The sequence below is a fragment of the Python bivittatus genome, unplaced genomic scaffold (assembly GCF_059951505.1).
Source record: "Python bivittatus isolate LINGU-HERP-01145 unplaced genomic scaffold, Pbiv_v1 ctg000400_np1212, whole genome shotgun sequence".
Taxonomy (NCBI): domain Eukaryota; kingdom Metazoa; phylum Chordata; class Lepidosauria; order Squamata; family Pythonidae; genus Python; species Python bivittatus.
The window spans coordinates 8926975-8999063 of record NW_028277073.1 but is presented as its reverse complement, the minus strand read 5'-3'; positions in this window follow the sequence as shown (position 1 = coordinate 8999063).

The window sequence follows — 72089 nt, the reverse complement described above, 5'->3', positions numbered from 1 at the left end:
GAGTACTGAGGAAGCCCCAGGGGAGGAAATAATTATGTTAAATTATTTTCCCCCTTTAATGTTTTAAATGCAACAGTGTGCGTTCCTGATATTGAAAGTACCTGTCATAATTTATTTCTTTGTTTTAGTCTATTTTACTTTGCTTGTTTTATTTCTTTGTTAATTGGGGTTATTGGCTGCTCCAATCAGAAATGACTCTGAGAAGCCTTTATTTTTATGCATTGATGTCAACTGCAATTGGATTTTATTATATTTTAAAATTCTATTTGTTTTTATGTATGATTTTTTTTGTTATTGTAAACTGCAGGATACTGTGGTTGATTCAGCAGGTAATAAGTAAACGAATATAACTGTTCTCCTGATTTTATGTATTATTCTGATGGCTATAAATTCTCCTAGCATTAGCAAATGTTTTTATGTGCAAAGAGGGTAATTAAAACTGTTTCAGTACAAGAATTTACATCACATGGTCTCCATACCCTGCTAGGTAAATATTATATTTTTTATCTTTATGGCTTGAATGATCTAGTTATATTGATTTCTCCCACAGCAGTTCCAAAATTATCACATGTCCAGAAATAGTTAAAACATGACTGCTTATATTAAAGCTAACAGCAAATATAGAAATGAAACACCATGTAATGACAACAGTACAACAGAACATAATTTCCAGTCTGTGCAAGCAGGCTTTACACTGCATAATATACTTTTGGGAAGATTTTCATTAATTTTTAAAGAATCACAACAATTATCAAAAGAATGGTTAAAATTTCTGTGAGCAACTTTTTTTTTTTTCCAGTTTTCAAAGGCTATTTCAAGATTATGATTCAGTAAGTCTGCTAGCAACAACATATAAATTATATTGCTTTGGTCTGCAGGATACTTAGGGATTCTTTTTGGAAACAAGAACCATGGGTACATATCAAGTTTTGCCAGGCCCTATAAACATACGCACATCCAGAAACTTGAGTATAAACTTTTTCAAATAGAAAACAAGGAAAGAAGGAAACCTCTGAAGAAAAGGCTTATGCTTGTGCAATTTAGCAATTTTTTTAAATTAACTAAAGTATTTCATTACTAACAGACTTGTGAATGTACCTACAGGCTACTTCAGCTGCATCATACAACACACTACATTCCACAAAGCTGGCACTGCTGACAATTACAGCAAAGGTGCCTGAGCAACTGCAGTTAACTTTAAAAATAATACACTGGATAATTTTGCAGGCAGCAGTAAAAAAAACCAAAACATAGAAACATGTTAAGTTTCCAAGGGATGTCAAAATATTTGTTGTATATTTTTATATTGCTATTTAAATTCCACTGAAATTCTTGTTGCCTTCATTGCAAGGATGATCAGCTTATGATTCTGTGGGTGATTATATTAGGTACAAGTATCAAAGGTTAGAACAACCTGAAGTTTTTCAGGATCTGGAATGAAGCTGACATTGACTTGAAGGCTTAAATATAAAGCACACGCTAAGCTTGATTTCACTTTAAGGATATAAAACATTTCCTTGTCTGTATGAAGATAATGTACTATTGTAGAATGACTGACTTATGCTTAGAACATGGTGAGGAATAATATTTAGTGATTTCCTGACATTCTGAATTATACTGTAAAAGGGGGGGGGCGGGGGAAAGAGGGATATCGAGATCTTTCTAGAATTTGCATGCTCGCAATTCAGGCTGAATCTAATATTAAGGAAATTCCAAAAGATAACCGCTGAGGTGCAGCTAATTTACTTTTCTGGTTTATTTAGACATCCAAGATTAAACACATTCAGTTATAAAGTTTACTGAGTATTCAAGCTTGGAAAAAGCACAAATCACTCAGATACTGTATATCTTAAATATTGTTTTCCAGTTTAGTGTTGTTTACTGTATAAGTGTATGTATTAGTCAATCTTTGAATCTGCCCTCCTCCTCCTTGTCCTCCTTTGCTTTTAGGCTTTATTTTGTTGTAAGAAGCTTTAAATATATGTTGTTTAACATCAAGTGTAATGTAAATAAAACCATGTTATAAAATATATTGAAAATTGCAACAGAGAAAATGATACGGGAACTCATAAATTTAGAACTACAGTATTTTGAAGGAGTACAAAGAGCTCATGTGGAAATACCCCCAGGCTTTCTAACAGATCTTTTTCTATCTCAAGCCAGGGACTGGTCTTAAAGTACTAACCTGTTGACGTTATTACCATTCTGAGTTATCTAGGTGATTCTAACAAAGAATATCCTATTTTGGGGTAGAAACTGTGATGCAAAGGCTCCATACAGAAATGACCACAAGATATTTTGTATATGAGGCATTTCCTGCTTCATTATTACCAAGAATGGTAACAGTGTCATTGCTCTCAGCCCTAGTAATGAGGTAATCTGGTATTTGGTGGTACTTCTTTCATCTGCTCCTTCTCCACATGAACATAACCCAAGAATGTTCCTACAAACAATTTGACACAGCAATGCTGCACTGATAGTGGCCGAAAGCTCTGTGGCTGCTGCTGGGAAGGCATGTCAATGCAGAAAATCTGGGTTTAAGCAAAATAAATGGCATTATTTCTGTACTCCTAGGAAACAAATTGTACAGAGACACAAGACACTGTTGAAGTATTGATAAGTTCCAGAAACAACACTTCAAATTTCTTTTGAATGAGAGAAAACACTACAGTAGTGAGAAATACAGTGGAAGACCTAGAGCCTTTCTTTATATGGCTTTTGTGATTTCATATCAGCATTCGATTCTATTCTGTGATCTCTTCCAGGGAGAAAACTTAGCAGATATGGTACTTATCCACAGGTACTCATCCTAATCCAGAAGTTGCATAAAAAGTCTCAGATTAGAATAAGATGTGACTTACAAATCCTATTTTCCAACATAATCCCCATCCATAGCGGACTTAGAAAGGGTTGTTTCCTAGCTCTCTCCCTGTTTAACTTACACATGAACTCACTGGTAAAGGAACTTTCAGAACTAGACTTTTATCCTTCTAGAATAGCAGACATGAATATTCCATATTTGTTTCATGCAGATGATGCAGCCATCGTTTTAAGGACTCCAGATGGCTACAGCTTAGTGCAGGGATACTCAGCTTGTATAGAGGTAGAGGTAGAGGTAGAGGTAGAGGTAGAGGTAGAGGTAGAGGTAGAGGTAGAGGTAGAGGTCTGCAAAATATGCTCCAACAGGTAATAGAAGGGTATGAAACTGAGCATATGAAGAATTTTAAATATCTAGGTGTGGTCTTCAAGACTCAGGGTCATAAAATACACACTTTAAGTCTGTGGTCTTGAGGGGCTGAAGAAGATCCTCCACTGTTTTTAAATTATTTCATACAAATGGTGGGGATTGTATCCATGCAATACTAAAATTTGTTGTTGTTGTTTAGTCGTTAAGTCGTGTCCGACTCTTCGTGACCCCATGAACCATATTGTGCCAGGCCTTCCTGTCCTTCACTGCCTCCCTGAGTTTGCTCAGTTTCATGTTCATTGCTTCAGTGATGCTATCTAACCATCTCATCCTCTGCCGTCCTCTTCTTCTTTTGCCTTCAATCTTATTTATAGTTAAATCCTAGGTTCAGATTATGGATCCAGTTAGGCCCTTTCTCAAATTATAGGCTGATGAAAATAGTGCAAACTAAGTTTGTAAGAAAAGTACTTAAAGCTTAAGCTTAAAGCTTAAAATGTGTCTCTAACGTATCTAATCTGAAGCTAGAGAGTAGCCAGATAAGGACTGAGATAAAAGCTTGCCTATTAATTTTTAATTATTGGCTCAAATGCCAGTACTTTCCAGTTGAGTTGATCCCATCTTTTTTACCTGATAAATCCCAGCCCAAGCAATTCTTAGAAAACTTTCACCATACAACCTCTCCCTTGATGTTGCTTTTTACCTTGATTTGATTATCAGTACTCTTCTATTCTCTAGTTTTAGCCTTTTGGGTTTCTTCAGGCTTTTATTTATATCTGTATTTTATTTCTTTTTACTTGTTTTTCTACTTGATGGTCACAGTTCATATTTACTACTAAAATAAATAAATATATGTCAGTGACAACCCTGACCCAATATTTAGGAATTTCAATATTGGATAGAGTAGGATCAGAGTAGATAGAATTTAGGATCCGTTCTTTCAACTATATCCCTTTACCCTATTTTCCAAGGACTTGGCTTAGAGATTCATGACTTTAGGATAGAAAGTTGGGATTTATGGACAATATGAACTTAATAAATGTCTGATTCAGCAGAGTTATATGGGAGGCTTTTGGCAGTATTATTATTTTCCGTTCAATGTGATTTCTAATCTATGGAATATATGAAACAAAGTTCTTAAGGCTCTCAGAAGTTAGTTATATATTATTCTCCACAACATTCTTGTAAGATAATAAGAACTGTGTATTATAACATTGCTAATATGACTGTCTACTAAACACAAATCCAATTCAAAAACAGAACTGCAAACCAATAAAAACATGTTATAGTAGATGCTGTTTATGATCTATTTTCTTTCAAAATACTTCTACAAAAAAACAAAATAAAACCTTCACATTGTTATGTCTTCTCTGTTATGATTCTACATTGGATACTTTAGTTTTAATAGAATTAATTAAAATGCAAGTATGATTGCATAACGTTGTATTATAAAATATCTCACTTGTCATTTTATGCATTTAAAAATAAGTTTGTTTCCTTCTTCAAGATGGTGAAGTTATTGAACAATTATTTATTACAAATCACAATGTTAGGAAATTACAGTGGAACCTCGGTTTACGAACTTAATTCGTTCCGTGACTCTGGCCGCAACCCGAATTGGTCGCAACCCGAAGCAAATTTCCCCATAAGGTTCAATGTAATTACCGTTAATCCATTCTGGCGTGGAGGTCAGGGAGCCGGCTATTGCTTGGAGGGAGAGTCCCCCTCCCTACGACCACGTGTCAGGGTCGGAAAAATGACCGCGGACCACGTGTCAGGGGTGGAAAAATGGCCACGGACCGCGTGTCAGGGGTGGAAAAATGGCCGCGGACTGCGTGTCAGGGGCGGAAAAATGGCCACAGACCGCGTGTCAGGGGTTGAAAATGGCCGCGGACCGTGTCACGGGAGGGAAAATGGCCACGTATCCTGTTCATACCCCGAGGCGGTGTTCGCAAACTGAAGCAAAATTTTGTGGCCGGAGCTGCTCGTAACCTGAAAAGTTCGTTAACAGAAGCGTTCGTAACCCGAGGTTCCACTGTACTTTTGCTTTTCTTTCTTTTTCAGTGAAGAGGGCAGAACAAGTGCTTGAGGTATTCTATATGTCAAATCCCCACCTTTTCCACTCACACTTCTCTACTCTATTTTCCTATTTATTTTGGGAGGGATTCACTAAGATGCTTTCTAAATTATACTTTTGGTTTTGTTTTTAAATGGAGTGGTTATATCTGGCTCAGGAAAGAGTTTTATAATGATATATAATGTAAATTGGGTCCTTTAATGAACCTTGATGTTGTTTTTGGTTCTGCTTTGGAAGCCTTTTAATAAAAAGATTAATGTGAAACCATTAAAAAAAAACCCTGGTCAGATTGATAGAGATAAAATGACTTAAGAGATAGAGGGCCCTTTCTATGACCGCACTCACATCAGCGACTCTTTAAAATCAGAGCAAAGTGCTGCTCCTTCCTCTTCTTTTGAATGATGAGCTTTTTTAGATCTTGTGGTAGTCAATTTTCCCATTTGTGGGAACTCCTGACTCGCTCTGCTTCTTTGCTCTTGGAGTCTTTTCCCCACCCGAGTGTACAGAGTCAGTTTCTTGTTTCTGAAGCTTGTCTGCATTATTTAAAACTTCCCCACTCCTCATGACTAAACTGCTGATATGCACTCATTCTGATATGCTGTTATTTCATTGGATGTAGGATGGGAATGGCAATAATGAGGCTGGGGTGTTTTCTTTTTTTTATAAATGGGCTTCCCTTGAGGAGTTTCCCATCATAGCATCATGGTTTGGTGAAGGTAGGGGATGAGGTTTATTTTGTTAATCTGGGACCAGTGTTGGCAGAGTTATTGAATACTGTTTTCTGACTCTTCAGTTGATCAGATGATCATAGGCTCATGGTGTTTTCTGCATATTCGTGGTATTTCAAGATCAACAGAAGTCAGGATGATTGCAGGTCAGATTCAAATTGCTTTGGAGGGTTGGAGAATGGAAACTTTGGTAGATGGAACTGCCGTAAGTAACACTACTAAATCACTATTAAAACTTACCTACTAAGTTTAAACTGTATAACCCCTAAATTCTATTTTTTGTTTTGTTGTCTGAGTCAACCTTTAGACACCTACAGAGAAAGAAGAATGAAAAGACAGAAGGTTTTCCTGAGCTCCATCAGTAGTCACAAAGAAAGGTGTCTTTTTTAATAGAATGGGTCTGCTCCCATTACCTGTATTCTCAGATTGCAAAAAAATTGAGAAGATTAAATGTTACCCTAAGATTGGATTTAAAATATTTTATATTTGTAAACATGCTTGTTGAGCTGTAATTCACTAAAGCAGAATACATAATTCCAGTAATAGATATGTATTGTGGGGATCAGATAGCAAAATATTATCCAGAGTTTGAGGGCCATATGGGTATATGCAAGATTCTTTCATGGCAGTTTAAAATGGTGTATGCATCAAAAATGATATTTAACTCCCCAGATGTTCGGTGTAATTGACTAGCTTCCTTCCTGATATGCTATGAATTCAATTTTAATTGCATAAATATGTTCTTGTTAGAAAAATATTATCACTAGTGTACAGATAATTTTTTTTTTTTGCATATGAAAGGGAAAAATATAATTGCAAGGAATTTAGGTTGTCAGAAAAGTACCAAAATGGTCTAAAAGAGGAAGTGTAGTGTGGTTCGACATATATTAACATTTCATTTTTTATGTCTGTCCAGAAGAAAATATTTTTGAATAATATAAATATTATGATGTTTTAAAATTCCTTTAATTTAGGCTGAATGATTGCCAACTGCCTGACTTCACCTCTACATCCTATGGATAAAATGCTGTTATTTTTACAATTCTGGCCTTCTCAAATGTTGTGCTATGATAAGGTATTTCATCATATTATCTATATTATTATGTGATTTATTTTACTAGTTGTTACTACATTATTGTACATATTTGCTTTGTTTTATTCTGTTTTTGTCCTTTTAAATTTTGTTGGTCATTGACCAAATAAAGATGATTAATTGATAAGGTATTTCAATTTTTGAAGCACTACTTATTTTGCACCTCTTGACTCTTATAAAACAACAGCAACAAAAAACAAACTTTGGCTTATTTCCTTCTTAAATATTGGCACTAATATAATCAAACAAAGGTCTCCCCCCCCCCGCCCCCCGCAGGCAATTTCATTTCTTCTTGAAGCTGTATCAGCTTTTAGGAATCCCCTAAAATCCCACAAAAAAGTAAACAAAGTTCTATTAATTAAAAAGAGAAGCTATCTGTTTCTTCAAAATACTTTTTCTAGCATCACATTGTTAATAAGTTTTGTTACTTTGATCTAGAAGAAGTGGCTGTCTGGAGAAGAGATGAGAAATGAATGAGAGAAAAGGATGAAAATTATTGTGCTACTACCAGTGCTCTCTGAACACAGGCTTCCATACCACGAGGCTCTTTTTATTATTAAGTTAATAGAAAACGATGTTACCTAATATTTCTCTATTGAGGATTGTCATTGTTACAGCAAGCACTCTCATGGGGAATTAAGTTCCTGACAAAATTTTCATTATAAAATGATTGCCCTGTGGCATTAGAAGTGTTTTGTTTACTCTTGGATCTCGTGTACATTATAGCTGGGGCTTTATTTGGGAAGATCACAAATCTTTCAAGGTGCTTTATCAGTGAAGAATACATCCTGGACTCCGGACATTAAATTTCTTGAATCTAGTGTTATTATATGGAAAACATGAGATGACCCAAACCATTGATATTATGTAGATGAAATCACTCAACGTGGCATCTGTATGCCTCAGTGTTACAGAACACTGTAAAAGTAGTTTTATGATTGATTTTGTTATCCAGTAAATCAAGAGGGGACTAACACTCCAAAGCTTTTTTTAAGGATTCCTTCCCAACCATCATTTTGGTGACTTCAGACCATACTGTGTGTCATTACTCTAAAATCTAAGTTCCCATATTGTATGAAGAATTTATTCAAGCCCAGGTTTTCTGGGAATCTCCAGTTTGCCACATATCTTGATACATAGGTCTTAAAACTTTAGACTTATACAACAGTATTTTCATAAATACTTGTTTACAAAGAGATCACATGCATTTAGATCCTCTCAGTCACTTCAGAAAGTTTAATCTGTAATTAACACTAATTTGCCTGAAAAATGACAGAAATAGGAATTAACATGTTCTGGTAAACAGTCTTTTGTTCGCTTACAGAGATACGTTACTCTTTGTATTGTAGTAACTTTATTTTGTATTATTTTGCCATAGGATAAGAGATGTTAGGGAGCTCTCAATTCTATTTTGTATGTAACTATAGATTTATTTCATACTCTCTAACTTGCTCTTAGCTACTAAAATACCTTCTTTAATATTTGATTTTCTTTCCGATTTTGTTTTTGTTTTGCTCTGCAGTTCTTGACCCTATTTAAAAGGAGAACATGCCTGGAGGTATTAGAAAGTGTATTAAAATGTTTTAGCATTCACATTGCTTAGAAGTTTTTTTCCCCTTGTTTACTATAATCATTGTTTCTTGTTATGCATTGGATCCAAGTTTAATCCAAGAGTCACTTGGTGGAGATGGACAGCTATAGAAATTAAATAAATAAATAAATCACAGTTAGAATAGATCCACTAAAATTAAAGTAGACTCACTGAAATCATTACTTACTGATTTCAGAGCAACACAAATTCCAACCATTATTCATATTCTCAATTTAAAATGATTACACATTATTTTTGTTTTAAATACTTGAATGCTGCTCCCCAAAATCATATCCTTTCCAGTAAACAAAACACTACACAGAACTTTTTAAAAATCTATTTATCAATTCTGAATTAGCACCAAGTTCTTAAAGATTAATATAATCTTAAAGATTAATATTCAGAAGATCTTAAAGATTAATATACAATTCAAACCAGAGGTGTTTCTTTTGGGATTGATCAATAAATAGTTGGAAAAAAATATGGAACTTTGTTTTTATATATAACTGCAGCAAGATTATTATATGCATACGTAAGGGTAAGACTTGGTATTACCCACAATGGAGGAATTGATGGTGAAGATGATGGAACTTGCTGAGATGGCTCCATTGACACCTTTGATCAGAGAAAAGTCATTAAAGCTTAACACTGACTGGAAACCCTTAATAGATTTTTTTGCATGAAACAGAAGAAAAAAAATGAACTTTTGATATATGGTTTGGATGATTAGAAAAAGCAATAGATTATATAAAAAATGAAAGTCATGCTGTAACCATGGAGTAAGAAATTCATTGACACTTATAACTGCTGCTGCTGCAAAAAATTAGCTTCTTTATATTTTCTTTCCTTTCATTTCCCCCTGCACTTTTGGCTTCATCTTTTCTTTCTTTCTTTACTTCTTTCTTTTCTTTATTCTAAATATTAGTTCCTGTTAGTTTTTATCTTTCTTGTTTAAAATCCCAATAAAGTTATTTTTAAAAAAAAATCTATTTATAAATTGAAGAAATGTGAAATGACCAGGTTTATTAATTGCTAAGTAAAATTTGAATCACCAAATTAAAGTGAACAAATATTATTTTTATCAAATGGCAACAGAAGACACAATATGGAAAGGCCTGGCTTTACCAGCTTTCAAAATTACAGTGATATAAACTTCACAGAACTTGTGAGAGCTTTATTTTCATATGATACCCCACATATTTCTAGAAGTATAGGAGCTACTCTTTTATCATTGTATATTTATTCACCTGGCCCAGGGATCATTCATCATATCAATAGTACCATTGATTTCCTATAATGGAGGAGGAGCAGTCAAATCACCAAACTGTATTTCCAAAATTTCTGGGAGAGTTATTACATTTAAAAAAGCATCTGTCTACTCACTAACTATATCCACATGTATAGAATATAAATGCTTATAGAATTTAAAAAAATGAAAATTAATTTCATTGTAATTAGTGTAATCAGTCCTGAGGAATTTCTTGTCAAGGATATTGTTTTACTTTGTTGTAAAGCAAATTTTTGTTTTGCTTCTAATTAAAGTTTTCAATGTAGTGATCCATGCAACTTTTTTTCCTGCTAGGAGCCATAGGTTGTAATTTTACCATAAATAGAAGCTTTAAATACAGCCTTAATTATCCCCAAATGTTCTGAACCACTATTAATTTGAAAGTCCTTTTTTCCCCCTTTTGTTGTTCCATAAACTTCCAGCATATTCAACTGCTATACTTTTGTATATTGCTACAAGTCCATGATCAGAAATTAAAATTAAACCAATGTTGCATTTTTTAGCTTTCCTTTCTCCAGGGCTGGTTCCAGTCAATGTTGGCAGGTGGGGAGAGTTCAAGCCCAAGCACCTGCTTTGTGGGGTTCTTCAAGGCTCTTCTCTCCCCACTCCTATTTAACATCTACGTGAAGCTGCTGGGTAAAGTCTTCCATTGACATGGATTGAGGTATCCTCTGAATGCAGGTGATAACCAGTCATACATCTCTGCAATGGATGACCAAATGTTGGTATTGAGGTTCTTTTGCAGAATCTGGAGGTTGTGGGAGCCTGGATGGGGAAGAACAGGCTTTACTCTGGCAAGAGAAATTGGTTGTGGATTTTGACAACCCCTGAATCTGGAGACTTTCCATCCTTATCTCTGAATGGGACTGCACTCCCCCAAAGTTGGTGTGCAATTTGGAGGTCTTCTGTGCTTGTAGCTCTTGCTCAAAACCAAGGTTAGGAGGGCCTTTGTTTTTGTCTGTTACATCAGTTGTGACCACTTCTGGACTGGGAGGCCCTATTCAAAGTGACTTATGCCTTAATTACTTCCCAGTTGGACTACTGTAATGCGCCTACATGGCCCTGCCCTTGAAGACCATTTTGAAACTGCAGCTGGTCCAAAATAAGTAGTGTGGGCAGTTTGGGGCATTTCACAATACACCCATATAAAACCTCTGTTCTGTAATGTGCAGTAGCTCCCAATGGGCTTTCAGATGTAATTCAAGGTGCTAGCTATAACCCATAAAGTCCCTTTTGGCCTTTCATAGGCTTTAAAAACCTGGATGTTCCTCAGTCATTTGGGCCAGGAAGTTAAGCAAGACCCATTCTAGAGGTGTTTTATTATTACAGGTAGTCCTTGGTTAACAAATGCCCTGTTTAGTGACCATTTGAAGTTACAATGGCACTGAAAAAGTGCGACTAGTCTTATGACCATTGCAGCATCCCACGGTCACATGATCATCATTTGCAAGATTCACAGGCAGCTTCTGACAAGAAAAGCCAGCAATAAAATCACAAGTCACACTCACGTGATATTTCACTTAATGATCATGGGTGATTTGCTTACTGACCACAGTGGAACTGATGCTGTAAGTCCAGCATGGTCACATGATGTTTCGCTTAACAATTGTGTCGCTTAGTGATGGAGTTGCCAGTCCCAGTTGTGGGACTACCTGTATTTTAGTGATTGAAGTGGTATGGTTCTCTAGCCCCCAGAAATGTGATACAGTATTTTTTTTTTAAATCGATTTTATGATATAACTTATGAATTTTTGGTTTTAATTTTGTATGCTGCCCAGGATCACCTTGGTGAGAGAAGCTATATAAATTGTTTAAATCATTAATAAACATTTGTTAACATTACCTTGAAACATGAAAAAGATGCATAAACCGCCCATAACATACTGCTCAAAGACCATCAGGTGATAGATTTCACCTTTTTGCTTTCACTTGTTCAACCATGATGACAACAAGCATGACAAGACACCTTGCTTGTTACCAGTTGATAATCATTTGTAATGCCACTGTTCCAGAACACTGAAACTGAAAATGCCCTATTATTATCATTTGAGTGCCTTCTGAGAAAAAAAGAAAGAAATGGCATGTGCCATTATTATTCATCCCCCCAAAAATCAGAAAAGTAGCACCTATATTTCCTTCAATCATCGTTCCCATTTATTTAATAAAAAGATCAAGGAATTATATATTAAAATTATGCAACAGGCATTTTATATTATGCAGAAGATGAAGCACATATTCCAAATTTAAATCACAGATCACTCAAGTTTCCTGAAACTATCTGAATGTTTGATATTTTGTTTCAGATGAGAATTATGCATTAGATAAAACTGCCAAGATTAGAAGTATGCAAAAATTCTAAAAATGCAGCAAAAGACCACCCATATTATTCAGAGTTGATTAAGCCATGATGAAAGATTAGATAATAGGCTCTGGCCTAGGAGTGACAATCAGATGGATGACATTTATCGATGTAAACTTAATCCTAAAGGTCAAAATAATGTCTCTTTCGGTTGAAAATAGCAAATGATAGGAAAGAAGTTCTATCTTCAGCTTTCTGACATGAAGCAACCTATGAACTAGTACATTTTTTTCTTTTCTCCCTCAGAGATTAACTGAATTAAAAAAAAATGTTAAGAAACAGAAGACAGACATCACTTGCCGTGAGCATTCTATGGGCAGAAAAGTGGGATGTGAATAAATAATGAAGACTGTGGACAGATCATATTACAGCTGAAAAAAGTGAGTATTCACTTGAGTAGAAAGGTAATGTAGAAATCAAATTTAAATAAATAAATAACGAGTAAAATAAATAATAAAATGTCTACCCTGAAATCCAAAACATACCTTTTTGGAAGTAAATATTATTGATATAAAGACAGAACATAAATCTAATGAATAAATAAAAGGTACATTTTAGGTGAATGCACTCAGTGGGATCTTTACTATTAAGCCTGGAGAGAACTGCACAAAATTAAAATCAATTAAGAAAAGAGAGGTTATAATTTATTTATCTGATTTTATTCACCCACACAAACCAGTGAATGGAACTGTTTTCTGACCAAATTTTCAACATCATATTTGAGCTTGTAAATTTAACAGACATGGAAATAAGATAGTATTGAAGTTGTGTATTGCAAGTAATTTCTCCAAATCTGACATTGTCACCATCTGTTTATTTATCTAGAAACTGGATGGGCTACAGAATAAGAAAATAGATATAAGTGAAGGAGAAAAGAAATGAAAGACAGGACAACAATTGAGAGCAACTACTGTTTTTTTCCTTTTTTTGCCAACTGTCAGATAAACAGACTATGGTGGCTGGAGAACTTTGTCATCTGAAATACAGGTAGTCCTTGAATTACAACCATTCATTTAACAACCATTCTAAGTTACAACGGTGCTAGAAAAAGTGACTTATGACCAGGCCATTTCACTTATGATTGTCGCAGCGTCCCCGTGGTCACATAATCACAATTTGAATACTTGGCAACCAGCATATATTTACAACGGTTGCAGCATCCTGGGGTCATGTGATCACCATTTACAATCTTCCCAGGGATCTTCTGACAAGCAAAGTCAATGGGGGAAGCTGGATTCACTTAAAGACCACGGTGATTCACTTAAATCACCAAAAAAAGACAACTTGAGGAAGAGAACTGAAAATATGCAGCAGCATAGAACTGAAAGAAAGAGAAGGCAGAATGGAGTTTACAGGAAACTACATATTATTGACTGACTTTCCATATAGCAACAGTTCCAGATTCTACATGTTAGTTATATTTTTTGTACTCTACTATGAATTTATGTACAGCTTGTGCATATATTATTAGATGAAGAAATATAGTGTGAATACTTGGGACTACATATGTAAAATGGGTGCTTGTCCATGAGCAGAAATTTCTGTCAGAAGAAACAAGAAAACCCAGATTGCCTTGCTTGAATGAGTAATGCAGAATGGATGAAACAACCACAACTGCTAAAACAAAGCAAACAGTCCCTATATCTTTGTTATCTAGGTATATCTATATCTATATCTATATCTATATCTATATCTATATCTATATCTATATCTATATCTATAGATAGAGAGGTAGAGTAGAGGTCGAGGTAGATGTATATGATAAAATGGCATCTGCTAGACAATAGCTTATTATTTACCCCCACTAGGAAGGCATAACTACAATCAGAGTTCTTTATTTAGGACTCCATGATATTTAAAAAGTTCTTTGAAGGCCAACCATTCTTCTGTGTGTATCTGTGTGGGTATTTTTCAAATGAACTCCCTATAACATGATATAATATTATCAGTGGTATAACTGATATGATAAATCTGAAGTAACTGATTCAGCTTTCTACTTGAAATATGTCAGAGAGGATATTATGTGTCTCCTTGAAAAACTGAACCAAGACAATGGTTTCAAATGTATGGGACTGTCACTATGCACAATAAGTTGTACGGAAGACACTGTCCCATGAAATATATCATCTTAGAATTTTGAACAGCTACTTTTGCAAGCCTGAAATGTAAAGGTGTTTTCCACAGATGAGAGATGTAGGGAAAGGAAAATTTTCACTTCCTGAACAAACATAAGGAAATACTTTCTGAAACATATTTATGTCACAGGTAGATAGGGTTTGCCTATGAAAACAAAAACTTAAATAAGTTTTGAAGTGGCCAAGCAAAGCAAGATTACTTTTCATATATTTTCACACAAGTTTTTAAAGTGGCAGGAAGACAGTCAGTGTGGCATTTGAAATTAGAAACAAGGTAAGCATGGTGGCTGTATACTTTCAGGATGTTTGAATAAATAAGATCAATTATGTATAATTCATCCTAATGTTAAACTGCTAACACAGAATAATAGAAGAAGGAATGCCTTTATGGTGGAAAAAGACATTCAGGCCAACTGAATGTTGCAACAAATCAAAATGTTTGCTACTTGGTAAGCACATGTAAAGTGAACAGGGTCTTGCACCTTCAGTATTCATTCTATTGACTCATTCTTCTGTCCCTGTGGCTAAGACCACAAGTCCTTACTGATCTGAATACAAGGACACTTAGGTAGCCCTAAAATCTGAATTTCAGACTAAATGAAGTAAGTTTCAGTTTTTTTCCTTCATGGGTTCAACATGCCCTGAGTGCCGTTTTAAACGACACATTTGCCACATGAGTGTGACATTAAAAAATGGCTTTGTAAATGAATTAACTATATTCAATAGCAGTTTGTATCTGGGATTCGAGTTATTTTAGACTAATAACATATATTGACTGAAACAAACCCTAAAAACTGAGCCAGTGTCTAAAGCCAATAGCCAGTGTGGTCACATGAGTTACAAGCACAGAGTAGAAAGGCTTCAGCCAGGTCTGACAAAAGTGACTCCAACAAATAGCTCCTAAAACAAATGGATCATCCTAGAAGACAGAAGTAGTGGAAGAAATTTAAGGCACTTCAGTTTCTTATGCTCTTGCTTAGGATGACTAGGGAAATCTGTTCTGAGGGAAAAGCAACTGAGAACTAACTTGATTTTGTTGAGTGATGATCTTTGATGCATTATAATATGCCTGAGTGAAGCAATGTGGCATCGCTTCAACACTTACAAATTCTTTTCACTTTGTAAGTTTTTTTTTTTTCTGACTTGGATGTTAATTCCATACCTGTCAAAAAAGAACCAAATGACAACTGCTTTGATGTAATGTTCAGAATACTGTAAAGAATTGGATTCAGATTTAAGCGCAGTCAGGCTATCAGAAGTGGAATTTCTACCCTTTCCTTATCACTGCAGTCTTTCTAGTTCTGCTTCAAATGTCTTAAATCTAGATGCAACAAAATGGCCACAGATCTAGGGTTTGAGCCTATATTCAATTGCTAACATTCAGAACATTCTTCCTGACATTAAGATGCTGAGAGTTCAACAGGACAATACTGACTCTGGCAAGCTAAACCTAGAGAATGAAGTAAATAAAGGAATGGTACTGGAGTCTTACTGCTAATATCAGAGCATGATTGAGACATTTGGGCTAGATAAGCCCAAACAATGACTAAATATTGCATTGCTAGCAAGTGCATTTGGTTTTGCTGATTCTATCTGGTCCAGGGTAGACATATCCCAAAATGAGAGCTTTCCCCTGCCAGGGTAAAAAAAAAAAAAAACTAGACTTAAATTATATAAATTACAGGGAGACATCCTTCTTCAAAAGCATGTCACTAATCACATTCAGAGAATGAAACTACACATGAAGAGGCTCCATTCTGTGGCATGAAGAGTAGGGACTTCTATTTGACCTCTCTTAAATGACTGTTGAAAACGAAAGTTTTGATTATCAGTACCCCAGTCACGAAGTGATTTATACAATTTATAATCATATTACAAGTGACTCTGGGCAGCTTGCAAGATTTAAAAAAAACAATAACACCTCCAAACATAATCCCCTGGTACCCAAGAATAAACTGCTAACCCCAGTCACCATCAATAGTAGCAGAACCCATCTACCCAAATGCCTGGGGAGACAGCCAGGTCATCAATGCCTTGCAAAAGGCTAACATGGCTGGGGCTATCCGAATCTCTTGATGGATGGGTCTGGGAAGCATATACCTGCTCTTACGTCATCCTTACATTCATTCCAGGATTTTATTGAGGCATACCATCTAAATATGGTTCTGACTTTTGGGTTACATGATTGAACTTTGCATTACATTGGAAGGTTGACATCATTTGCATTATTTTTGTCTTAAGTTGCAAGTATAGGAGAAAAAGACAGGTAGATGATCTACATTCTAACACATACAAAAAAGGAGTCATCCGATGAGCCCACAGATATTGATTTCTGATGCTCACAATGGCTTTTGACAGTTGATACCTTCATATGATGTTTTTAAGCAATATAGAGCTAGTCTAGGCTAAGATACCAGCCATAATCACTCCCATGCCACATTCGCCTTCCAAGAGTAACAACATCAGATTTGTCACATTTTCCCAGTATGCTACAAGTACAACAAATGCAACCAAGAACCAGGTTTGCCTCTAATATGCTCATGTTGTTCTATGAAAGTTAGTATTGCTAATCTAGAGACGAGAACCAACAGAGTTGCCTGCATCCCACCAGCTAAGAGATCTATGCAGCACAGTTATACATATTCAGGATGCAGAAGTGAAAAGAATGCAACTAACTACAAATTTGTAAATGACAACTTCAGTCTGAACTACATTAGTTTATGCAGATTGTATAGTCTTGCCTATGGATCTTCTCCTTAAGCCATAATATCTACATATTACTATTTAAATATTCCAGGCATAAGGTTACATTTTACTTCCATCAGACCAAGCCTTCGTTTGCGTTACCAGCGTCAGCCAATCTACAGAATGATGTTGCAGGTATTCATTCAGACTTCTTTTGTTCCAGTTGGATAAGGACAATATTAAAACATTTTCTGAGACTTTGTATAATTACGTCTTTCCACACAGGAGGTCATCTTATAAATTACATTGGCAGTTTTAGAGCCCAGATGAAACCTGGAGTTAAACTGGCACAGTGGTGGAGCTCCTAAAACATTTTTATGTTAAAGTGACAAAAACAGAACTCACATTATCATGGCATTTATCAGACAAATCGCCAGCATTGAGAACATTCGCCCTGACTTTAAGATGCTGAGAGTTCAACAGGGCAATACTCTTGGCAAACTGAACGTAGGTAATAAAATGCTTGGAAATACCTTTAAAGAGAGTGGAGGGCTCTAATTGTTCTTTAAATAAATAATGGATAATTGTTAGATTATTAACAAAATACAGTAACAAATCTCTTGAATTTCAGTTTCATGGTTTTGCACTAATTTTGCTATTAATATCTTAGAAATTCAAAATTCAAAGAATAACAACAAAATAGACACCAGCATGTAGCATATAATGCGTTTTCCTCTATGATGAGATGATTATCTGTTCCCTTAAAATTTAATAGATCATTTCTTTTATGTCCTTATCTATTAAAAGTTAAATAATATTTACTTCTCCTTAACAGTGATATTCATGTCTGGATAATCTGTGCCTTATATAGGTTAATACAAATTATGATTAATTTTTCAAAAAGCTACCTTATAAACCATGCAAATTTGTTGTGTGATACATCACATGTTTCTTCCTAATCTTGCCATCTTTCTGCTCATCGAAAGCAGGAATAAACAGGTAAGCCTATATTAAGAACTACAACCTTCACTATAATTCTTACAGCCTGAATGCATTACATCAAGCAGAACAATCAAAGCTTTCTAATTACCAGACTGCTGGGAAGTAATTCTATACCTCTCTCCCTTGCCTTGTTCTGTTTTCAGCATTGAAAGCAGGTCACAGTCAGTTTAATTGCTGCCTTTCTTATGCTTTCTTATGCAGATTTATTCTTCTTTTATTAAAATAAATACCAGATGATTAATAAACTTTTTAATATAGTTGACTATGTCAATAACAAATAAATTAGGATTCAACTGTATGTAGCAGGAGTTCTTTAACTTATCTGACCTACTGACACCTGAAGCAGAATATGATTTTTAATATCCAAACAGTATAAGTTACCTGGTGTGGGTCTTCCGGGCTGTGTGGCCATGTTCTTGAAGTTTTGTTTCCTAACGTTTCGCCAGCATCTGTGACCAGCATCTTCAGAGTGCAGAAGCACAGACAGGAGCAGTTCTCTCTGTGCCCAGGGTGATGTGACCCTTTTGTGGGTTTTTATAGAGATCTGGGGGGAAGGGGGATTGGGGGTGTGTGTGGGGGTTGGGTTACTGAGTGGCTGCTTGTTTTGGTGTCAGAATCTGTGTGTATCTTCCTGGGGATTAGGCAGGGTTTTTTCTTCTATTGAATTGTTAACGAGGGGCTGCTGGGGGTGATTAGCAAGTTCATTGTGTGAACTGTTCACATGTTCACAGTATAAGTTGATGGGAATTGAACACAAATTATTTTAATATGTTCCCTTCAGACATGTTTTTACCAATTTGGTATTGATATCAGCTGTCAAGATAAACAGTTCATATGATGGGCATAATAAGGAAATGCAGAAGGAAAGGAAAAATAAATAGCTTCTATTCACCTACATGAATATTTTGTTGCAAAAATTAGCTTCCCTATGTCTGCTTTTGAAATTAATCAATTTGTGAATAAATGCAGTTGCTCTTACATTTCATTTGACTCTCAGTAAATAACTTCATGTGAGTAAATAGTTATTTGATCTGTCTACAAATGAAGGTTCCTTTGAGTCAAATATGTAACTAGTTTGTGTCAGTCTTTTTCCAGGAAAGTTAGTCCCCCCCCCTTTTTTTTTAAACATTCCAGTCTATTTTACAGTCCTGGAGATCTCCCATCCAAGTTTCAAACATGTTTGACCCTTCTTAGATTTTTTTTAAGATTAAGAAAAGTTGACTAGGTAATGTCCCCATAAAAACTTACAAAAAAGGAATGAATTCTTTATATGACCCTTCATGGAAGTTTTCTTCCAGGTCTTCTCTTTAGTTCTCCATTGAAAGTGATTTTATTATAATTCAATATTAAAACTTTTTCTCACCAGGAATTCGGAGACATGATGCTAGGTTGAGGTTCACAATGAGATGACATTCTGTAGTTTGTGTTCCATTATCACAAAAATGCAGATAAAACCTGAAAATAAAAATAAAATTGTTTTAACGTCGTTGAAGTATCTTACAATATTTAGAATAATTGTATGAATATATTGCATTAAAAGACCATTGATATGATACAATAAGACATCATTTTTTCCTCTTTTTTCTTGCCTCCTCCTCCTCCTCCTCCTCTCCCCCTCAACCTACCTAGGACTCACTCCTTTTGCTGAGTTCCCTAACCAGTTCTGACCTTGCCTCCTGCAGAGATTGTCCTGGATCTGCTAGCATTTTAAATTGTCTCCATCCGGCTGTGCGTCTCATGCTTGCCCCTCACATGGTATCTCTATCACCAGAACCCTTACCTCATAGGGTTGTCCCAAAATAAAAACCTTCCTGGCCAAATTAAAATTCCCCCAAGTGTATCTTCAAATGGGTTCAGGACTGGAGAGCCAAAAGGGAGGTGGCAGAAACCATAAGCGTGCTGTAAGTGATTGACTGCCTCCCCTCTCATCCTTCCAATCTGAGTCATGACACCAAACTGTTGTGGCCAAAACCTGGCTCATCTAAAGCAACCAAATCACTTCGAAGATACAACATAATTTTATTTGCATGCAAGTAATAATACAGTTTGGATACTTTGCTGAGCAGCCATGAGCAAAAGCAGAACCAAAGCTTATATACCTCTGGCCCACTACATTGCAAAGCAAAGAAAGGCAAAGGCAAAACAAAGAAAAGGCAGACCCAGTGGAAGTTACAGTGTGACATTGGAATATTTTAGATAAACCCATCAGTGTGACCTTATTAATATTTAACCCTCCTACTAGGTCAGCATGCGAGCCATACTATCTTTGAGATATGGTCAGTAAATGAAAAAAAAAATTGATTTACTGGGCTACAGGTTCCTGACTGAATCTTCTCCTTGTTGCAACTCAGGGTCAATTCAGTTTGCTTTGAATGTTTTCTTACAAGGGTACTTTAAACAGTTCATATGTTTTGAGGGGCCATCTCATAGGTAGTGAGTGCAGCTTACATATGTAAAAGCGGGGGGTACCACCAGACAGCATATAATGCTACAAGACAAAAGTGAGCTCTTTTTAATTTAAATTCATGTTCAAAAATGCACAAGATTAAATAGTGGATAAAGGAAACAAAATCATGTTAATATTTCCAATCATTACCGTTCAATTTAGACTATTTAAATTATTTCATATTTATTTCATTACCAAGGGCATCCCTATGATTGTATGTATCAAATAATAATTTTTAAAAATAGAATAACATAACATTAAATTAAATAATGGAAAACCTAATCAAATTTAATTATAAAACTTCAAGTTTTCATCCTGATGCAGCTGAAATGAAGACCCTTTACTTGAATCAGAACCACCAAATTCAAGACTCAAGCTTTTTTGATTCTCTATCTAGAGAATCTAGATTCTCTGGAGATTCTAGAGAAACAGGTTTCTCTAATAGAAACCTATTAGCTAAAATCTATCTTCTTCCTTAATGACAGTTAGTGAGTTACAGCAGGGTCCAGCCATTGTGGTTGGATGACAGTAGAGGTAAGGAAACAGTCTACGCATTCCATGCCTTTCATAAATAAGCACATAATGCTAAACACTTCTAGTACTGGGGTTTGATGGAAGTACACAAACAAACCTCTTAAAAAGATCATTGCACAAAATGTTAATGAACAGAGAGAAGAAAACAGTTTGTCACTGTTCATGCATATTTAGGATACTTTTCAACAATTTATAAACTACCTGCTCAAGTACATTGCAAATCAGGTCAAGGAAAATATGTACAGATGAGATATGCCTAACACACTTCAGTACCACTGAAAAATGAAACAAAACACAAATTTTGATGCATACAAAGACGAATGGGCTTGTACATATCACTCTCATAGATTGCAACTGTTACAGTGATCTGAAGCTTAATCAGATACAAATGAGAGGTGAATTATCATACGCCTCTCATTTTATAACAATAACATCTCTCCCTCATTTTTTTTTTTAAATGTACTCAGGTTTCTAACTGTCTTGTCCAATGAAGAGTTCTTGTAAATTGTGGCATTTCATAAGACTTCAGTTGGCCTTTAAAAAAAAAAAAAAAGCATTGTAGCTAAGGAAATAATGTGGGGCTCAAGTCCTGTGCTCAATTAAATCGTGAGATGGCTTTTACACCAATTTTAACTCATAGTGGCTGAAGTATTCTTTATGAAAACCTTTAGTCAGAGAAAATGATGTCAATATAGTCCAAATGCAAACTTTCTTCCAAAAAAGCAATTTTGGAATGGAGACAGGGAGAGACAAACTTTATGGCAAGCTCTAGAATCATACTCCAAATGCCTTTCACTTTTGATATCTTAACAGCAGTTCTGCTTCTAAAGAGCCCCTTAGACTTCAGTCCTATTTAATGATGCATAAATATATTCCAAAAAGATTCAAGCAGTCTACAAATACAAATCCTACTGCTTTATCCCTGTTTGCATCCATATACGGGTCCACAGCTTTCACCCTGCGCTTTCATCTGATCATCTCTCAGCCCACAATAACCAGGAGTTGTGTGTAGAGATTTGCAGCCAACCAGTCTGAGAATGCCAGCCATTCTGGGTTCACTTTCTCCACCAAAAACATAGCATGTGCTATATGTACTGCTTCCCACTGGCTTCCAGAGTATAATGACTTAATAGGAATAAAAAGAGAAGCAAAAAGTAAAAAAAAGAAGTTAAAAATGTTTCAAGCACCCTCTTCTCATATATATATGAGCAGCTGGATAGTGTAGTGGTTAGAACACTGCCTTTGATGCAGGAGACTGGGGTTCAAATCCCGGCTGGTACCTACCTTACCAGTAGGGGTCCTTGGGCAAAGACCCCCTAACGCTTCACCTGCCTACCTCAAAATATGAGAGTGACACAAACTAAGAGAGTCATGCCGGCTCGGACGTCGCCTGGATTAACAAGGTCCGCGTCAGATGTTGGGGAACCAGGACAATCTGATGTTAAGTGGGCTACTGGAACAAACCATACATGGATGAGGCAAGAGAACTTGGAAATGATGGAATGCTACTACAACAGCAGACCTAATGAGAAGGGATATATGAAACGTATGAGGGAACTATGGATAGACAGAAGGCCTACATCCACACTAACTGAGAAACAACTAGGTACCCAGCGCTTCAACATAGTGAAGAGGAAGCTGCTCTCACAACTTGAGATAGACCAACTCCACATTACAACCCGGACTTAAGCAGACCTGGAAGAACAAGCAGATGCACAGCCAACACCTGAAGCTGGAATGTCACTGCCACCCCTTCTATTACAGAGCACAACAGCTGATATGAGGCATAAGATCATGGATAAACTAGCTACAGTCAACCCTCGAGTCCGATTACCAAGGCTCAGTGGAAAAGTACCATCAGATAGTATGCTAGAAGATGCCAACAGAGCCCTCCAGACAATCCCTACTGCCACCATAACTGAAACCAATGAATTGGTATACACATCCAAGAACAGAAGTACATACCCACCCTGGAAAATGAGATTGTAGGCTAAGATCAAGGCAACTCGGAGAGAAGTCAGTCAGCTGGTGGAACTACAGAACTACAAAAGCGTGCAGAGATTAAGGATAAGACTCGGCTACTAAAAAAATACTTGGGCCTGACTTCATCTGAAGCCCTAGAGACTGCTAAACAAAGGCTCATAGCACTGGCTACCAGGCTAAAGAGATACACTAGAGAAACAGAGGCCAAGAAGATAAATGCCCTCTTCTCCAAAGTGTACTCCCAACTGCAGTGCAACCAGAGAGTAACAGCTGAGCCACCAGCAGCGGAAACTGAACAGTACTGGAAGAACATATGGGAGAAAGAGAAGACGCATAACACCAGTGCAAAGTGGCTGCAGGACCTGAAAGCAGACCACAGCAATCTCCCAGAACAGGAACCAGTCACCATCACAGTAGCAGACATCCAACAGCGGGTCAAGAACATGAAAAGCTGGACAGCACCTGGCCCGGACATGATCCACACCTACTGGCTAAAGAAACTAACAGCAGTGCATGAATGCCTAGCAGCACAGATGAACCAACTGCTAGCAGCAGGCTCCCACCCAGACTGGCTAACACAAGGAAGGACAGTGCTGATCATGAAAGACCCTCACAAAGGAACAGCACCATCCAACTACCGGCCAATAACCTGCCTCCCCACAACATGGAAAGTTCTATCAGGCATCATAGCTGCCAAGCTACAAGACCATGTGGGCCAGTACATGAGCACAGCTCAGAAGGGCATTGGGAACAACACCAGAGGCTCAAAACAAACACCAGTTACTCATAGATAAGGCAGTCGCCTGAGCCTCAAAGTCTAGGTAGACCAATCTGAGCACAGCCTGGATTGACTACAGGAAAGCCTATGGCTTAATGCCGCACACATGGATATGTGAATGCCTGGCACTATACAAAGTCAACAGGACACTAAGGACCTTCCTCAAGAACTCAATGGGACTGTGGAAGATTGTGGAGACAAAAAATATCTTTGAAGAATCTGCAGGGCAACTGAGTGGAGAGATAAAACAAATTAAAGTCAAGGTGGAAACAAAGCAGAAAGAAAAAAACAGAAAGAAAATACAAATATTAAGTCAAGAGACAACAAATTATCTAGATAATGGACTATTACTGGATTTACAACAGAAGGAATCTTATTTGAGACCAAGAGTACTTACAGAACAACTTGGTGAAAACAGTAAGGAGACTGCTGTTGAAGCCTTAAAAAAAAATAGGATGGGAAGAAAATATGGATGGAGATCACAACATCTCAATGTTAAGTTAAGGATTAATAATACCAGAATACTGCATAAGAGAAAATAATACAAAATTGACTTGCTTGATCACGGATAAGATATTAAGTACTTCTGCAAAATACTGGAAACCCTTTATGGGCTTTTTGCTGAAAATGAATAGAACTGAGTTAATGACTTTTGGATTTGCCAATTGAAAAGGGTTGAATATCGGGGAGGAGTGATATTAAGTCTGTAACTGCTGTAAAGAAGATTGGAAGTCACTTTAAATAACTTTTCCTTTTTCCTTTTTCTTTCTTTTTCCTCTTGTACTTTCTGTACTTTCTATTTTTCCTTTCTATTTTTATTTTCTCTATTTCTCTTTTTTTAAATCTCATTTTGTATTATGTTTTATTATTCTAAAAAATTTCAATAAAAATACTTTAAAGAAAAGAAATTATTACTATAAAACTTGTGCTCATTCTTCATTCTCCCATTAGGTCCCACATGGACAATAAGTGAAACTATACATTAAATCAGGGTGTCAGTGAGTTGATTGGAATGAAATTGAAAGGAAAAGGTTTTAACAAAAATTCTGGGAAACTGAAATCAAACTTGGCTGGAAAGACAAGAGATTAAGAAAATACAGAAACCATAAACAGCTCTATTACTCATTCCAACAAGTTCTTCAAATATTTGTGTTACAGCCAAAAAATAGCAGAGAAGAAAATGGAACAAAGCACTGTATAAGATTCAACATCTTTTCTGCCAAAAAACCTCTGATTGGAATGTGTCTGATAAACTCTTTCTTGTAACCAAACTCTACTTCATCTTGAAAAGTCACAGAAACTTTCTTTTCAAAAGTTACAATAGGGGATTCAGCCAAAACTGAAGTACATCTCTACAAAGCGCCACTCAAAAATAAATGTTATAGATTCATTGTGAATCGGTTTTTTTAATGCTATTTTTTTACCATTAATAAAATCCATGGAACTATGCATAGATTGTAAAATGTTTTACATGACAATAATCAGGAGTATGCTGTAATAATGCATCAAACTTTGAAAAGGAACACTCTGGTCTATATGTGAATCATTCTATATGTGAATCATTCTATATGTGAATACTTAGAGCAAAAATATACATGAACTAAACGGTATAGCAAACTGTGCACATACAATACTCTGAAGAAAATGCAGACACAGAAAAAGAAAATAGCGGTAGAAAATTAGTTCAGATCCAGGTTTAGTTGCACACTGGAAGACAATTGTCTTCTTCCAAGGAGATGAGCAAGGGACACGGGAGTAGCTTGTTTGGAGGTTCTAGCAGGAAATACAACTATTGTATATCCTTGATTGAAAAACAGAACACTCCTATCTGGGACGGTCATCCTTTATCATTGAGGTCTCAGTTATAGGAGGTACACACATGGAGTGGTGAGGGAGGAAGGGGAAACACACGTAGTCAGCCAGATCAGCTGAATCATCCCTGGCAATCAGTGGGGTGACAGACGCCACAGCCAGACTGTCTTCACATCTGGGTAGACTGCACTGCTTGCTTGCCTGCCAGAGACACCCACCTACCCATTCCCTTTTAGACCTGCTGTCCAGAAGCTTTGGTCAGTCGGTGCTAGAGAAAAACATGGAGCTGAAATGCAACCACTCCTTCTGGAATTCAGTGGCCAGACATTTTGGCCAGTAAGTGTTGGAGGGAGTCTAATGGGTGGTGGGCAAGGTATTTGAGGGACAAGCCTTGAGAGAAGTCTCCTGCCACAGCACTGTCATGAGGCAGGTTCAGTGACCCAATCAAATGGCCTTTCTTGCTTTGGCAAAGTAAATCAGGAGTTCTGCAATTTCCAAATGGCTTTATTGAAGTGAATCTGAAAACCCTTGCCAGTTGTACTTTCTACTTCCAACTCTTAGGCATCCATGTAAGCTGCAGAAGAGAAATTTGAGGAAAAATGCTGGGACTTAAATAATAGTGGCAAAGTAATTAGCATGCTGGTCCAGAGATGTTCACTTTGTAGGAAGAAATATCTCAACTCCCATATGCCCAAATCTCTTCTAGGCTATACAATTTGCCAGATACTAAGTTAATACAAAAATGATCCCATGGCCATACATACAACACTGAATAATTAATAGGTATGGCAAAGAAAGTAAACTATGTATTTTTCCACTGTTCCTCCATATCCAGTAATTTTGTCAGTTTCTCATTAATACCTTAAATGTAAGTTTATATAATATATATTCTTCTGTTGTTTTCATTAGGAAATTAAAACATAGTGAATCTGATTGATCTCAAAGATAATTTAATAGTCATTTTTGTGAAGGGAAGTAACAAGTGTGAAAGATAATTTGGCCAAGGCAGAAGCAAACAGGCTGAAACAAGGCTATACAATATGGTAACAAGGGACAGATGGCAACTCTTTCTTCCAAGAAAAGTGGGAGACTTTGAACCTGTTGCTCCACATGGTCAGGAAGAAGACATGCAAGAATTCCACTTGGAACTGACTATAAACAGGGCTTGCATTTTATACTTGGCAGTTGCTGCAATTCTTTCTTAATGGCTTGTCTAGTTCTTGCATTAAACTTGTTTACTAGAGATCTGAATCCTTGAATCACTGTCTGTACATCTTGGAGCTCTGGTATCAGAAAGAAGCCTGATATTAGGTATGGTGGTGCATACTTTAAAAATAATTTAGAAGCGTTTGGGGCATTAAGTGAACATAAGCACAGAACATTATTGCTATACATCATAGCACACTTTTTTTCAGATTTTCATGCAATCTTGAAAAAAGTTGTGAATGCTTTAATAAAGCTGTGATTAGTTTTACTAAACTGATTCCTTTGATAAGCAGCATGTTGTTTTTTCCCCAGCTTTAGGAAGAAGCTGATACAAGATGTGAGTGCTTTAGTAAATACGAGAGAACAATTGCACTTGTGCAAGGCCGGAAGCATTTATTTGGAATCATTTTCAAAGCATATACAGCTCTAGTAACAAAGTACTTTCCATTCATTAATTTTCAATATATCTACAGTTACTATAAAGTGATTCCAGAAATATACTTGGAATCTCATTAATGATGGCTACTTGCAGTAGAACAAATGAGATCCTTACAAACTATCTTATTTTGCTATTTTTCTTCAGATTGGATCTTGTCTTGATATGATAATGATACAACACCAAAGGAACAAAAGTGATATTTTAGAAAGCAAAAAAAAAAAAAAAATGCTTGTTATCCAAAAGTGAGAGTTTACTGTAAAACATTAAAAGCCTGTAGCAATATCAACCTTATTTCCATATCTAATAATAAAAAGGGAACAATTTTCATGTTTAATAGTAAATTTGCTTTGTCATGACAATTTATCATTATTTATTATGTTGATAGAAATCTTTCTGAAATATACAAATCTATTTTTTTCCAGGATTGGTAATTTAGCTGAAAAAAAAAAGGGAATCAGAAATTAACTAGGTAAGAAGTAACCTTAGTTTATTGGATCGGCACTTCTAAAACATAATTACCATGCTTATTGAGAAATGTTATTGAATTCAATGGAGCTACTTGCAAGTAAGCAGTATGATAATGTCGATGTTTGATAAATGTCTGGTTTTCATTGCTTACAACTCCATCAGATGGAGCTAATGTTGAGTATGTGATTCCAATGCAATGTTTTAATGATTTTCATGATGACAATAATTGGAATGATCCATTTTTATATTTTGAATATTTAGCCTCAGAACACCAGTGCAAATATTTATAAGCAAGCAAGAGCTCCTGGAGCAAGGGTTTCATTCCTCTGTTTGAACGCAGTGTCAAACCTCTTCCTAAAATGACTGCTACAAAGGAGAAATAATTTACAAAATATTGTTCCAGTCAATTGCAGTACACTACCATCTAAGGAGAATTTTTAGAATACAATAATTAGGGTGCTAGGGAAATGTTGATTGCTAGATAAACTATGTTTGCACAAAAGGATGAAGAGTCTTTTATCATATAAAACAAATGTTGCTGGGAACACTAATTATAAATGACTATGATTAGGTAAACTATACTCTTCTTCAGGTTCAACTTAACTGTTGGGACCCCATCAACACATCCACACATTTTCCTGGCAATTATATGGAAGTAGTTTGTTTTGCTTTGAAGAATATTGATGATAGCCTAATATAGAGTAGCATGGTACCACATAAATAGGTAGAAGTCAGATTAACTTTTAAAATCATGACAACCCACAAAATTAGTCTTGCCTTAGGCACAAAGCCAGCTGGGTGGCCTTGGGCCAGTCACTGTCTCTCAGCCTTAGGAAGCAGGCAATGGCAGATCACTTCTGAATTCTTGCCAAGAAAACTGCAGGGACTAGTCCAGGCAGTCACCAGGAATCAAGGCTGACTCAAAGGAAACAAAATAAATTTAAAAAATTAAAAATCTCAAATTAAGACTTTTAAAATAAATTAACAATACATGTTTCTTTTCATTGTTTTCTTGTAATATTATAAAGCCAGCTGATCAGCTTAAAGTCCTCTGAATAGTTTGTTTCAAAAACAGAATGTGTGGAAAATTCTTCAATAAACTTTACAAATAACTCACTTTAATGCAAACCTAAAGACCTGGTTATGCCAGCAGGCCTGGGGACCCCAGAGGATGGGTGAACTACTGAGGTAACTTGGTTATTTTAATATCCCTTCATCTACTGTTTTTTGTTTTAGTTTGGTTTTTTAAAATCTTTTAATATATTTATTAATTGTTTTAGCCCTGTTGTATGCCACCCAGAATCGCTTGTTTGTGAGATGGGTGGCTATATAAATTGTATAAATAAATAAATAATAAATAAACGAGCTGATAAAAACCAGTTGACTTAACCACATAACCAGGATGGACAATCATCTGAGTTTACTGAAAGAAACATGCATGAAGTTCATTTTGTTGGTTCTCTTATTAAGAGTAAGTAGAAAGGAAACCAAAATGGAATAACAACACAAGAGCAAATAGTCTTTGTTTCCCTGAAAGATTTGAAATAACTTGAGCTAAGAACCTGACAGCATTTCGACATCTTGTCAGGCATTTCATCCTGATTGTTTTAATGCATACATCTACCACAAAGAGCCCTTGAGGCATATGTCAAAGTGAATAAAAGCAGTATATCAAATCTATAAACAGAAGGTCATAGTACAGAATCTTGAACATACTTCTTTAATACAATGAAAAATGTAAAAGGAAATTTAAAACCTGCTGTGACAGCACAGAAAGGAGGATATAGTGACTCCATTTGCCACATGTTTTTCTTGTGCTTGTGACAATGCAGGACTCTTACTTAATGAGAGGTAGAGTAATTTTAAATTTCTTTGCAGACTCCTGTTTCCAAGAGTTCTTCAGTGAAAAACAGTTTATCTTAGGCTAATAAGAGCTTCTCGGTGGGTCTTCACCTTTCAACCAAGTTCTAGAAAAAACAAAGAGACAGCAATACAGAACATAACAAACCTTCTGCTGACATAAAGAGTAGCTGTGCAGTATTACATGGGAGGAAGGTTTTAATGAGAAATTCCTTGACCAATCTAGGAAGCCAACTCTCAAGCAAAGAAATTGGGAAACAAGGAAAAGCAAGAGTTATACATCTTCAAAATTTAATCAGTAGTCATACTCATTAACCTAATCAGGAATATCTTTTCATAAGAACTTTGGTTTCAGTGCATATTCAGGATTCTTGCAAAAAATATATAAATAAATACAGTTGGAAAGCAATAATCTGGCTCTACTTCTTGGATGTTTTTAGGCAGGATCTCCTTGCTATACTTTCTCCTTTTTCCTCTAAGCACAATCTTCAATTTAACAGAATATTGAGGAAAACTGAAAGCCAGCCTGACAACTACTTTTTCCAGTCATGCAAAATTTCTACCTATAAGGCCAACCGAAAACACTGACAGTATAAGCAAGAACTTACAAGAACTTGAAGCTTTAACTCAGATAATCCTGGCAAAATTATGTCCACTGGGTCATGAACAGTTGGAAGTCATTGAATGACTGAACAACAAAAAAAGTACATCTTTATATTCTGACATGAATTCAAAGAATGTATCGTCTCCAGCCAGATATGTGAGAGCTCCTGTCTTCGCTGAAAGGTTTGGTACTTATTTAATATTTGTTCAAAGAATTTTATTCCAGATGGTATTTCTGTCACATAGAGAAACTAGTTGTAAAAGGCTTCTAGTTAGCCTTAATATATCTCTTGAAATCAAATCACTGGAATTTTCTTGAAAGTTAATGTTCGGGACAGTAATGTAAATCAGCATGCTTTAGTATTACATTTTCACAGAAGATTCTGACATAGCAGCTCTATTTTTGAGGATATTCTTTCAATACACAGCAATGCACTGAAAGTAGGAAATAAGGTGGTTTTTAAGTAGATGAGCAAAGGTTTAAGTGGTGTTCACAAAAGAGAAAGAGCAAGACAATTTGCTTTTAACACAGCTCTTTGGGTGTACAGCTGCTTTATGTTTTTAACACCAGTGCAAAGTGTGTGTTTCTCTGTGTGTATAGTGTGAGTTTTGTGGGGGGAGGGGTGGAATAAAAACCAAAAGACTTCTATCCATAATTATGCAAAGCCTATTTATGCAGGAATTTGCAGAGAAGCTCACACTGTCTGCGTATGTGAAGCTTGAGGATGGCTTTGTTGATTGGCAGAAATAGCCTTTCCGTGTCTCCATAAGGTACCTTTTCTTTGAGGGAAAAGTAGGGAAGGGAGATGCTCTATTCTGCACACTGCTGAGAATGAATGTATATTCTTGGCTGTTTGCAGATTAATTTATTAGCACTTATGTTATAAACTAGCACTATCAGACCTGGGGTGCAAAAATCCAGATCACTTCTAGGTAGCAGCTATCATTTTCTGTACATTTGGATTCTTGCAGCCCAGATCAAGAAGCCCTGCATAAAATCCATATCATGGAACATGTTTAAGACTGCTTTATATCTATACAAAATTTGCACTGGACCTGTCTGATCGAATCATGTTGACCTGTTATGAGAGATGACTGAGATTTTATTCTATGCACCTGTTTATTTGAAACCAGAGCTCAGTTGGTCTTGTCTTTTGCAACCCTGGAGTTTGTAGTGGTCCATTCTCCCAATGGCTGAGACTCTTGTCTTTCCCTACATTCCATCCCCTGATTTCAGCTGAGCCATTACCTTTCAATGAAGTCGCTCAGTCAGCTCAGGCAGAAGTAGCCTGCTAAACTTCTGCCAAGGAAAAAAAGGAAAATGGACAATCCCTTTGCCTGGGTTAGTGTGCCTGAGGGGAAAATGTGCAAGACTCAATCATGGTTGTATTTTAAGTGAAAATTCTAGAGCATGGCTTGCTTGCTTGCTTATTATGTATTTATTTATTACAAAGATTGTAAGCTGCCTGTTCAACAAGATTCTAGGCAGCTTACATTGAAAAATAAAACAATTTAAACAATTCATTATATAAATATAAAAACAACATTCTGTATGCCATTATCCAGAATAAGTGACTTCCTCTCTAAATGTTCTTCATAATGGAACAGTTTTTACTGTTCTTCTGAAGGAAACCAAGGTTGGGGCCAATCTGACTCGAGGGACGGGTAAAGCCGCAAAGGCAAACCTCTTAGTCTTCGTTGGATCCCAACTTTGTCTCCCAAATTCAGTGTAGATAAATGCACATTACAAATGCATGAAAACTCTCTTTTTTCCTTTTTTACTGAAAGCAACAAGAAAGGCTTGATGGAGAAAGAAAGCAAGCAGTGAGATGGAAGAGTCTATTTATTCTTTCTTTTCCCATCACTTTCTCACACAAAATTCCATTAAAAAAAAAACTATCAGAAGAAAGTTTTCTATTATCAGTAGAAGACAAAAGGTGGGAAGATGAATGGTGCTGCTGATTGACTGCTAACTGTGTGTGCAGTTTCCTGAGTGCAGCTGATTAGTTGCTGGTAGTTCCGCAATGTATCTTATTGGAGCATTGCTCTTGCTGACCTAGGTGAGGGATCTAATTAATATGGCATGTGAGTCCCTATAAAAATTACAGTACAGTAGTTCATGTTGCACATCTGCTCTAGCTTGGGAGTCACCTGGACAGAAGGCTTCATGGCACACAGTCTTTCAATATCTCCCATTAGTGACTGCTGAATTAAACCCTTCATAAAAGAGTGGCCACATAGAGATTGGATTGGAATATCTCTTATCTCCTAGCAGATCACAAGGCCATTGTTACCCATAATGTGGCCAAATCTGGCCTAGCAGCAATGAGAATGTAATAGTGAATATTATCCAACATTATTGAGTTTTTTACAACACTTTTTTTAAAAACAATTCCTACATAGATTATTTCATGTTGCTTTCTGGATCCTACTTTACTATTGTATTTATGAGTTATGAAGGCTCTTATGTATATATGCATAAGACTGTGATAAAATTGCTTTGTTTTGACCTAACTGAGATGGCTCAAAGGGGCATATAAAAACCCAGTCTCCACAGAGAAAACTCACTGAGTAGGCAAACAGGGACAGTGAAATGGAGTTTGACGGACGAGGTCAAGGGAGAGGTAGCTAGTTTTCATCCAGAGAGGTGGCTGACTTCTGCTGGCATGGGGGCTTAAATAGTTGCCTTGTTTGTCCCCTCTCCTCCTTCTCTGACTAATTTAATGAATTGGACTGAATACCGTGTGAGTTACTTCGTTGGACTGCTTTAGATTTGATTTTTAAGTGATGAAAGTACAGATTTAATTATGCCCTGCAAAGAGAAGACAAAGAAGTTTTATCTCTGGTGGATAAGAATGTGGCAGTTCCTTCTCTATGGCAATTGTTTATGCTATTTATAGGACTCCTTGAAAAAAACAGGGATGTCTTTTATGAAAACTGAGAAGGAAGGTACCTTGGCAGATGCTTCACTAGTCTCATCAGAATGGTATTAAAGCAGAACAAAAGAAGAAAGGAGAAACTGCCTATCAATATTCAGTGCACTGTGATTCCCCAGACCAGTATGTTAAACTACACAATTATAAGTTTTCATCTTACAAACACTGTCCACACATTTAGAAGGATTATGATGGTTGGAGACACTGAAACATATTCCACTAGTACTAGAATTAATTGTATCCATGAAGAATAACACATGAATGGTGCCAAAAATCTCACAGATGATACCAAACATGCCCCCCCTAAAATGCCTGGCATATATTCCTAATAGCTTTCAAATTATTACTTTTATTGCCCTCATGTTCTGAAACCTCTCAACATACTGGCCACGAGTGATTACATTTTTGTAACCCTTACCATTTTAACGATTTCCAGCATATGATATGTAGAGACAGTGAAATGACTTGTTACTCATTTGTATACATTTTACCAAGTTGTCTTACAAAGCTTTATACCAGTTTGCTGAGGAATTTCGTAGTTGTCAGATTAATAGTTTAGGCTGCAAAGTCTTGCAGTACGTAATGTCAACAAACAGTGCTACTTGTCAGCACTCCTCTCTAAAAATTCAGCATCACCCATTGATGCAGGTTGGGAAGATATGACTTGGCTTGCGTTGTTATAATTATCATTGGGGAGAGGAAGCTATTTTCCCTGATATTCGGTGATCACGGATCTCTACTAGAATAGAGCACAATGTTGAGACAAAGGTATTTCAAAAAGTTATAACTCTGGAACTGGGGGGGAGAGGCATGGTTTGACTTCATTTCTGCCCTTCTTCCATGCGTGTATTTTGTATGGATAGTAATTTTAGTGGCAGGGTCAGCTGCTTATTCATTTTCTGAAGCCAAGAAACATTTTCACATTGGGTCTAGCTATGACAGTTGTACTCTTAAGTGTTTTGGAGCATTCTTGATTATTACAGATGTTTGTTGAACCATTTGCAGACAACCTTGAAAAAAAAAGATATGTCTTTTCTGATATGTATTATCGAAGGCTTTCACGGCCGGCATACGATGGCTGGTGTGGGTCTTCTGGGCTGTGTGGCCGTGTTCTTGAAGTTTTGTTTCCTAACGTTTCGCCAGCACCTGTGACTGGCATCTTCAGAGTGCAGGAGCACAGACAGGAGCAGTTCTCTCTGTGCCCAGGGTGATGGGACCCTTCTGTGGGTATTTATAGAGATCTGGGGGGGGGGGATGGGGGTGTGTGGGTGGGGTTGGGTTACTGAGTGGCTGCTTGTTTTGGTGTCAGCATCTGTGTGTATTTTCCTGGGGAAATCTTTTCTGATACTTAATAAATGCCTCAATTTGTGTTACACAGATCTATTTGATGGAAGAATGGTATAAAGAGCTCTTTTCTATATAACCTCTCTCACAGTAGCAGTAACCTACCGTTCCCCATTCCACCCCAACCCACAACTCAAAACATAATGAAACCATACTTAATTTAGAAAATCTTAAAAGAAATATTTGGGAAGAAAAAAAAAAGCAATTTCAGCCATACAAAAATCATAAACTGCTGAACACATCATCCTAAAAAAAAAAAAAATCCTTTAAGAAAAACAGTCATTTATTATCCAGAAATATAACCTAGTGAGGTATCTTTTTGTAATATGCCAGAGATCCATTTCATTGTAATTATACTTAGTGATAATGCAAAGCTTCAAATTCATGTGCTAGATTTCTTTCAAACAAACCGTAAATGTTGACAATGGATGCCATCAGCATCGCTAGCAGCTTTGTTAAATAAGAAATGCCAGAGACTGGCAAAGTTAAATTTCTGATGCAGAGAAATGCACAGGATACTCTGAGTCACGAAAAGAAGAACACAGACTGAAGGTTGTCATTATTTGGAACAGGTCACTGTCAGTTGATAAATTGTTTCAATAAATTATTGTCACCTGACTGCCATATACTGTATACATCCTAACTCTATTTTTTTTCCCTCCTAGGTTCAATGGTGCCCATGGCCAAGGGATAGAAAGCCAAGGGATGGGACAGTCTTTGAGCTTGAAGTCAAGCATTCCTCTCCATGCATTTCCACTCAGTGCACTGCTTGCATTGGTAAGAAAAAACTGGAATACATAAGGTCCCTAGGAAACAGGGATTCCCTAGGTCTTTTTGGAAGTGCTTTGTATGATGCTTCTAACTCCACTGATACATTCAATGAATAACATATTTCAACATAGTTAAACAATAATAATAACCACTTGCCACACAACACCCCAGACTTAACAAATTTTGAAAAGACAGACAAAAAAATCTGGATAGTGGACATTGCAATACCTGGAGACAGCAGAACAGAAGAGAAAGAACTGGAGAAAATCACAAAATACAAAGACTTGCAAATAGAAATAGAATGACTATGGCAAAAGAAGACAAAGATAGTACAAATAGTTAATAGGTGCCTTGGGTGCAATCCCAAAACATCTGGAGCACCACTTGAAGACCGTTGGCATTGATAAAATCACCATCAATCAATTGCAAAAGGCAGCTTTACTTGGAACAGCTTACACCTGCAATAATACCTTTAACACCATCCAACAACATCTGCCTATCCCAGGTCCTTGGGAAGGACTCAATAGGTGGATAAAAATGTCAAATCCAGTCTAAACATCTCACTGACTGGGCGACCAACAATAATAATAATTTAACAATAATGATGTTTTTAATTATGGAATTTTTTTTAATATTGTCCACTTCGTGGTTTGTTTGTTTTTTACTGTATGCTGTCCAGAGTCACGTTTGATGAGATGGGCAGCTATATAAATATGATGAAATGAATGAATGAATGAATGAATGAATGAATGAATGAATGAATGAATGAATGAATGAATGCCTGGCCTTCAAGACTGAAGCCTTCAAAATACAAGAGTTCCAAACATTCTGATAGGAGTGGTATTTATTGATGGCTTGTATCTTTGTAAGTTTTAATTAATATTTTTGGGGTCCAGGCATTGTTTTAATTGTTGTGAGCCTCAGTGTTTTAATTATCACTGAGGTGAGATGGGCAGCTATAAAAATTGAATGAATGAATAAATAAATAAATGTGAGGTACAGTAGCTACCTATAATATTTTGAATAGCTTTCAAAAATTATATCCAGAATATGTAAATATATGTGAATTCTCATTCAGGTTATCTCCCGAGTTAGCACTTCCAATTGATGCTGGCCTCTTTAGAAAATCCGATACCCCTCTGTATTCATGACAGGAAAAAGAGAAGTTACTATGGAGCTGTCTTTTGCCTATATATATATTTACTTACAAGAATCCAAAGCACTTGCCAGTGATTAAAAACTATGCCAACTCGAAGTTAACAAATGCAGCGTGGTTACCAGCCTGTTTTATATCAGACTTAATGAAATAAATAAAAGCAATATTATCGAAAGTGTGAAAGATCTGTGTCTGCAGTTGAGTCATTTATGAAGCCACACTTACACAAGTGTTCCAACTGAATTTTGTCTTTGGTTTTTGTTTGCCATAATAAATTAAGACAACTTTAATAATCTCCCAACAACAAATGCTCAGTAGGCAGAAATAAAGCACCTTTCTTTTTCTTCTCCCTGGTTCAGTAAGCCACTGAACACTGTAATAGCTTTTAAAAGTATTATGGGAACTAGATATTTCTTCTTCTCTAAAGTAACCTAATTGCAAACAATTGCTATAGCAGTAAGCTATAAGTTCTCTTAGGAAATGTCCTAAAAATGCCATTCACTCTAATTTTGTTTCATTCCTCTGACTGTGTTCGAAGTACTCAACAGTACTAATAAAAAATCAACAGAAAGGACAATCAGTGGTATATTTATCTCAGATTTGTAAAATGTTGGGTTCTTCAAACAGAAATGTGCTGCAGCTGCAAGCATTACAGCTGCAAGCATTGCAATAATTGTCTGATGCTTTTGATTTCTGTATGAAAGAGCATGACTTACAGTAAGAAGAAATATCAGCCACTTCCTAACTATTGCTAAATGATCTCTGGGCTATATTATGTATGTAGCTATATAATATTTAGATGTTATGTCTTTATAAGTGGCCTGTGGAAGTCCAATGTGCAGGGATGTCAAATATTTGAAAGCTCCCAGTATGTGGATATACAAAATAGAACATATATAGTGTGCATTAAAATCAGCATATTAGAGGTAGGCTAGACAATAATCTGCTCTCCCACATGTAAATTCTATATTTGCAGTGAAGTCTTGGAATGCAGAGCAGATATATCAGATATATACTTTGAACACCAAGTGTAGCACTGACTCTAGTCCATGTCAGCATGAGAGTGGAAATTACATTAGAAATCATATTTATTCTGATAAGAATGGTCAAGCTGTTTCCTAAATTAATCCAGAAAAAGTAAGGGAACCTGTTGCTACATTTAAGTGGAGAGTAGATTTCTATTAGGAACTTGGCTGCAATAACCTCTCAAAATGAGGGTATCATTAATTATTTGAACATTTATCATAGTACACAGAGAAAAATGTATTTATGTACATTAATGCGAATATTCTGTTTCGATGATGATGATGATGATGATGATGATGATGATGATGATGATGATGATGATGGTTGGTTGCCCAGTCAGCCAGATGTTTAGACTGGATTTGGGATTTTTATCCACCTATCGAGTCCTTCCTAAGGACCTGGGATAGGCAGATGTTGTTTGATAGTGTTAAAGGTATTGTTGCAGGATTTAAGCTGTTCCAAGTAAAGCTGCCTTTGCAATTGCCTGATGGTGATTTTATCAATGCCAACAGTGTTCAAGGGGTGCTCCAGGTGTTTTGGGATTGCACCCAAGAAACCTATAACTATTGGTACTAACTTTACTTTTGCTTGCCATACTCGTTTTACTTGTATTTATCATCATCATCATCATCGTCATCATCATCATCATCATCTAAATTTAGTTGCTCACTCCTATAGACTCTGGGTGGCTTACAAATACAAATCCAAAACACTAAAACCATTAAAAACATACAACCTCATAGGCACCCTGGACTAAAACAATCAATGAAAAAATCAAACCAAACCAGGGACCCCACAAATACATCAACTCCAGCCTGAGACCAAAGTCTCAGTGCTTTGGAACCCTAGGAGAGCGGGCACTGTCTGTATCTCTGGGGCATTAACTCTTTCATAGATAACTTTTCTTGATTATTCAAATAAAATAGGTTATATTGTATTCAGAAAAGACTCTGAGCTGACAGATAACATCACAACAACAAAATCAGTATTTACTGCTTCCAGTTGATTTAATGATGGTTTACAGAGATTGTGGAAATCTTTATTATCCTCCACTTTCACTTGGTATCTCTCTCTCTCTCTCTCTCTCTTTTTCCTTTAAGCAGATATTGTACCTTGAAAAATAAGAGTTGGAAGGGAGTTTGGAAATCATATGTATTGTTCGACAATAACAACTCTTTAGAAAACCCATAACAACGGATTAACTTTCATAGTTATGCCATCTGCTAGGAAGAGGTTCCATTTAATTTCAGTCAAGAGGTTTTAAATATTATAGCAATCAAATAGCAGGCACACTTGCTCCAAAATGGATGACCTAAATAAGAAAGATTTTATATTATTATTATTTAAATTGTATGTTTAGGTTTTCTTTTTGGGTGGTTAAAATGATTTAAGATTATCATCAGTGAAATAAATCCATCCTGTTAGGCAGAGATATAATCTTTATTACTTACCGTTATGTTGTCATGTTATTTATAAACTGTAAATGTACAATTTATGTACAATTTAATTAGGTACAATGCTTTTGCTCATATATCTGCCAGTAGAGACTGCCTATGTGATTTTTATCTTAAGGCATCTTTTCCACAGGGAAATACATTTCTTGTTGTAAAGAATATATCTTAATTTAAAAAGAAACATAGCAAATTTAGATCAAATATTTCAGGTTTTTAAAAGCCACATTTGTACCGCAAGTTTATTTATTCCTGGCTTTTTCTATCTATTCTATCATTTAGCTATGCATCTCTCACATTTGCAACTGTCTCAAACCTATGCCAATAGCCATGATTGGAGACGAGGGGAGTTCTAATTCAACACATCTGAATGGCAACAATTTTGAAAAGACTACCTTATGCATTTTGGACTGAGTTAGATATGTTATAGAGATTTGAGCTTAATATTTTAATTATACAAAATTAATCTACCTTACATGCACATACAGTGGTACCTCTACTTACGAACTTAATCCGTTCTGTGACTCTGATCGCAAGTCAAGTTGCTCGCAAGTCGAGGTAAATTTTCCCATAAGGTTCAATGTAAATATGGTTAATCCGTTCCGCCCTCCGAATTTGGTCGCACCCCGAAGCAAATTTTCCCATAAGGTTCAATGTAATTACCGTTAATCCGTTCTGGCATCCGCAGACCACGCGTCAGGGGCGGAAAAGCGCCTGCACGCTGCGCGGCGGGGCGGCAAAACGCCCGCACGCCAGTGTCAGGGGCGGAAAAGCACCTGTGTGCCGCGCAGCGGGGCGGCAAAACACCCACACGCCACACGTCAGGGGCGGAAAAGCACCCACGCACCGCGTGGTGGGACAGCAAAACGTCTGCACGCCGGCGTCAGGGGTGGAAAAGCGCCCACGCACCACGCGGCGGGGCGGCAAAATGCCCACACACCGGTGTCAGGGGCAGAAAAGCGTCCATGCACTGCGTGTCACAGGCGCAGCGGGGCGGCAAAACGCCCGCGCGCCACGCAGCGGGGTGGAAAAACACCCGCGGACCACATGTCAGGGGCGGAAAAATGGCCGCGGACCACGTGTCAGGGCGGAAAAATGGCCGTACCTTGAGGCGGAGTTCGCACATCGAGGTAAATTTTTGGGGCCGGAGCTGGTCGTATCTCGAAAATTTCGTAAGTAAGGGGGTTCGTAAGTAGAGGTACCACTGTATCTTTCTTCTTCATCCTGCTTCAAACAGTAATCTGAAGCAATGGTTAATATTAAAAGCACTTCTGAATCTTTCATTTCTTCAATTATTATCAAGTCAGCCTTCATTTAAATCATGCATCTGTGTAAGAGAGGTTTAAATGTTTTAAAGGTGAGGAAAGCTTAGAATATAACCTTCCACATTCATGAAAGTTCTGATTCCACTGTATATTGCTTGGGTTCTTTTGAAAATGATTTCACACTGTTTATCCTAGCTTCAGCACTCAAGGCTGTAGATAATTAGGTTGAGTCCAAAGCTGCTATACCATCTGCTAAAGAGCTGTTCCAAGTTGCTAACACTAAGCCCTGATTCCCCTGAATCTGAGGAGCTGAATACTTCCTACATAATGTAAAGAAACACCCATCCAGGTCAAGCCTCTGTTTCTGAATAGGCTAACTATAGTGGATCTTCTGAACATTAACCATAATAAAGAACTAACTGACTGACTGTCAGTAGTGGACCCTGAAAGAGATAGACTGATTAGAAAATTCATAAGTGCTCTGTCCACATTTTGCTTAGTCCCACCATACCTTATGGAATCCTTATGGACAACAGGATAATCACACACCTGCCACTATTAGTTCTTACCCAAGGAATAGTGTACCTTACAATTTTATCAGGGAAGCTATATGTGTAATTAAACACACAGAAGGAAACATGAGCCAGAAATAAACATGGAGAAGGAAGGAAGCATTGAATCAGCAGGGGTACAAGAGTAAAACTAAAACTTAAGAAAAACTATTAACCCTATCAAAAAGACTAGTGTCTACCCCAGAATCAAATCCGGTGAATAGCTAATGTATTATATTCCATATCCAAGATTACTACAAAAATACTCTGAAATTTAAAATATGTTGAACCAGAATCTTGAATACATGCACTGATACACCTTTAGGAGATATTAAAGGAATATTTGAAGACAGATGCACAGAATTGCATTGCATTCCATTTTTTCCTTAAACACAGAAAAATATAATCCCATTAAAAAAAACAAAGAAAAATCAGTCTTGTCACAATGACTCACCAAGCTTTTGAAACAGTAACTTTAATTTCGGAACAGCCTTATCACAATTCTGGCAGTATTTCATAGTAATGAGAAGCATAATTAAAGCTGACAGCAACATTTTTTGATTAAGACAGAAAGATTCTCTGAACACATTTTGAAACATGCAAGAACACTGCAGTGTAACATTTTTATGCTTTAAAACAATTAATCTAAAATTACCCTTTGCTTCTAAATTAATTGCTCAAAACAGGGACTTTCTAATATTGTAATAAAAAACAAAGCTAAAAAACAATATTGTATAAATAATATAACAAATCCCATTAGCATTAACAAAGAATGTGAGCTTATGTTAATTTTAATTCAAGTGGTATGAAAGAGCTCCCATTAATTTTAAGTTAATAATTCTGCAATAAATTTAGCTTATTTTCTCAATAATTGTCATCATATTTTATTAGGAGATGAGAGATATCTCAAAGTAAATATCTTTTTTCTTTTCTAGCTCAGTGCAAAAATTAATAACAATATACTTCAGACTGGATTTTTTCTTTTAAAAATGAAATAAATTTATATTTAATTATTCATAAATTTGTTTGCCTTATTAATATGTTAACTGTAGAGAGTGTAACCCTTTTTCAATATATCCAGTGGTTAAGACTTGATTTGTGACTTCTCTTTAGTCATGTGACTCATACAAGATAACAAATGACCTCTGGAAGAAAATGCTTGGTGTTCTAAAGCATTAGAAGATTTTGATCTGGAACTGAAGTAAATTACTTTGCATAATATTAGAGACAAAAAATAGAGAAGATGTGAATATTTGCAGTCATTTGTTCAACATCTGTTGAATTTGGTCCAGAAATAGTCATGCTTTGAATTACTAGAATCCAATGGAGTCAGTGGGGCTTAATTTAGCCATGGAGTCAAAACATGAATGAGATTCTTCCTGTTGTTTTGACTACTGGTACCCTATGGAAAGGGACACCTCATTTCAGCCCAAGGTCATGGATGGTCCACCATCTATTTAAGGTTGAATGGTGGCTATATTGAACTGGTGCTAATACTGAATACTTTCAGATTGCAAGAGGCCTTGAAATGATTGATGGCCTCTTCAGTTATTCTGTTACTGTTCTGTTTGGGACCTGGAGTTACCAGAATATTTGATACAAATTTGCTTCTAAGTGCCCATCCCAACTTGCTTCAAAAATAGTCCCATAATAATAGTTTCAGAGATAAACTGTAATAGCTAAAGTACTCAGCTGGAGTTTAGTAAAGGGAGTAACAAGCATCGTAGTTTTTTCAGGTTGTGAGGTAGTTGCCTCGGTCACATCTTCCCTGAGTCTGATCACAGAAACTTCCATGGCTGGTTGTGAAGTTTTTCATTTTTTTTTTTTAAAGTGAATAAGATCTTTTACATTCAGACTAGTATATATGCCACCACTGATGTGGAATCAATAAGTGAGGAGTCCATTAATTTCTCTTGTGTGCTAGATTGGGTCAGTTTCAATTTGTGGAACCAATCATGTTGATAGGCTATTTAGAGCAGATGTTCCACCATTTGTCTTCTTAATCCTTGTCTAAAATGCTTATATTGTCTAGCAAATAAATTATTAGTGAAGTCTTAGTAAACATCATAAATACCTCTCTTAGGGATAGCAGAATGCCTCTTTGTTTTAAGGGGGTGAAGAAGTCTGCATTGGTTCCTTTGGAGATGAGTAATTATAGACTTGTTTCTAATTTCCCATAATTGGGTAAGGTGAATCCTGAATGAAGCAGATTTTCAATCCTGTTTTTTAAGAGACTACAGGATTCAGACTGCCAGTCTGATTTATGATCCTTTAAGAGAGAGTATATAACTCTCAATTATTGTGTCCCTCAAGTAGATTTCAGAGACACCAGGATAATCTTTATTTCCCAACTCCAATTCTGAGTCTTCCCTATTATTGTTTACTTTAGCATTCCCACTACTGAGAAGAAAAGGAAAGAGCTAAATTGGGGGATGATTGGAAGGAATGGGTATTCCATAACCAGTAATGGCAACGATTTGTGAATAGGATCACTTCCCTAAGGCCAGATTTTTTTAAAGAGCATTCCTTGGCATGTTCTCAGAATTCCCAATGTGTAATGAATGGTTACTGTAATGCTTAACAATCTGTTGTCTCAAAAATAGTTGAATTGTTGTCCAAACCATTATCTGTTTGAGGTTTATAAGAAATTGGCTTCTAGAGACTTAATTTCTTCTATTTTTAGAGATATTATTTTTAATTATCAAATCTGCTTCATCTGTGTAGTTATTTGGATGTATTTTTATCATTTATGCATTTATAGTGCAAAATTACTTAAAAAGAGCCAAATATTCATGTCCATCAGGCATTAATTTTCCTAGCACATGTTTCAGTGCAACAAAAATAATTTCGTTTCCAATTTAGAAATAAATGCTGAAAAGCATAAAAACTGAAAATGTTTTTATGCTTTTAAGTTTGACAAATATTTTCTCCGCATGTGTCATTTTGTTTTAATTGCTAGCAAACTAATGAAAGCATTTGTTTCATTAACTTTGAATATTAAAGATGAATTTAGTGGGAAAGACCCTGACCAAGTAAATACTAGTTGAAAAACAAATGGTTTTTCTATCATTTCAGTCTACCTAAACAAGCTAGCTAGCTAGCTAGCTATTTATTTATTTATTTATTTATTTATTTATTTATTTAGTAAACTTGTCCCCAGCCATCTCCCACAATGGGGGACTCTGGGTGGCTTACATCAAATTAAAATCATAAATACATGATTAAAAGTTATAAAAAGAACCACACAGAGATAAAAAGAAATTAAAAGATCCAAGAGGCCAATAGAGGCCACACCAGGCTGCTAAGGGGCCAGCCAACCCCACTTCTGACATTCTCCCTCCCCGGCCCAGGCCAGATGGCAGAGCCAAGCATTTCTTCCACTTTCACTGTAACCATAGAGGTCTCCAGCACATGGGATAGCTACCTAACGCCCCAACTGGTGTTTGAAGATCCCACTAAAATTTGGAAAACCTTAACCCCTTTCCCCTTTTATTTATTCTCCTAATGCCCGAGATAAGGCAGATAGAATATATTAAGAGGACTGACAGCTAATTCTTGGTAGCAGACTGTTCAATTAAGAGGCATGGAATAACAACAGGTTTCTTATACAAAGGTTGCCAAAGACTAATCCAGCCTTTAAAGGGAGACACATCTCAACACTGTTTTCAGTCAGATGAGGAGATTAAGTTTTAGTACAGAAACCACATGCCTTCTTTAAACTTGTTCTCATCGTTCCCAGTTCAATGAAAATAAAGCTGGAAAACAATTTAAATTCAAGAATTCTTCCGTATTTTCCCAATCCATATTAATTGAATTGATTATAGCTGACAAGAAATAAGCAATAGAAGGGAAATGTGGAGCTAAATGCATCTTATACACTTACTATAGTTAGTAAAATATATGACAAAAGGTCTAGCAAACAGAAGCTACCATGTAACTTTCCCCAAACATCAGCAACTTACCCCACTTATTCTCATATATTTGACAGTATTTAAAAAAACACACACACCACTAATTTTTAATGAATAGGTTCCCTTATCTAGGTTTATGAAGACAATTCTTATTTGCCAAAATGAAAAACATCTGGAATCCAATTTACAAATAATACTCTGTGACAATTACTCCTCTCTAAGTATGTAGTACTACCCTTATCTTCAACTTGTTCAGAAGCCAATAAATGAATCCTAGGCTCCTGGCATTAAAAATATTTGTAAAAAAATATCCTTATACATTTTATACAGTTGAGGCTAATGCTGAATTGACCTTGGAAAGTAAATATCTAAATTAATACATTTAACATATTAACTGCAAATGGGCTGCTTGTATGCTAGTCAAATAAATAACACTGTCAAAATGCAATGAATTTAAGTGCAATAAAAATGCATATTATATGATTTCTATACCATATTTGGTAGCAGCTCAGAGACATTTCTGTAGCATAAGCGCTTCATTATAATCTAATATGTTCCAAAGGGTCACAACAGTTTTATGACTTATTTTATGCTACAAAAAAGTTATTTAGTGTAGTATGTTTGAATGAATTGATTCTGAAAGGCACAGTGTACTTAAATGTACACTTTGGATTGTCTGCTTTGTGACACAGTATTCAAAAACCTTCACCTGTGCTTTAATATATCTATATATATCTTTAAAGCACTTCACCTGTGTTTTAATATACTGTATCTACAATTCATCAATTTCCAAGAAACACAATACAAACTCATTATCAATTAAAACTAGTTCAAGGGAAGGCACATACAAGGACTAAAGAACATATATGGGAAGAAAAAAGGAAAGAGAGCACATGATTAATCTCTAGCCTCACAAGATAAAGCTGGGAAAGACTCCTGTGGGGATCTCTACAGAACAGCTGTTAATCAGACCAACAGCTAACATCTGGACATAGCCCTCCAAAGTTTGGTGCAGCCCAGAACCCTTCCAAAAGCTGCCATTAAAATGTAATTTTAATGCAAATGAAATGAAAACAGTGAAACACCTGGAGAACATAGCTGAGCTTTCATCCTGGCTTCATCTGCTACCTTTATTCTTATCCAATTCACTTTTTTTTTTCCATAGTGAAGACCTCTGAATGCTACACAGTGATTTTTTAAAAAGGTAGCATATGTCTAAACTAAACAACAGTGAACCAGAGTGTCTACTGTCAACCCTAGCATAAGGCATCTCCGAAGCTGGCTTGTCACAAAGAGTTTGAACAAGAGATATGTTTGTGATGGCTTGTCAGGATTATAAGCAATATAGTTAGAGTGTTTTTATTCCAGTGGCCTATTTTAGCTGTACTGAAGGATAGCAGTTTGTGGTCCACAATGCAAAGTAGAAAGTAGATCAGAAGCAAATAAGCAGGCTGTCAGGCAGTAATAGGCAAGCTTGGACCCAGAGATATGAGAAGAGAGAAACAAGATTTCAACACTGATGTTGTTTCTGCTCTGATTTCCTGCCAACTGAGCTCTCTAAACTGCTCAGAAAATAGTTCACAATGCAGCCTGAACCACTCTGGGGCTTTGAAAGGGCTGCAACTTTAGTACTGGTTGTACCCAGGCTGTCGTTAAAATTTTGAGTATCTTACTCTCTACTTCTGGGGATAAAAGAAGGGTGTTTCCAGGATATCAGGCAGTGAAGGCTTCTGAGATGGAAAACCACTGAGAATGAATAATAGTTGTCAGACCCAGCGTGTCTGGATATGAACAGTTCAGAATTACACACACACAAGAAGTTTATATCATTGCTCACCCAACAGTGGAAGAGGCAGATATGGACAAAACAGAAAATATATCTTATTTAAATAAAAGCATGATCCAAGCTGGCTACAATAAAACAGAGAACAGCTTAAAAGTTCTGTGGCAACAAAATTAAAAAGGTGTCAAATGTTCCATCCATGGAAAACAGTGGAAGCCTTGTGTGACCCCTTTCACTTTTGTTTTTTACCACAGCATCACAAGAGTAGCTGGGGTGCCTTCCTTGCTAACTTCTACTGGCCATCCAACTTGTAGAAAGATTGGCAAAAGTATGTATGTATGTATGTATGTATTTACTGGAAGCACATGCACACAAAAGCCAAGACAGCTCTAACTAACAGAACAGAAAACTCACTGTTCTTATACTGAGGCTCTGGACCTAACAAGTAGGAAAAGGAAGAGCCAATTCCCTCTTTATTAGCAGTTAGTACATCCTAGTTTGATATCCATTTCTCTACTACAGGCTTCTTTAAAAATGTTTCCAAATAGTGTACAGTGGTATCTCTAGTTACGAATGCCCCTCCTTACGAATTTTTCAAGATACGACCAGCTCCGGCCCCAAAAATTTACCTCGACTTGCGAACTCCGCCTCGACTTACGAACCGGATCCGCGGCCATTTTCCCTGCTGCCACGCGGTCGCGGCTTCCTGTGGGCGAGATCGCGGTAACAAGGAGACGTTCAGTGAGGCTTATGGTGTGTTTTGTGGCGTTTGGAAGGTTTTTGTGGCGTTTGGAAGGTTTTTGAGGTTTAGAAATAAAATGCATATGTTTCAGAACTGTTTAGCCGTATTTACATTGGACCTTATGGGGGAAATTTACCTCGGGGTACGACCAAATTCGGAGGGCGGATTAGCCGTATTTACATTGAACCTTATGGGGAAATTTGCCTCGTGGTGCGACCAAATTCGGAGGGCGGAACGGATTAACCGGATTTACATTGAACCTTATGGGAAAATTTACCTTGAGTTGCAACCAACTTGATTTGCAACCAGAGTCACAGAACATTAAGTTCGTAACTAGAGGTACCACTGTAAATGGGTAGCTGAATTGGTTATATATAAATACAAAGAGCTATTGCTGTTTGACTACATGTATAGGTTTTGTTAATGTCTTACAATGGCATAAAACACGACACTAATAATTCCTGCTACTGTTTAGCCTAGCTCTGCCAAACAGATGCCTGCATTTGAAGCTCATAAGCAAAAGATAAGAACAATGTTTTCTATGATCATTACTCAAACCATGACACAATCTTTTTTCTTAAGCTCAACACCAACAAAACACAAATTCACGCAGAATACATACACATTTCTTTTTCCCCCCCAAAAATATTTAAATTAAAATATAATCTTTTCTGGACTCTTAAAGTAAAGATCCAAATATAGACGAAAAATAAATCTTGTTTCATTTCTGAAACGTAGTCTTGAATATATTTTGTTGCAAGAACAAGCCATTCTAAATGGCTCAGGTTTGAGATTTGAACTGTTTTGTATATCTGTAGTTCCAACCCAGTGGCTAGGGCCTACGTGTACTTTTATTACTTTTAGGGCATCCAAAATTTGTAAGAATATCTAGATGCATCTTTGGAGATGATGCTTTTAGGTATATTAAACTTATATTATTGCATTAACACTTTTGAAAAAACTTTGTTTAACAATTTGGCAGGAAATCAGACCCTCATCTCTTGGCAGTCTGCTTCTGAACACAGGCTATGCAATTTTAGGAGATATGGAGTACCACAAAAAATAAAAGCTAAGTTGTACTCATCTGTCTTCCACAACAATTATTTAGAGAAGAAATGTTTATACAATTACAGAGATTAACAGTTCATGATATTACATTGTTTTATCTTTTGTTATTCTATCTACTGTTACTGCTTTCTTTGAGAAGAGCAGGAAGAAAAGAGAACCCAATATCTGCCTGGCAGAAATTATAAAATGGTATCTTTTCCTTCCCACCATGTTCATAAACTGGAGTAAGAGAGGAATCTTGCTTCAAGAGTAATAGTGGGAAAACAACAGGAGTAAATTCTTCATATTTAATGACAGCAACAATAGTGGAGTTCTAAATGACTGCAAAGGATTCATATTTCATCCTATAATATTCTCAATGGTTTAAGTATTTTTATAAAAATATTATTAGTGGATATTGGCTGAAAAAAAATCTAGTAATTTAATATTTTAATCCTCTGATAATTGATGCAAAACATTCAAAAAGGATACTTTGTAATGTGTTTGATGCAAGTGGAATGGCTCTTCTTGAAGTGAAGTGTTAAAACGGTTGTATCCTCAGAAGGCTTGGACCAATTATTACAATGGCTTTCCCCAGTTATTTCCACATATATGTTCATGCAGACTTCCATCAGGCCTGCCAATGAAGCACACACATACATATATACACTAGAGAAAGCTTTCAAGCAACTGCGCCAAGCCCTTTAGGAGATACTACAGTTTTAACAATTCCAGAACACCCCACAATCTTAACCAAACAAATATAATGGAGCTCAGGACAGTCCAAGCCTTTCACCATCCATGAGCTGTGAGCTTTACACTTCTGAGAGACCAGCTGAATTTCACCACAGATCATAGCTTAGTGGCCTTTGTTCTTGGACTCTTGACAAGACTGGACAGAGACACAGGGTGTAATCCAAGATGAGCAGGCAGGATTTCAAGAAGATAGGTCAACAATAGGCCATATTATTAGTGGATATTGGCTTTTCTTCATCATCTTATTCAAAAATATACTCCTGAAAAGAAATCCTTACTCTCTGTGGCCTTTTTAGATTTTAAGCACATACAGTATTTGATTCAATATCCAGGCATGCCTTTTGGGAAAAATTAAGGAATATAACAACAGATATATATATCTTCTTTTCTGATATGGCAGTTATATGCCAATACTACCCTAAGAGTGAAGTATACTCCCCAAGGGTCCCTTTCCAACATAGTATGCATCCAGAAAGGAGTCCAACAGGACAGTATTCTTGCCCCATCTCTCTTTAATGTGTAGATCAATTATATAGTAAACCATCTTCATAACCCAGATTTTCACTCCCAAACTAGCAGGCTATAAAATTCCCATACTGCTCCATACTAATAATGCCACTATAATATCACGAACCTCTATCAGACTGAAAAGAATAGCAATATTTTGGTACTGCAGGCAAAACCAATTGGTACTTAATACTGAGTTTTGCCAATCAGGCCAAACACCAATCCTGGAAATTAAAAGGGCACAAAATAGAGCAGGATACTGCCTTTAAATACCTCAAGGTGGTTCTTCATGCTAAAGGCACCTGGAGTGCATCTCACAATCACACAGTGCAGTTAGCCCTAAGATCCTCAGTGCTAACAAGCACTTTTTTTTTACACACATTGAGGTCAATAATCTCTGAGGCATGAAAACTTTTAAGGCCAAATTGTTAGCTCTAATCCTCTATGGTACATGGGGGGGAATTTACACAAATAAGAATCCACTGGAATCAGTGCAAACAAAATTACTGAGATCAATTCTCACTGTACTCAATGGAAGTGCCTGGTTAAGACTTGAGAAAGGAATGCCTGCAATCCAGGTAGGGGCCTAGAAGATGGTGATAAACTACTGGTTGGAAATCTAGTTTTTTTTCCAGTTGGACTGACCCTTTTACTTTTGTGATATACAGGTTTTGTGGGCAGGCTGGCTACTGCTGTGCTGGCATGAATCAGCAGAAGGAGGGAGGAAAGAATGAGGAGGAACGGCTCAGGAACAGCCTTGGAGCCCAGCTCTGCTGTCACAAGGGCAGATGGAGGCAGCATTCCCATTGGCCAAGCCTAGTAGACTTTACCCACCTTCTCAGTTGCTGGGGGACAACCTGCTGCAGACAGAGAGAGAGAAAGAGGGAAGGGGGAGATGGAGAGGGCTACATTTGAGCCTGTGCTGCTTTGAGGCATCAAGGCAGAAAATGCCTATGGAGAGACTGTGCAGAAAGTTAGTGGCTGGAGAGAGACATCGCTGTCTATGTGCTGGGCCATTGGAGAGGGCAGGTGCCAGTTCCTGACTCCAAAGGCAGAAGAAGGCAAAAACAGTGGCTGGAGGCTTTCCTGGGAGAAGAGAAGTGAAAACCCAGATGGACAGATGTGCTTCACCCAAAACTCAAGGCAGGTGGGGACAGAGGCAGATGCTGCCTGCAACAGATGCCTAGAGCCTTTGGAGAAGCCCCAGAGTGGGAAGGGCTGGGCAGAAGACCCAGAAGGAGGTGCATTACACAATATCTATGCAGAGGGATGTCTACTGAAGTCTGAAAAGGCACCAAGAAAGGTGTTAAGCACATTCCAAAATAACTCAGACAGTTTGCTTCCTATCTCTCTCTCTCTTAGTGAAGCACTGGAAGTCGGATAATTTCTACATGAATCTTCTTTTAGAGGATACAAAACCCACCATTACTTGCACGGGGCCAAATCCCAGCCCTGTTGCACCATCTACATCCCAACCGTTCTTTCATTGTTCCAACGGACGAATCAGACTCTGCCTTGGGTGCTGTTCTTCAAGCTGTTACTGAAAGGCAAAGAGAACTGTTGCATTGTGCCTTTAATTCCAGACTTCTTGAACAAGGTGAATGGAACCAAGATGTTTTCAATAAAGAACTGTTAGCCATAAAATATGCTTTCCAACACTGGAGACAACCTCTGGAAGATCAGCACATCCCATCCAAATATGGACTCATTATAAGAACTTTGAACGTGTACAGACTGCATAGAAATTTATTCAATGTCAAATTGGGTGTTTTTGGGTGTTTTAACTTTTACATCGCCAATGTTCCGAGCTCACAAAACAAGCATGAAAATGCTCTTCATAAGCCTGAATACTATATTCCCTATGGTTCTCCAGCCACTATCTTGAAATCAGAAAGCGTTGCTGCCCTCACACTGCCAACATCACCTTCTAAGATTTTGGAACAGGAAAGGCTCATCATAGGCACTTGCAGCACCAAGTTCCATATGTTCAGCTTTAGATTAATGGCTTTCAAAGGACTCTCCTTTCTTAGGACAAGCATTCCACCACAATTATCAGTTATTCCACCTCCTCTCAGAGAAAATTGGAAGATTTCTCATAGCAATTAAACTGCTGGGCACTTTGACATCTTCAAAACCTTACCTTTTTAAAAAAAAAAAAACTGTAGGATTTTGGTGGCCTTGCATAACAGCAGATGCAAAAGCATATGTTTCTTTTTGTCTTCTTGCCAAGCCTTTAACAGTTAAGCTAGCCAGGGTGTAATCCTCCCTCCCCTTTCTTGCAGGGCTGGGGGAACTGTCTCTTTGGATTTTATTACTGACCTTTCCTCAGCACCAGAAACTGCAAAACTGTTCATTGAGCATGTCTTCTGATACAGAGGGATGAGCAATCTTATTATTATGGATTGCGACATTTCATTTATATAATGTTTCTGGAAAGCTTTGTTCTTGAGGATCAGATTCATTTATCCTCTGCCCATCATTCTCAGTAGGATGGGGAAACAAAATGAACTAATGCAACTCCGGAGCAACACTTCTGCCTCTAAGTCAACTACAGAAGGACAACTGGCCTCACTTGTGACCTCTAGCTGAACTTGCATATAACAAGCCCATGAATTCTACTGGCACATCCCCACTGCAGGCTGCTTATGGCTTAAGGCCCATATTCCTCCCTTATATTCCTCAGGCCTCTAACTTCCTACAAGAGCTACAAGTAACACAAATCCCCCTCAAGCAATAGCTGGATCTTGCCAAGGGTGCTTATAAGCATGCTCAAACATGCAGGACAATTCCTCCTATTGCAATGGGAGATTATGTCAGGTTTTCTACTAAGCTTTTCCCTTCTTCACATGTCTCCAAGAAATTGAATTCTAAATTTACTGGTCCATTCCCATTAACAGCTTAAATTAGCCCAAAGGTGTTTTGTTTACAGCTGCTGGATTTCCAGAAAATCCATGCAGCATTTTATGCTTTTTCTTGAAAGCCTTTCTGACCTCTTCATTCCATGGAACACCCCTACCAGCTGCTCTTGGGTGGGGTAGGAAGAATTTGAGGTAGAATATATTTTAAATTCCAGATGAGGAAAGGGCAGATTGGGATATTTCATTCACTGGAAAGGCTACCCTGATGCAGAGAAGACCTGGGAAGCTGCTGCAGATATTCCACCACCCCAGCTTTTTTCTAAGTTATTTCTCTAATATCCTCATAAACACACCCTCTCCCTCTGTGTCTGATAGGGAGGGCAAAGAATTGGACTTCAGCTATCCTGATGATGATTCTCTGTGGAAGTCTCCCTCTATCACACCAGCATACACTGTCAACCAAAAACCACTCATGGGGAGCAGGTATCTATCTAAGTCTCTCTCTTGAGTTTTGCTTTGCTGCCTTCCTCCAGCAGTGGTGATGAAGGAGTCCCTTCTCCTGCCTTTTCTTCTTCTGTTCCTAGGGAACAAGGGCCTCATTTAGACAAACTGTCTAGCTCTTAATTCTGAAAAGGAAGGGGGTCTTCTCTATTTCAAGTTTGTTGGAGTGGAAAGGGGGCCCTGAGAGGGGCAGTGATGTGATGGAGTTCTCTGACCTTGGAATGAAAATATGTTTCCAAAGTATTGCAGAAAAACAACAAAGGGACATTTTTGTGGTATCAAATAAACAATTAGCATTTTTCCCATTAAGCCAAAGATACAGTTACAATTCCCTCAACTTAAGTTAATTCACCCTGGCTGAGAACCCCTCCCCATTATATCACTGATGTATTTACCTAGATATACACACATCTTCCTTTCTCTCTTCTTTCTCTTTTAGCATCTAATCCATTGTCAATTGCTTTTATGTGATTTATGTTAGCATTTCCTTCCTTTCCTTTATCGTTTTTTGGGGGGTCTATAACTGTACGGCAAATAAATAAAATATGTTAGAAAGAAGATCAAAGGCAATAGGGAATTTCTGCCTTGAAATACTTGCTGATAAATTGACCGAGATACACAGATCTAGTTTCCGTGATTCTATAACATGACCTCCTTGCTCATTGCAATAAACCTGCCTACTCTGAATCTGTGTAACTCTTGCATTTTGGTTGTAAGATGCAGGCCAAGGGAAGAACTTGCTGCAGGAATACCATTTTTAGACACATTCCAAAAATGGGATCAGAGAGGACTTCAGAAAAGCATAGTAATACAGCAGAATTTCCCATAAATACATACACCACAAATTTGTTACCTATTTTGTATGAAAATTAAATGAATAGGGTTAGGGTTAGGAACTGGAGAAAACTATTTCAATGTAAATAGAATCATATAATCAACATAAACAGAAATAAAGCTAATTGATTGATATTTACTTTAACAACACAATTTGAGTTGTTCAAGGAGAAACAAATCCTAACTAATCAAATGCAACAAAAAGTACATGTTATTAGCATAAATCATTCATTAGAAATAAAATTATTTCATGTGTTAATCATTAAATTGAGTTGATCAGGGACTTTGGAAGTTTTTATAAATAAAATGGCTAGGGTTGGTACTCCACATTTTTTTAATTCTTCCAATTAATTTGAATGGGAATCAAATCCATGGCTATAAACTACTAATAGCTATGAATCAACTCCTATTGAATGTTCTGTTGAATTGTGCCATGGTCACCAAAAGTTCCCTGATGCAACTTATTAAAATTTTTATCTCAGTAGTATATAAGGAGTGCATCCTTCTCATCTGCAGATAATTTCCTGCATTAGATGTCTGCCCGTTTTAAATAATTTCAGCTGAAAATAATAGCCATGCGAAGAAGGAGAAGGAGGAGGAGGAGGAGGGAGAGGAGGAGGAGGAGAGGAGGAGGAGGAGGAGAGGAAGAGGAGGAGGAGGAGGAGAAGGAGAAGGAGAAGGAGAAGGAGAAGGAGAAGGAGAAGGAGAAGGAGAAGGAGAAGGAGAAGGAGAAGGAGAAGGAGATGATGATGATCCAAGGCAGATTTCAAGACGTCTAACATAGTTAGACATGAGCTATTTCCTCTCTCACATTGCTCTCCATAAAGCTCAAGGATCGATGAACCCTGCAATTTGTAAAATTATGGATCAGTAAGTCACACAAATGTAAACTGTGTTGTGAATAGCATTTCTCATTTATTTGAAAACAAAGTAATATTTTAATCTATTGAAGGTCATAGAAAAGCAAACTATTATATATAGTGGTACCTCGGGATACGAACGCCTCTACTAACGAACATTTCGGGTTACGACCAGCTTCAGCAGGAAAATTTTACCTCGGGTTATGAACTTGCCTCTACTTACGAACCGGATCCGCGGCCATTTTCCCTGCTGTCACGCAGTCGCGGCTTCCTGTGGGCGAGGTCGCGGTAGCAAGGAGATGTTCGGTGAGGCTCATGGTGTGTTTTGCGGTGTTTTGTGAAGGTTTTTGGTGTGCGTGTTAGCATGGCTCCAAAGAAAATGCAGAGCAGGCTTGGCGGGAGTCAGGCTCTGAAGAGGAAATTGCCTCGGGTTGCAATTCGGGCGGAGGGCAGAGGGCAGAGGGCAGAACGGATTAATCGGATTTACATTGAACCCTATGGGGAAATTCGCCTCGGGTTGCGACCAAATTCGGAGGGCGGAACGGATTAACCAGATTTACATTGAACCCTATGGGAAACTTTACCTCGACTTGAGATCAACTCGAGTTGCAACCAGAGTCACGGAACAGATTAAGTTCGTATCCCGAGGTACCACTGTATATTTATCCACACATTAAAATACTAGTTTGAGGGTGCTGAACTTGATTTCCATAGAGGATTAGCAACATTTCAATAGTGGAAAACACACACACACACACACACACACACACACACAGGATTAAACTGGCTGGAAAATTTAACTGCATGATGAGGCTGCCCCATTCTACCAATTGCGCTGGCTGACTAACCACAGGGCAGTGTTTGGAAGTGGAGAAACCAGCATCTGTTTTCAGAAGCCTGCATATAGTTCATATGTGAGTTTTATATTCTAAATCTGATGAATAGAATTTGTGGTGGGTGTGTTTGCTTTATTAAATAAATAAAAAATAACAGTGCTAATTACAACAGTTAAAGGTAAAAAAGAATATAATAGTATTAATTTCAAGTTTTGTTGTTACACAAAGATAAAGTAGATGAACTGACTTAACAATATTGCAAACACTATGCTTTATATTAAAGTAAGTAAAAACTAATAAAAATGCTTAAAATATAAACAAAGCAGAAATTTGACTAGATTGCTCATCTACAGGGCATTTGTCTGGCACAACATGTTGCCTACATTGAAAGTAATCTCAATATACTGAAAATTGAATTCTCAGGAACTAGCTACATATGAAAATTGGATGTAAACATGAAAAAAGAGCAGCAATCAAGCTTGCAATAATATCTATATCGATTTTTATATTTTCATGTTTCTTTATTAATGATAGAAGTATACAAGAGACTAACAATGATGTGAGTTGCCAAGGCTTTAAAATGACAGCAAAAGAATGACCCAAAATACAATATGTTTTATTCAGAATTATTATTTTAAAAGCGGATGATCATAGCATTATGTTTATAGTATTTTCTTTAAGTAGCTTTTCAAATTAAATCTGTGACTTGGGAAATCTGTGGAATGATCATATAATTGTTCTGCACCCATTTGCCTGGTTAGCATCAAGAGAGTGTTGCAACCCAAAGCATATTATTCCCCTTGCTTTTTAAACCAGTTATAAAAGTCATGGGAGATGTTATCTAGGGACTTGGGAAAAGAATTGTCACCGCGTTCATGATTGTTGTTGTTCAGTCGTTAAGTCGTGTCCGACTCTTCGTGACCCCATGAACCATATTGCGCCAGGCCTTCCTGTCCTTCACTGCCTCCCTGAGTTTGCTCAGTTTCATGCTCATTGCTTCAGTGATGCTATCTAACCATCTCATCCTCTGCCGTCCTCTTCTCCTTTTGCCTTCAATCTTTCCCAGCATCAGGGTCTTCTCCAAAGAGATCTCTCTTCGCATGCGTTCATGATACTAAGCTCTTATTTGTCCTTGTCATCTGAATAAAGTGGTTTGGTAGATAGCTAAATTGACTTCTAAGCCATTATTGGCTTAATTAAAAAAAAAAGTAATGTCTCCTTCAAGTTGAGTTTAGGTCTAGTAACTTCATGGACATATTCATATAATTGTTTGGTAAAAGTATATATATAGTTCTCCAGTGTGTTCTTCTGAGATGTTTTTGTTTTTTGATTCCCAGTCTAGCATCAAGCCTTGGAATTTTCTGAACATCTCTCATCCAAGAACTAGCTAGGCCTCCACACTGCTTAGCTTTCAAGCCCAGGTATGGTTAGCCAGATACTGTCACCTGCTAAGACTTTGGATGAATAAATTGAGATTAAATCCTGTTAAGATGAAGATAATATAGATGGATTTTTTCTCTTTTGAGGACAGAGGATTCAAACTATATTAAATGAGTCAGTATCTCTCTGCAAGATCAGGTCCACAGTTTGAGAATACGTGTTGACTCAGCTGAGGTATCCTCAATAGCATGAAATACAATTTTAGCAAATTGGGACCCATCTGGGAAGGCCTGAAATGCTGCTGTAAAGTACCTCCTGCTTAAAGTTCATATTGTCTATAGTAATAATTTTGTGACTTCAAGTCTGTCTTGACTCCTGAAAACTGTCTGGACAAGTCGGTTTTCTTAACAAGGCTTTCAAAAGTGGCTTGCCACTGCCTTCTTCCTTTGGCTGAGACAGAATGACGTCCCCAATGTCACTCAGCTGGCTTTGTATCTAGTATGAGATTAAAACTCAGTGTCCTGGCTTCCAGCCTGGTACCTTCAACAAGTACATCAAATTGGCATTAAATACTGGCCATAATAGGACCTCTGAATTTTAGTATGTAATTTTCCCCCATCCTTACTCTGGAAAAGGACAGTCACAAGACAAAAAGGCCTAGGCATCAAGAGATGTGTTTTCTTCCTATTAATCTTATTTCTAAGAAATGTTAAAAAGTTATTCTTAAGAAAAGAAAGGAAAACAAAAGAGACTCTATGCTGTTGTTAAATCCTGGATATGACAAGCATACCTTCACAGGCAGGAACAGATTTCATTTCATAGCTATTCAGTTAATCAAGCTAAGGAAAAATATAAATAATAATATTTATTTTTTCCATTCCAGCCACTTACAGCAGTAAGCTCCCAGTCAAGGAAGAGAAGAGCAGGGAATGGATTTCAGAGATTTACATCACTGTGTTATGTGGATCCTTATTGTTATTTTGTGGCTGGCTAGCAAGCACTTGCACTGAAGATGTTACCAAGCCTGATAATGAAACGTCTGCAAGAAAATAACCAAGCTCAGAGAGCACCAGGGACTCCACAGCTACTGTATATAAACAGGGAGAAAACCCCACACTCACTAGCACTGAATATGTTACCTAGCCTGATAATGAAACGTCTGCAAGAAAATAACCAAGCTCAGAGAGCACCAGGGACTCCACAGTTCAACCCTGAGCTACATACATTATCTTCTATTGTTACCCTAATTCTCAATTTGGCCTAAAGGCAGTCTTTCTCAAGCAAATCTCAATTTCTATTTAAGGTGGTTGCACGTAAAGTGAAGTAATCAAAAGCCTGACATACCAAATCCCATTCAAATTTGCAAGCAGGGTCTTAACCATAGCCCAATGTCAATTCTAAAACAATTTATTTTTCTGTTTGTATTCTCCCTAGGTAACATTCACTTTGGGCTTCATTTAAAATGTATTCTTTTCTTTTGTATTTTGAATTAACTTGATGCTGAAAGTTGCCGGCCAGAAATGGTCGACGCTTCAGCGGTTCGAGTCCAGCCTTCGCGTTAAACAGGGTGAGCTCCTGTTTCCTCCCCAGTTCCTGTCAACCCAACAATTTGAAAACTCATGTGAGTAGATAAATGGGTACTCTCACTCTGGTGGGAGGAAAAATGCTGGCGGCGCCTTGCAAAAAGGAGTCGGGAGCAGTTGCTGGTAAACGTGATAAACCGCGTGCGCCCAAAAAGGGCACAAAGCAACGGAAACCCCGCCTCCTGTGCTTGCCAGCTGGGCTCTGCCCTAGGAAGGAGGCACTGGCAAACCACTTCCAAAACACCTTGCCTTGAAAACTGCAAAGGACTTGTCCAAAGCAGTCACTGCAGAGTCAGTAACGACTGAGCGCAGATTAAAAAAAAACAAACCCTTGAAGTTTATCGTATTTTTGCTACTCCCTAAAGGAATTTCTTGACCTTTTGGTTCTGTGTGCATTATATATATGTCAATAAAACCTCCTTTTACTGAAAGAGATTATGTATGCATGGTAAACTACCTTTAATTTGCCAGGATGAACTTTTTACCATTGCTTAAAGATCCCAAAGTGGGTATAGATATGTTACCGCAAATTACTTCATCCAGCTGAACTTGAAATCAAGAAAGGGTCAGAACTTGGATGCAAGATCATTAGAATATCCCAGGGCTAAATGATAGACTTGGTAATTGAAAAACCTTTCTGAAAGAAAGCAATGCTTGAAACTCCATATTGATACACTTGATCTTAGCCAAAAGGCTGAGAAGATTTTTACCTACCTTTATGGAGCTTAGTTGGGCCCTTTCTCTGATTTTATCCCTCTGGAGTGTACTCATTCTAAGTTTTTAAAAGATGTTTTCCAGATACCTCATTGTGTCTCAAATGGTGGTCTAAAATTGGAGGCAGACACAGTGAAGATAGAGTACATTTGTCCATACTTAGCTTCAAATTAAAACTATTCCTGTTTCCAATAGCATTAGTCCTTGTAATGCTAGTTCATGGATATCACATTTCATGGAAATGAACCTTACTGAAGAAACTTTCACCAGAAAAGTTAGCTTCTTCCCACTTAAATTGATAGGATTATTTATGGAGGACATGTGCCCATGTGATGATAGACAAGCTGAAGCTATTAAACATGCCCTTTTATTTATTGATTTACTATTAAATTTATATGCTGCCCATCTCCCCCAGAGGGTGACTCTGGGCAGCTTATAATTAAAAACCAAGACAATAAAAACAATAAAAATATAAATCCCCCCCCAATTAAATCACAAATAATAAATCTATAAAAGCAGTATACAAATCAAGAAAATGGGGGAAGCAGTATCAATCATCCCACAAGCCAGTTCTAGCAATGTGAGCTCCCATCAGGCCCCCAGGCCATCTGGCATAGTCATGTTTTTACACCTTTTCGGAAGGCCAGGAGAGTGGGTGCAGCCTGCACCTCAGCTGGCAAGCTGTTCCACCGGGGGGGGGGGGCAACGGGAGAAAAGGGCCTTTTCCTAGACCCCACCAGCTGAAATTCCTTGATTGGTGGGGTCTGCAACATGCCCCTTCTGCTGGACTGAGTGGGGCAGGCAGATATAACGGGCAAGATGGCTCCTCAGATAACCTGGTCCTGTGCCATGAAGGGCTTTAAAGGTGATAGCCAACACCTTGAATTGGACCCGGAAGCAAACTGGCAACCAATGTAGCTCATGTAACAGAGGTGTTATATGTGCCGCCCTAGGGGCATTCAAGATCGTCCACACCACTGCATTTTGTGCCAGCTGTAGCTTCTGAATTCTCTTCAAGGGTAGCCCCATGTAGACTGCATTGCAGTAATCCAACCAGGAGGTGACCAGGGCATGAGTGACCGTGCGGAGGGCCTCCTGATCCAGGAAGGGGCATAACTGACTCACAACACGAAGCTGTGCAAAGGCCCTCCTAGCCACAACTGCCACCTGCTCTTCGAAAAGGTGTCGTGAGTCTAGGAGGACCCCCAGACTACACATCAGGTTTGTCTGGGGTAGAGCAACCCCATCTAGAACCAGAGATTATAAGCTCCTACATCTTGAGGCTCCCATAACCATCTTACCAGGGTTCAGTTGAAGCCTCTTGTCCCCCATCCAGGCCCCTACAGCCTCCAGACACCGCGAAAGGGTAGACATCATTTAGGTCTCCTGGGATGGAGATATATAGTTGAGTATCATCAGCATACTGATGATACCTCATCCCATGATAGAATATAATGATGTTCCTCTTATCTGGGACTCTGCCACTAATTTAGCAACTAGCCTTCTCTCTTCCCTATCTCACCACCAGCAGGCAATTATATGGGAGTGAGCTCAAAGGGACTAGTATAGGGCTTTCTCTCTGTATTTTCTATCATCCTCTGTTGCTACTAGCTGCCGGTGGTCTGGCTGTTTTGATGCCTGGGCTGAATTTGTTCAGCAACTTCTAGACAGGATCAGCAACTGGCACTTAGTTGCTGGCTTTCTCCACTTGAGGGTCTTGCTTTTTTGTTGTAAGTGGCTGCTAAGGCCTTGACAGTAAACTTCCATTCATTATTGAAGCTAATTTTGGAATGTGCATGAATAGTTAATTGCATACTGTTGTACCGATTTCTTATAAAAGTAGATGATTGACGTAGGAGCCTCAGTTAATTCCACTGAAGTCACCAGAGGAATCTGAATAGACTTCCGATAGAGGCAGCAATGGAATCAGCACCAGACAGCCCAAACACCAAAGCCAAAGCAAGAGGTACTCTTAAGTAAACCAAATCTTTTTTTCAGTTTTATATATACTTTAGCCACATCATATCTGACCAATAATGTTGCAAAACATTCTCTTTTGAGGTAAAATTCCATCTGCCTCAAAAACAAAAGAAAATGTACCACCTATTTTAAAAGTGGAATTATCCATAATGTAAGGTTTTCATGATAAAAGGATCAGTTATGTCTTCAACCAAATATATATCTATGCATGTATGCATGTATGGTTCTATACAGAAGGAGAGACAGAGGAAGAAGGAAGAAGGGCAGAACTGAAGCTGATCCAGACAAATGAGGAACCAAATGCTTATCAGGGTTTTAGTGGGATCATACAGTAGCTTTCAAACTGAGCTTAAGGAGTGAATTCTTAAGTTTTTTTATACCAATCAATAACTTCAGTTAAAATAAATACCCAGTGATAAAACTGAAAATATGGAATAGAATTTGCTTAAAGTATTATGACAGAACAGAAACAGGAAGACCTCTTAAAATAAAAATAAACTCAAAATAAATTTGTCTTGATCACATTTAGCTTATCCAAAATACTCAAAGGAATGCTACCTCATCTATCTATATATTTTATCTGTGCCAGAACTGGAGGGAAAAATTATATTTCCCAACTGAGAAAACTTCTTAGGAAACCTGTGTCAGAACCTGCATCACCCAACTGTTGTTGTTTTCCATTGTATTGCATTCGTTGGGAGTTGGATTGATTTGTTTCTGCCACTTGTAACTAAGGGGGGGGGGGTGGCTGTTAAAGGTTGTAATGGGAGCTGGGAAGCAGCTTAACTATATATGGGCAATTTAGACTGGCTTGATTGCCGGCAAGGCAGCTGGGGCCCAAAGAGCCAGGAAGGAGCTCGGGTAGGAGGGGGAGGAAGGAAAGAGGTCACCACCAGGTGGAGAAGAATGGAGACGCCAGGCAATAAGGAGAGGGGGGATAAATAGAGGGAAGTTTACCCAGGCTTTAGTTTTAGCAATGTTCTGTTTACAAGCTACATGTACCATGTAATAAAGAAGTATTTTTCTGAACCAAGCCTGGTTGCGTGAGAATGCTTCAGAACTGGGAGTTGGACATTGTGGACTTGATGACCTGATAATAAGATTAAAAAAGGAGTTAGCCCACAACCAAAAACATCCATCCCTATACATACATGTCAAAATTACTTTGACACTCAGCTTTTTTTTTTGTTTTTTGTTTTACTATGAACTCTAATTTTCTCCTATTTATAAAGAAATGCAGGAATGCAGAAAGTATCATGTATTAGCAAAATGAGGTTAGAATGGAAGTCTCTGACATAAGTATAAAACATAGCAGAATGTATATTGTAGTCTGCTTCCTCTAGTGAAACCTGTTTTCAGAATGATGTACAGGAAGAAGTTTTAAAGCCAAAATAAAAGGAGAAAGAGATTGTCTTTTAGATGTATCATGACACAACTTTCACCAGGTGATGACCACTGACAATAAAAGTAGCTGGATTCTGTTTGTTTCAGGTTAAAGCCATTGCCTCAGTTCCATATGTAGTATTTTCAGACTCTCAATGATACAATATAAATACAGTCTGAGTCGCACACGCAATCATTATAAAAACAACCCAAGGTAGATGTTAACATTTTAATATACACATTTAACAAAAAATATGTCTATAATTGTAACAAATATGGAGGTTTTTATCAATTGTAACAAATCCAGGTTGCTAACCTTTCTCTTTCTCTCTCCTCCTCATCCCCTTAAAATGGGAAAGTGGGAAATCTGATAATTTCCAGGTAGATTGGAAATGAGTCTTCGGCCATGGCTAGGAGCCTGCTTGCAGGTTTGAATGGTATTTGATATCTCAGGCTTTTGATTACTTCATTTATCTAGGTCTATCCTAAATAGGGAATATAAGTGAGAATCTCTTAGTAATATAAATTGATAGCTAGAAAGCCTTTTGACTATGACCTTTTTCTTGCTAATATATACACCCGTTATTAACACTTGTAGTAAATTGCATGCCTAATTGGAACATTAATATATATATAAAAAACATATAATCTGAATAGAAATAATGATATGTAATCAAATATATCAGAAGACTTTAACTACATATGGTTTTGACTAGAATACAGTTTCCAATGTGGTGCCATACTTGTTTATGATGGTAGGAGTTGTTAGTCAATAAATCTAGGCTGGGCACAGCTACTCAGCTTTATTAAATATTATTTTTATAAGAATGAGGTTTATCATAGGGACAAAGAAAAAACTAGAATCATACATTTATGGCCTAATCTACAATTAGACCAGATGGGCTTATATTATTATTCTTATCCTTCCTCCTCTCAAGAAAATCAGTAAGATCTTCCATAAATTAATCACCCAATAGACATGAATATGTTACCTAAACCTGTTGATAAATCTACTCATGAATAGTGAGTTAAACATTGTCTACTACTGCCATTCTACATACAGACTCCTTAAAATAGTGAAAGCTAAGTTTAGAGCCAAGCATAAATATATTTTTACCCATGAGTAGTCTTCCCTCTAGCTTACTTTATGGATTTAATTAAATGGTCTGACTAAACTTGATAGATTAATCAGTACAAACCTGACAAAGTCCAGTATGTATCATCCAAATGATATTCTAAAGGCTATACATCTCAGGATTTAAAAGGTATAGAGGCTATAAATGAATTTGTGGACTCTGCTAAAGTTGAGTATCAATATTTGATAACTACATCAGGGGAGATTATCACTGAATGCTTCAGGCATGGCCACGGTGAAGGTGAGGGGCCATGGCAAGATCAGTCTCCACCTGTCAGCACTGATTGAAACTGGCCATGGAGAAAGGAGAAGAACCACTAAGGAATACAAAAGAAAAGGATTTTATATTTTACAATGTAGGCAAAGTTTGTAGAAGACACAGAGGAAGTAGGGACCATTTTAATTTTTATAGGCCTATGGCAATCACAGCATGTTCACATATAACATTAAGCAATGCTTGGCATTAACAATAGGTAACATCACCAATAATCATATCAAGCATTCCTGCTCTGTCCACCCCATCACCACAGCAGACAAGACCCCTTTGCTGTTGCTGCATTTCAGACATTTCATGGCTTTGTTCATTTCTCAACAAGGTAAACAACACCAACATTACCATATAACAGCCCATGAAATGGAGGGAGGCTAATATTTTCCTCAGGCCCTTTATTTTCACAGACATTCTTTCATGCAATAGTAGGGAATGGTGATAGAACAAAACTGGATCAGCAGCAATTTTAACCACATTAGCTGTTGTTCTAGATTTGAAGAATATGGGAGGCCATGATTAAAACAGATAAAATTATGGTTACAGATAGTCTGAAACCACAGCTACAGATTGTGAGTCAACTTCTTAACTACAATTCCATCCATGATTACAGTTTGGATAACACACTATGCCTTATTTTATTACGTTTAGTATGTCAAATGCATAAGAACTGTATGAGCTGTGCCTTGAAAGTTTAAGGGACTAAAGTGATCCATCTGTGTCCTAATAAAGAAACAAGACAAAATAAAACAAACAACAGAGTAAAGTTCTCAATGTGTACGTATGCTATGTACTTTGCTATTCTACTGAAGGGACCTCCTTCATTAGGCACATTTTATAATGAAAACTTGGAAGAAAACAAAAAAAGATCATCTTGGAAGATCTCAAAAAGCTAAAGAGTGATTTAAAAATCCTAGGGCTGCTTAAAAAAAATCCAGAACAAGGCAATGGCAAACCATCTCATCAGCATTGAACTTAACTTGAGAGAATCTTTACCCTTTCAAATTCCTATGAAGGGCACGTCTACAGAATTCAGAAAAAAATATGATGAATTAGTTTGAAGCATTACAAATGCTATATGCTGTATCCCACTCCTCAAACCACTTTCCATAATGCACACCATAGTACAGCACAATTATATGTGAAATTAAATCAATTCTTAACATCGAACTCAACTATGCCTTTACAAATGAAAAGACAAAAAAAAAAAAAGACGTAGGATTTATGCATTAACTTCTCTGCAAGTAAACACATTTTCCATTTTAATGGGAACATCTTGATAAATTTGCTAATTATAACACAAGCAATTTGGGTACTGATTAAGAGTGTATAGGATATTTCATTTTTTATGACTCTTCAACTTAAAAGTTATTCAGAGCACAAACAAGATGAAAAGGAATGCAATTAATGAATTGAAATGGAACAAAATGATTCTAGTCCAATTGTTTTTTACAGAGTATGATCATGTCAATCCGTCTACAATCACTTCATGATGTATCTACTTAAAATTAGGGCCAATAACTGAAGGTGAATCCCAACAAATCAAAAGTCCTGTGAGTAATTCAGGTACATCCTAATTTAAATGGAATTGCACTTTGCCTAAAAGAAAAGGTAGATGTTTTGCAAGTATATCTTGATCCAGCATTAGAATGAGGCCCATTTGGCCTTGGTGATTAGGATTTTTTGATAGTTTATCCATTCTTACCATTTCTAGCTGGTATAGTCTAACTACCATCATCTGATTTTTGATTTCCATGGGAGACAGCAATATGTTCCTTCCTGACTTGATGCTTTCACAGCCATTAATGTTACCAATTTGCAGGGCTGCAAAAGCCTTTCAGAGCAGGAACAGGTCAGTCTTTTTAGAAAATGATGGTGGGGGTGGCGATGGCTTCAGCAGCATTAAATCAGAAGGAATTGGCAAATAGAAACATTATTCTGGGAGGAAGGGCACGAGAGATGACTTTAATATACCCTTCCCAGCAATCTGATCTATACTGAATTTGTTAGGAAGAAATATTCTGCAGCAATCTAAATGCAGCTCAGATACCTGGGAAAAAGAGGCTTTGGAAGCATAAATCCAGATACATGTGATAGATATCACTGCACATGTGCTGACCCCAACTCAATAACCATCACTCCATGCCGGTTTAGGACAGGAAAGTTGCCCAATACCTGGATGATGTGAAGCAGAGTACATTAGGTACCCTTGAAACACTGTTGAGGCTTCAGCAGGTGCTAAATACAATGGCTAGAAAAGTAACCAGTACATCATAGCAGAATCACTTTACCAATACTAAAGAAGCTGCTTATTCATTTCAAAAGCCAGTTCAAGGTTCTGGTACTTAACGTTGAAGTCCAAAACACTGCAGGAATATTTCTCCCTACAAAAACCTGCCCGTGATTTTTTTTTTTTTTTTAAATAGCTGTTTTCCAAGTAACTCAGTATATTATATGTCCTCTGAGACTAAGTTGTGAAATCATGACCTCCAAATTAGACCATCCAATGTGAAAATTTGGTAGGACATGCTTTTCCTATTTTGGGGGTGGTGACTCTGTTGTATTTTTAAAGGTTGAAGTGCGGCCTAGTCATCTCCCAAAGAGCTCCTGTTTCCATTCCCACCTTTAATCTCTTAAAGCAACTCTAGGAAACTTGTTTCGACTTTCTATATGAAAGTATGGTTTATGGTCAACTTAAAAAAAACATTGTTTATCCACGTATTTTAACTGTTTGTTTTGCCTGTTCTGTTGCATTTGTTTCCTCTCTGTTTTCATGATAATGATATATTCTTACTTTATTGGACACTCCTATACTATCTATGTATTGTTACTGATGAGCATGAAACTGAGCAAACTCAGGGAGGCAGTGAAGGACAGGAAGGCCTGGTGCGATATGGTTCATGGGGTCACGAAGAGTCGGACATGACTTAACAACTAAACAACAAAATTGTTACTGAAGCCATAAGGATAAAGGGCAGGTTTAAAGTGTTTTAATAAATGAAACCAGCCCGCAAAATAAATATAAATCAGATCTTAAATGCTAACCGAATCCACCAACTGAACTTTCTTAGACTGTAAAGCTGTCTTTGAAAATTCTGTTTCCAGATACAACACTCTCTGTTCTCATAAAATACAGGTCAAGGAGAGTATAACTATGTCTCAAACGCAGAAAACAAAAGGTTCAAGTACTTTGGGCAATAACTTTATAAACGCCTTTGGATGTGTGGTTGGAATAGTTCTTTTTTAAAGCCATAAAAGTTGTGGATATTTTTGTGAGCTCAATTGAGACTCACTAGACAATGTGTTGCCTTCACACCTCAATTGTATTTCTAAATGATACTGTTTTTCAGTTTGCTTTACCTATGCAGGAGTTTTACTTCTAAACTGCTCACTAAATATGAGAAATAAAATAAGTTTGAGATAAACTATTTCAATTTATAACATTTAAGGATGTGTACAGGCTGTTTAATTATGTTCACTTGACCCCTGTTCAGCTTTGCTTGTACCTTGTAGCTAGGAGGATCTTAAAAAATGCCTTAAAAGTAAAATCTGCTCAGATTGAATTTAATAACCATTGTTATATTGGCAATAATACAGAAGTTCTTTAGAATAATTTTATTAAAATTTGCAGTTACAAAGATAAAAGACTAATACAAACTAAAAAAGTATCAAACAATGAAAAAAGGGATAGAAAGTACAGAAAAGAAAATATAAAGAAAAATAGAAAAGAAGAAAAAAATAAGAATATAGTAAAGAAAAAGAAAATAAATGTATAAAGAAATGACTTCCCCCTTCATACCAACAAGTATAAACAATTTCAGTAACTTATACCTTCTCTAGCATTTCAACAAAAGATCTCTTCTTTCCATACCTCATCTTTTATCTATAAACTAACTTTTTGTCATTCAGTCCTCGTCAGCAAAAGTCAATTCAGGAAGATCAGAAAAGAACATATATATTATAACCTCTATCCAATAAGCCAACTTCAAATTCTTTCCCTTTACTTTAACACAGTAACTTATCACTTTCTCTAAAAATACAACAAAAAAAATCTCTTTTTCCAAATCTTTAAAACCTTGTAATTCAGTCCTGGTCAGCAATAATTCATTAAGGGATACCAGAAATAGCAACATATAGATTTTAACCTTGATCAAATAAAGCAATGTTATATTCCTTCCTTTTGATTTTAACAAACTTGATCTTTAATCCCTTTAAACAATGTCCCATAATTTGATTTCATTTTCTCTTAGTCTCTCTCAGAAAATCCTTCAAAATTTTAACAAATGTTTTTTGTACATTCAAAGTAAGAAAATTATCCAAGTCACTCTTCCAGTTTGTTATTTGTATATCCTTTTTAATTATTAAGACATCAGCCAGTTTCATTTATATATCCAGTGTAACATCTTTTTCCATATCACTCTTATAACTTGTCATTTTTAAATCCACATCTGAGTCAGCCTCGGTCTCAGTCTTGTCCAATAAAATTTGTTCTTCTTCCACAATCTCTGAGTCCATTATTCCTAAATATCCTTGAATTGATCCAAAGTTAAAGTATTTTGCTCCATTCTATATTAATAAGTTGAATTTAAGTGTTCTTCTCCTTTAATTATAATCTTTAGTTCTTTCTGGTTCCCTCTAGTGTTCAACCTTCAAAATCCTATCTTATCATGTTTTTCCCCCCCCTAAACTACAGCATTTTTCCACAGTAAGATTTCTTATAATTAATTTTAAAATTATTTAAAATCCCTCTGGACCCTTAATCCATTTATAACTTTCTGAAATCAAGATTCTAATCACCCTTTTGCTGTTTATTCCCCCACTCCAAAAATTTTAAGTCCTTAATCTTGTACTTAAAACTTCTTTCTCCAAGGACAGAAGGAGACTCACCACTGAATGTTGTAAAACCTGTGGATCCAAAAGTTCTTAATAGTTAAAAAGCAATTAAAAAGCAATTCCATAAGTTATTAAGAGCTTAGCTGAGCTTTTTGTCCATATAGGCTACTTTAACAGCTGTGAGCTTGGTGGAACTCCCTCAACTCCAAGCTGCTCCACTTATGAGCCGACCACAAAAACCTCAGTTCCTGCAGTCTACTCATGAAGAGCAGCTGTCCAAAGTGCAAGTGGGTGCACTATCTCTCACTATCTCTCCTTTTTCTCTCCTTTTTCCGGAGAGATTGAAAGTGGCCAGATTTGCCTTCTGGTCGCTAATCTCTGCTGCAATGCCATCCCTGCTGCTTTGAGGACATTCATCTCATCATGTCCTCACCAGAAGTCAAAATAATACAGAGATTTACCACTGCCTTAAACACACACACACACACACTTCCCAGTCCTGTAATCTATCCAAGTATTAACTGACCTTGCGTACCCAAGGTCAATTAACATAATAAATCCTCTGTGAGGATAAGCAGGATGCATTCCTGTTTAAAGGAGGCAATTAAAGGAATTTTTAAAAGAACCTGCTCTGGAGCCTTCAAATATGTCCAATTATAGACTAGTGTTTAAACTTCCATGACTGGGTAAGAGGATTGAGAGTGGACTGGTGCAAGACTACAGACAATCCTGGAAAAGGGTAATTTCAAATTGATTTCAGAGCAACCTATGGGGCTCTTTTGGCTTCATAATCAAGTTTATTTGGGGATCAGCAGAAAAGGTATTACTCTGTTGGGCCTTTTCAACCTTTCAGCAACTTTCAGTATCATCTACCATGGTATCCTTCTTGGCAATTTGGGAATAGGAAACACTGCTTTGTGGTGGTTCCATTCTTATCTTTCATGAAAGTGTTAACATTTAAAAGTTATTAAGGCATTTTTTTCTACATATTAATTGTTTATAGTTTTAATTGTTTAGTCATTATTTTTGTTAGAATATGCAACAGGTACAGTAAAAGGTCCACCAGTCAGGAAGACCACTAGATGGCACTGTTATACTAGAAATGTGTGTAGTGTGTTAAGGTGGAATATGGAACGCTCTTTTTTTCTACTTCCTGTCACCATACCTTCCAGTATACCTGTATGTATTGCTGCTTGAATCTTGACTTTTCACTGAGCTCCTTATGCCTCTGTACATTACCTTTTCCTAAGGAAGGCCATTTAAAGGCTATTGACTAAATCCTTTTATAATCAGTACACAAGAGATCCCAATCTGAAACAATATCAGAATTAATTCTAGGTTCATGTTTTTATTGTAAATTACCATAAGACTGCTGTAGTCAGTGATATGACTGTGTTATAATCAATAAAATAAAATAAATAACTGTCTGGTTTAAAGATTTCCTACCAGCAAAATATTTTCTATCTGTTATGTTAATACTCACTTCACTTGCACTTAGGTAGAACAGTTACTAGATTCCTTTGCACACATTTAAATAAATACTACCTAACTTTTGCATGCTGAATACATCTCAGTCAAGAAATCAATTTCAAGGTACATTCCATTAACATATCTTGTGTTCAGCCCATTAAGCACCGTCACTGCAACATTCTAAAACAACTGTTTTTTTCTAAAAGCTGTGCTGGAAAACTGGGAAGAATTCTAATATCAGCTGTGTTTGAAAACAGTACTTCTAAGGCCAAGAGAGAATATCCTTCATCTTAATTTTGTTTGTCCACTTGTGCAGAAAGCCCTGCTCTTTAAGCAAGAGTGTTTTTCCTTAGACCTTTGTTCTTGCTAACTTCAGATAGTTTCTTTGCATTGCCAGTCATTAATAATAACATAGCATGCTGAGACAAGTAGTGCAAACACTAAATGTAGAAATAGATTGTTTCTACTTAAACTTCTCCCTGTCTGAAGTCAAGAAATCGCAGTATGAATAATAAGGGAAAATAGACACATTCAGTAAGTACTATTCCCTACTGAAAATCTAAAACATTTACTTTATTAAAATTCTGTCTCTCCCACCCTCTCTCTCTCACACACATTCCCAGATTCAGAAGTAAAAAAGAAGATAGCCTGAAGTTAAAACCATAGCTTTCTTCAGAAACTTGAGAAAGAGTACAAGTAGTCCTCCTTTAGTGACCACAATTGAGATTGGCAACTTGGTCACTAAGTGACACAGGTCAGTAAGTGGGAAATCAAATGACCATGACTGTGCTTTCCTTTTTCCCCACTCCCCCACCTTTTGGAATACTCGCCCCAGCCCTGGGATAATTAGCAAGAAGGGAATTGTTTGTATTTACATTCATTGGAGAGGAAGGGATTATAAACAGGCACAGCAGCTTGCTTACTCTTTTGTAATCCCTTCCTCTCCAAACTCTTCATTCTGCAAGGGGGAATAGAATAGAATAGAATAGAATAGAATAGAATAGAATAGAATAGAATAGAATAGAATAGAATGCGATTCCAAATCCCACTCCAAAATCAGAACAACTTATGTCTTCTTATGGAAATCATTGCAGATGAAAACTTAGCAATTCTATCAGGTCCCAATTAGACAGTAGGAAAGGACAGATTTTATTTTTTCTAGGAGGAAGTAAAGTTATACCACCATGTGTATTATGAAAAAATACATAACACTTAGTCTCTGACTCATTCTATCACAGCATCTCGTGGTGAATAGAGTTCTCTAGTACTGCAAAAAGGTAGTATTCAAATGAACCAAGAAAAGGCTCTACACTGTGCTAGACAAACAAGATTGAATAAGTAATTTGCAGGTATAAAGAGTTTCCAAGTTGGAACCCACCACTGGTTCATCTGCCATGCAGTATCAAAAACGGTTTGGCAGATTTTGATTTAGCTTACTCTAAACCTAGGGGTTTAGAGCCAGTTTGGTGTAGTGGTTAAGGTACCAGGCTAGAATCTGGGAGACTGTGTGTTCTAGGCAGGAGCCTTAGGCCAGTCACTTTCTCTCAGCCCTAGGAAGGAAGCAATGGCAAACCATTTCTGAAAAAAACGTGACAAGAAAACTGCAGGGATTTATCCAGGCAATCTCCGAGAATCGGGCATAATTGAACAGATTGAAACAAACAAACAAACAAAAACCTAGGGGTACCAGGGAGAAGGAGAAAGGCCACAATGAAACATGTCAGCTAAGATTTTTACTTGCCACCTTAATGAAACATTATCACGGAGAATTAATAGGGCCATGGAACCATCAGAGAACACAGGTTTAAGCCAGGAAGAGAGTTGGCAAATGCAGATCTCACTTCCAAAGCAAACATTCCAGTTTCTGTGTGGGTTGAGGCATTTGAAACACAGCACGGGGCCTGGAAAAGAACTTTTAAAAATCTAATAAAGGAAAT